The 65,473-nt window shown below is 48.7% G+C and overlaps 2 protein-coding genes across 5 annotated transcripts; both read right to left on the bottom strand.

The window, feature by feature from the left end:
- Positions 1-6,383: 6,383 nt before the first annotated feature.
- Positions 6,384-45,466, bottom strand: RXRG (retinoid X receptor gamma). Of its 3 annotated transcripts, none has more exons than XM_074876909.1 (11): positions 45,448-45,466; positions 45,228-45,363; positions 17,731-17,990; positions 14,689-14,833; positions 13,859-14,038; positions 10,475-10,635; positions 9,610-9,739; positions 8,875-9,007; positions 8,021-8,112; positions 7,677-7,782; positions 6,384-6,844 (listed from the first exon to the last, which is right to left on the bottom strand). In XM_074876909.1, the coding sequence occupies exons 2-11, from the start codon at positions 45,322-45,324 to the stop codon at positions 6,697-6,699; spliced, it is 1,452 nt and encodes a 483-aa protein (XP_074733010.1). In that variant the 5' UTR covers positions 45,325-45,363; positions 45,448-45,466; the 3' UTR covers positions 6,384-6,696. The 3 variants fall into 3 exon arrangements, with proteins under 3 accessions (XP_074733010.1, XP_074733012.1, XP_074733011.1); XM_074876911.1 differs by lacking the exons at positions 45,228-45,363; positions 45,448-45,466 and adding exons at positions 19,312-19,453; positions 27,840-27,881; XM_074876910.1 differs by lacking the exons at positions 45,228-45,363; positions 45,448-45,466 and adding an exon at positions 27,840-28,196.
- Positions 45,467-56,921: 11,455 nt separating this feature from the next.
- On the bottom strand, positions 56,922-65,224 carry SELE (selectin E). 2 transcript variants are annotated; one of them, XM_074876907.1, is made up of 14 exons: positions 65,081-65,223; positions 64,716-64,795; positions 63,887-64,273; positions 63,015-63,122; positions 62,699-62,884; positions 61,871-62,056; positions 61,579-61,764; positions 60,838-61,023; positions 60,546-60,731; positions 60,085-60,270; positions 59,021-59,128; positions 58,539-58,560; positions 58,357-58,429; positions 56,922-58,017 (listed from the first exon to the last, which is right to left on the bottom strand). In XM_074876907.1, exons 2-13 carry the CDS (start codon positions 64,750-64,752, stop codon positions 58,372-58,374), a joined length of 1,836 nt encoding a protein of 611 aa, XP_074733008.1. In that variant the 5' UTR covers positions 64,753-64,795; positions 65,081-65,223; the 3' UTR covers positions 56,922-58,017; positions 58,357-58,371. The 2 variants fall into 2 exon arrangements, with proteins under 2 accessions (XP_074733008.1, XP_074733009.1); XM_074876908.1 differs by lacking the exons at positions 60,546-60,731; positions 60,838-61,023 and having other exon boundaries at positions 65,081-65,224.
- Between the last annotated feature and the right edge of the window lie 249 nt (positions 65,225-65,473).

The raw sequence follows: 65,473 nt of genomic DNA, 5'->3' as shown, positions 1-65,473 counted from the left end.
GATCGCTGGCGCCGAGCGGGGCCCGGTCCGCTACCGGCGCCGGTACCGCGGAGCCGCCGGGGGAGGCGGCCCCGGGGAAGCGCCGCTCCGGCTCCGCCAAACCGCATCGGTTTCGGGGAGGGGAAACCCGCGGAGGAAAGATCCCGCCCGGCTGGGGAAGCTGAAACTTGGAGCCTTCCCGCAGCCCCGGCGATTTCCCGTCCCGCCCGGCTCTCCCCTTTTCTCCTGCCGGGGAGGGGGGGCTTGTCACTATTTTTCGGGGAGTTTCACGGGACCCGCAGGCCCGGAGCCAGCCGGGGCCGCGTACCTGCCGCTGCCGGAGCAGCCTGGGCAGCCGGGCCGCCGCTTCCCCCGGCTGGGAGGGGGGCTAGGAGGGGGCTGGGTCCCCCCTCCGGCTGGCGGGGGAGAAACGGCTGCGGAGCTGCGAGGGACCCGCTCCACGCTCGTGGAGGGTGGGAGGTTTTTAGGGGCCTCACCTCCTGTGTTCACCAGTGACCTTGGCACCAGGGGCAGGAGTGCTCCCAGCCTCTCCAAGGGGCATCCTCATCACCAAGTGTTCCCCATGCCCAGGTGACATGGGTGATGCAGGGACCAAGGTCATGTCCTTTGGGAGCTCGTTGGAAGGAGAGAAGTCACAGGTTAGCACCGGTGGTTCACCACCCTGCCAAAATCCCATGGAAGAGGGAAACAGGGTCCTGGGACAGCCCCCCTGTATCCCGGTATAACTATACTGGGGACTTGGGCATGAAAACATTGATACCATCACACAAGTCAGTGTGAAACAGCTATGATCCCTCACATCCAGAAAAGCTGAGCTGCAGTGGGGAGGCACTGGGCTCTGATGCCTCTGTCTTTGTCTCTCCTGAAGGTCTCCAAGAAGCTCCAGCCAAATTTCTGGGTAGCCAGATCCCTCAGAGCCCCATTGCCAAGCCACCAGCCCGGCAAGGGCTGCAGTGTGACCAAGAGCTGCTCTTCCTCCTCCCTGTGCAAACCAGCACAGCCACCCCACCCTCAGAGCTGGGCAGGGCAGTAGTTTTTTCCCTACACAGCCAGGGTCAGTCCCATGGGGTGGGAATGCCCTCTGTGGGGCACCTTGCTTATGTACACAGGCTGCCCACCTGATCTGGTCTGATCAGAGATGCAGGAACACCTGGGAGGGGAGTCATTCCCCCCCTAGACATTATCACCCCATGGTGTTCCTCCTCTTCTCCAGGTGAGGAGGGGTCTGGAGACTGCCTTTCCTTGCAGCTCTTGTGCACAGATCCCAGCTCAGTCTAAGAAGGATGGGCTTATCCCTCAACACCAAGGGGGCTGCAGCAGGGTGCTGCTGCCCATGATTTACACACATCCACCAGCTCCCGCACAGATCACACATAGTGGAGCACACCCAGTCTCATGCAAAGGATGGTCACCAGGTGAACTAATAAAATGTGCAAGAAACACACTCCAAAGCCCCTCACTCCCAAAGCACACCTTCACCTTGGGCAATGGCCCCATGAAAGATGGGGGGAGTATTTCAGCCAGCTCACTGCAGCCTCTGAGGGCCAGGATTTCCATGATTAGCTCACCCAGGGATGAACTAGGTGCAGCAGCCCACAGCATCAGCAGCTGAAGAGAATTAAACCAGAGGAGAAGCAGCACCTGGCTTTCTCCTTCTAGCTGTATGTTCTGCAGGCACCCAGGTGTTACCAAAACTGAGTGGTCTGGGAAAACCAGCATTAAACAGAAGCTACCTACCAAATTAACAACTCAACAGCATTGGAAGAGAGGTCACACATCCCCCCCCCCCAGCCATCTCCCCACTGGGGTTGTCCAGCTCTCGTGTTTTGTGCCAAAGAACTTGGGTAGACCCCCAGGTCCCCACAGTTCACTGCTGGAAGATCAACAGCACTCAGCTCCAAGGGCAGGCAGCCAGTTACAGACATGGCTCCAGGCAGCACAGAGCCAGATCCCTCCCCCAGTATCACCTTAACTCTGCCCAGCAAGGCAGATGCAGAACCACACAGGAGCAGGGAGGTCTGGACCCAGAAGCAGGCACGCAGGAGGCCAAGGAAGAGGGTGATTATGAGTTGCGCCTCCCTACACGTGCTCTAGCCGCTTCCCTTGGGACAGGAGTCACCAGGCCAGCTAGCCAACATCACCAGGGTGGCTTTAATGCCTGAATACAACTTGACCCAGAAGACAAAGCTCTGCACCACTGACCCCCATAAAGACCACTCCACCCTCTCCTTCCTGCCACCCTCATGGCCCTTTATAGGCACCAGCTGCTGCACACCCAGCTGGGCTGGCCAGCCCTGGTAGAGAGGCAAGCCAGAAACCAGCCCACAGCCACAGCACAGTCAAATATCCCTGGGGTGATAAAATCCTCCCATTCTACCACTGAAATCCCCCAAACCAAGCCTGTCTCAGGTAGAGCTAATTGCACAGAGGGCACAGGGAGACAGACAAGAGAGGTATGGGGTGGCAGCCACTGGCCTTGCATAGGTGTAGGTTGGTCCTTGTCCATTAATGGTGACAAACACCTGGGATTTATCAGGGCTTCTCTGTCTTTGTATCATGCTTTCCACCACAGTGTACCTCACAGTGAAATAAGTCAGCAAAGCCATCATCCCCTGAAAGAGGATACACACACTGCTTCCCACTGCCACCATCAGCTCTGGGGACCCCCACGTACCTCCTAATTAGTTTAATTCCTCCTCTTCCTCCTCCTCCCTGTGCCCTCTGGTGCTCCAGGAGGTACTAAGTCAGCACAGCCTCCCCAGCTTTCCACCTGGGCCTTTGATGGGTCAGCGGAGAGCTGGGAGGGATGGAGAGGGGACAAGCAGAGAAACCAGGCAGCAAAGAGAGCATCTTGGAGGAGCTCGGGTGTGATGGTGAAGGCAGCCCAGGGCCCAGCCCAGGCAAGAGGTCCTCAAGGAGAGGCCAGCGGTGGTGACACGCAGTTCAGAATCACACCATCAGTGTCTGAAACTCATCTCAGGTCTATCGGACACGCCCTTGAATCACTAAATTCAGCAGGGAGACCAGAGCTGAACTGAAGGCAAACCAGCACAAACCTTTATAGCTTGGGAATTATTTTTTTTTATTCCCAATCCAGAACTGCTGTTGTTGAACTTCAGTAGAAACTGAAGCAGCGACTACAGAACCCAAACAACGACAGGGCAGGAAAACACACTGGCTTGATTTCTGGGTGAGAAACAAATCCATCTTAGCACAAGCAATGGAGTTTAAGGGTTTTTTCATTTTCCAAGGTTCTCATCATAAGTGGCTAAACTCACTGTTTTTTGAAGTCCCGTCCATGGAACACTACAGAGCAAGCAGCTCAGAATTAATAAATGCTTTGAAATATTTGGCCTGTGCACTAAAATAAAACTTGTCCATGGTGGGGGGGGACCTGCTGCTAACTTGGAAAGCTCATAAGATGTGATGCATGGTGGGAAAGAGAATATGACATTTTGCCTTGCACCAGTCATTCCCAGAGCCTCATTTATTTATTATTCCCAAAGCAAAGGAAAAAATGTCGGAGCTCAATCTGAGGCTAGCAGGGATTTCATTGGGAAACCAATGACTGGATCTTCAGATGAAGTGGTAGCAATACCCAGCAACTGGAATCTGACAAGAGCAAAATTCAGATGAGATAGGAGGAGCCAGGTTTCAGTAGGAAGGGTAGGTAGCTGGACCCTGCTATGCTCTCCCTGTTATGCCTGAAAAGTGGCTGATGTCTGGATTTTGAAAGCACCATCATGACATATGTCTGCAAGGAAAAATGACCACATTGGAAAGGACTTAAACTCTGCTATTTCTTGATTTTTGAGCTCTTCAATGCTATTTTTGAATTCTTTGTGCAGCTGTAACTCCACACAAGCTGAGGCTGAATGTATGTGCAAGGATAGAAGTTTTCTTTGGCTTGTCCATAATTGTGATTTCTACTATTTTATGAAAATTAGGTTTTTGCAGGGCCACAGATTGGGTGAACTCCAGCCATGCCAAGCTGCTGTTCTGCAGCAATTCACCCTGAAGGAAAACTACACCAGTGAGTTGTTACTAACTGCTGTGGGACTTCCTCCTCGTGGTGTTCGTAGAGACTCGCCCCTATGCTTTGCAGGGCCAGGGGAAGCACTGCTCTTGGGCAGCATTTTGACACCATTGTGTAGAGGCCTACAACATGAATGAGGAATCAGAGGGTTAGGACCAAATCCAGGAGATTACATCAAACCTCAGGTCCTCAATGATTGCAGGCAGTGCTCTGGATTTGCTCACAGACTGGACTGAGATCAGCACCAAAACAGTCGAGGTGAATCTCTCGTGAGACTTAGCAAGCTCTACTTGCACTGACTGCAGTGCCACATGCAGGGCCATCTGGGCTACGTGCTGGATCCCGCCCTTCTGTCCAGCTTATTTTTCTCTGTTGCCCATGTGTTGAGCTGTTCTGCCAATGCGGAATATCAGGGACTCTAAATCCCTCATCATGGACTCAAATTAAGCCACAAAGAGGCATCACGTTGTCTACGTTAAACAGGGTTGAGCATGGCCCAAAGCACTTTCGGATGTCTTGGCCAAATTAAACTCCAGCCTCCATGCTCCATGTAAGCACTTATGATCACAGCTGCCACACCTGTGTGCTGAGGACAGCCTGTGAGCTCCTGAAAGAGATGGCACTCCGGGTGTGGAAGCATCCTGTCCTCTCCAGCTGGCTCAGCCCGCCGTGCTGAGTGGCTCACCCCATGGCCAAAGGACTCTCTGAGTTACCACTGAGTGCTGCCGGGCTCCAAAATAGCACTCAGACACCATCTTAGCAAGAGGTCTGCTGCAGGCATAAGGACCCTCAGATTTTCCTCTATGTATTTCATTAAAAAGCATTAATACCACGTGGTCTGTCTTCAGACAGTGGCATCAGCTCCTGCAGCTCTTCTCTTGCTAAGCCTGCTAATGCCAACCAACTTCCTCGATTTAAAACATCAAACCTGAGAGCAGGGAGGGCAAGAGAAACTAAGGGCTTTATAACCAGGAAAGAAACCCAACCCAACTAGCTGGGGACCAGCTCTTAGCAGCCCATGTTGGAGGTAACCTCTTGCTTTGTCTAACCAGCAGCATGGTGTGGGTACCAGCCCAGCACAGTCTGCATGCAGCGTCTCAAACTCTAGCAAAGGTTTTATGATGAGAACGTTGAATATTTTACGTCTTTAAACACTTCCCTTGTAATGGAAAATTACCTTTTCAATTAAAAATATCCCCTTGGCCAGTGTTTTTCACCTCTTTTGAAATTCTCCCTGTTTTTTTCAGTTTCACCAGAAAAGAACATTAGAATTTTCATAATTTGGGGGGTTTGTTTCTTTTTCCTGCTCTTTTGACTCTCTTTTTCCTTCTCACAATGAAATGCTGGAGAATGAATCATGTCCCCGTGTGGGAGTTTTAACAAAATGTTTCATTTTTATCCTTCTTTCTTTCCTGTTGTCACTACTCCTTTCCCTCGAACTTCCCGGAGTCGCCAAGCGGCAGCGTTGCAATCTGTCACGCGGACAGACGAAGCACGGCTGCATCTCACCGCACTGTCTGCTGAGAGGGTCAGAAGGGGCAGATCACTTAACACTACACCTGTTTTATGAATAATAATACAGACAGTTTTGCTGGGTTCCTGGGAGGACATTATCCCACCAGGATAAGCTCTGCATATTGAACAAATTAATGTCTTTAACTCATTTGACTCTGGTTAGCTCAGTTGCGATGGGAAGCTCCAGCGGTGCCATTTGAGCAAGGGGAAAGATCAGGCAGACCTTTGAGGCAGGTTGGTTATATTAGCTTTCCCTCTCCGTAGGTTTCACTTATGGAAGTATGAGATTATAAATGTGGGGTTGAAAAGCCTGTTTCCAGCACAAAAATATGGAGGAGAAGGGAAAAAAAAAAAAAAAGAAAGCCTGAGAACAGGATTCATGAAGCTTCAGAAAAATGAAAATTATTCATGAGCATGCCAGATTTGGGTCACCCCAAGATAATCCACCTGGACCAAAATGAGGCAGTTCAGTTCTTCCCTCAGTGGCTGGACTAGCTCAGAAAAGAAAAAGCACATTAAAAAGTCACTTTTCAAATTACTTTAAAAATTCAAAGAATTCAAGGAGTCCAAGAGTTTCCTTTTAACATGGTGAAATGAAGTGTTCCAATTCAAAGCAGCAAGTTTCTCCAGGTCTTTCTTAGCAGGAGGAAGAAGTAACAATACCTGTCCTCTCTTGGCCAGAGGCCTGTGCCCTTCAGCACAAGCAGCGATATCCCGAGTGATGTTCCTGCCCTGATTTGGGCTGCCCAGGAGTCTCAGGAGGGTCCCTCAGCCCCATCCCAAGCTGGACCTGTGACCGCAGCAAAAGAGGACACTGCTCTACTACCTCCAATCAATGCCTCTCTCATATATTATTTTATTTGTTTTGTTGGCTTTTATTGAGAGTGAAAAAATAATTTAAAGCAATTATCTGTACAGGGGGGCAGGAGAATGGTTAGCTAGTCGGAAGATCTGTGACCCCCCACAGCCAGGCCAGGGAGGGTTGGAGGGAGGTGATTTACAGCTGTACAAAAACACGACAATCCCACCGAGGAGGAGCAGAAGGTGGAGGACATCTCTTGAGCTCTTGAAGGCCCAGAGCAGAGGGGTGGGAGGCTGTGCAGGGGCACGGGGGGCCAGGGTCTGGCCAGAGAGGGGCCAGACCCTCAAGTGACCTGCAGGGGTGTCTCCAGCATCTCCATGAGGAAGGTGTCGATGGGGGTGTCCCCAATCAACTTGAAGAAGAAGAGGTGCTCCAGGCACTTCAGCCCGATGGACCGCAGCGCCGGCAGGCGCAGAAGGAGTTTGGCAAACCTGGAAAAGAGCAGAGTCAGAGGTGTGCGGGAGGCACTGGCCACCCTCTCCCCCATGTTTCCTGCACCAGGGGCTCAGGACAGCACAGCCCAGATTCTCCTCAAAAATGCCTTGGGAAGTTCTCCGTCTTAGATTCCCCTGTGCTTTCAAAATAAGCATTTCTCTCTGCATGTGTGGAGGGAATATGTATTTTTTCAAAACAGAATTTAGCATTTTTAAAACTTAAAAAAAAAAAAGATGAAAGAAGACGCATCCAGATTCTCTCTCCAAGACTTGAACTAGTGACTTACATCTCCATGGTGCCATTTAAATTCTTGAAACCGCCTTCAAAAATCCCCAGCCTCCCGAGAGGGTGCGCAACCCCTCAGCAGTGCCTCTGCCAGCCACTGCCTCCTGTTTCGAGGCGCAGCTGCAAGGGGGTGCAGCAGGCAGACTGTCCCCCCCCTCCCCACTTCCAGCTCGCAGCGCTCTGCGGTCACATCCAGAGCCAAAAATAGCAGAAGATGCTGCGGGCGCATCACTGGGCTGGCGGCGATAGGGCCGGATCCAGCTGCCGGCGTTTCGAGAGCTTGGCCAGCAGAGGGTAGGATTGGATTGAAAAGCAAGAAAGTCACCTCTCGCCAGCACCCTAAAGGCTCTGGGCCACGATTAGGGCACTGAGAGGACAGGCCAGCCTGCGGGAGCTGGGCTGCGCAGACAGTTTTGGTTGGTGTCCTGCCCTTGCTTTGCGGGTGGCTCAGGCAGAGCTAGGACGGACACCCCTGCCCCTGTCTCCTCTCCAGGGTGGGTATTGTGCCACCCTGAGCTGCTTGCCTTGCCTGGGGACACTCACCGCCCTGGCTGCTCGGGGTACTTCTGCTTTGTGTAGGCTTCCAGCGTTGCATAGACCTTCTCCCTCAGTGATTCCACTTCTGAGGGGCTGGACAAGCCCTTCGCGTCTGGACGAGGGAGAGAATACAGGTAAGGAAGAAATCGCTGCAGAGAGAACCTTTCCACTGCTGGCAGAGTGGCTGTGTGTGTGGGCAGGAGAAGACTCGGGCTCTCTTTAATCATGCACCCAGGGACTGGGACAAATCTGCAGTCCCGATACTCACCGCCACAGCCCTCCTGTCTGTGATCTGCCATGGCCTGGAGGGTGTGCATGTCACCTGGGACTGCCCCGGGCCTCAGACTTACCTGGGTTAAACAGGACGATGGCTCGCAGGCACCCCAGCTCTGACTTATCCATCTGCATGTCTTTCATTTTGGACACCAGCTCCGTCAAAACCCTGCACGCGGGGGACATGGGTGGGCAGACGATCAGAGACAGGTACAGAGCAAGGCTGGGGGCTGAAAAGCATCTGGGACAGGGACTGGGAATACCCCCAATTCTTCTCTGCAGGAATAGGCAGCTTTGAGGGACAGCCATGCCACACACTGCTCTTCTGTGTGTGCATCAGCAGCATCCAGGGACCTGAGCATCAAATTCCCTCCCGTTCTTACTTTGCTCAGCACACAGCCTCTGTGCTCTCTTCGGACTATGAACAATTCCCACTCACTTGAGGGAAACTGCATGGGATTTTTTCCACATTTCACTGTGCAAAGCATGGGCACTGCCCTTACACATGCCAGCTGTGGGTAATGCAGTGTCCTGCCAGGCAGGGAGCAGGCGTGGCATGGACAGTATGTGTGCAGTCTTTATGTGAGCAAGTTGTGGTTTGAGGCTTTGCTAGCTACAGCTCTTGCTGATCAGTATTAGCTTTAGATCCAGTTAAGGCAAACCCCTGAGAGAAGGCAGAGAAGCATTCCTCCTGCTGCAAACCCAACCAAAGATCTGCTTCTGCAGCTGCAAATCCCTTTCTAAGGTGCTTTTACCCCATTCTTGGTTTTTAAGCCAGTCAAGCATCCCCTCCTCATTCTAAGCTAGTTCTGCCCCCAAATCACCATCTGTTTGCTCTAGTTCTCATTAAGGACTTGTTTCCCATTCAGAGGGGAAAGACAGAGCCAGCCTAGCCACTGCTGCTAGGGGATGACAGAAACAGGCCACGCACCTGTCGAAGATGGAGCCCACACCAGCACTGTGAGCACTGCTGCGGTGCACGTGCAAGCCTGTGGCCAGGAGGATGCCGTCTTGCACTGACACGGAGCGATGGGAGAAAGAGGCAATGAGCAGCTCATTCCAGCCTGCAAGGGGAGGCGTGCAGGACACAAGAGGTAGTTCAGAAAAAATCAGTCCCACATGGAGCAGGAGAACTGGTTTCTCCCTACTGGCTTCAGACTCAGCTTGCAAGAGAGATGGGACCCCGGGTACCAACTGCACCCTTGCTAACACTGCAAGGGGTGGCAAACCCTGACCAGCAACAAGAAAGGCACAGAAAAAGACTCGGCGGGGGGGAGGAAAATATGTCGGTTTTTCCCTCCTAAAAAAACATATTCCTTGCATCAGCAACCCCTTTACATAGTTTTGCATGTTACACACTAATGTGCCTCGCGCACAGTAAGTTCTGCAGTTATAAGAATTGCACTAACAAGACATTTATTCACTCTCCCCCAGCCCTCCTACATGCCTGCATGAAGAGGGGAACAAACAGGTTCCACTGCCCCATCCACAGCCTCTGCCAACCACTCATCGTGGCTCAGGATGGATTGCTCACCCTGTGACAGCAGCGATGGATCAGCTTAGGATTTCACATTCACCATCCCACCTGGCTGGCATAGCACACAGTCCAGAGGAGGGATGGAGGGAACCAGGAATAGCCCCAGAGGCCACACAGAGGGGACATTACCTGCCCGAAGGAGAATGACTTGGTCTTCCAGTGTCAGGTCGGAGAAGTGGGGGATTCGCTTGGCCCACTCGACAAGTGTGAAGAGCTGCTTGTCAGCCGCGTGGCATATGTTGGTGACAGGGTCATTTGTCTAGTTAAGAAAGATATCAAAAGGAAAAGAGCAGAGGAAAAGAGGAGAATTTGTCAATGAAAAATCTTTGATAATCACTGTCTGCACTGCAGACAGTATCGAATCAAGTTAACAATACTCAGAACCACAAGTAAAATGATCAGATTGCCAATAATCTCAGCTGTGCACAGTTGGGAAGAGAAGATTTTATTACTGCTATCCCCTCTACAACCAGTCAAATCAGCTGGTTGCTAGACTTTTCTGTTTGCTTGATGTTCTTTGCAAAGCAAGTCCTGCATGGCAGGCTGCAGTCCTGCTCCCCAGGGCATATCTAAAAGCCACCAAGCAGCCTCTGAATGGGCATGAACAGCAGTTTCACCCACACCAGTAAAACCACAGCAATAAACTTGCTGTGTCCAGCTCCACTTCAGTCTTGGTCACTGGGACAGACAAGCAGTGTCCAGGGCTGTGCAACTGTGGAAGCCAGCACAGGGCTCAGACTCTCCAGATTCCAGCTATTGCCCTATCTACTCATTCAAACCAAAGGGAACTGGAAAAAACATGCTAGGAAAATGATGCATAGGCTGTTTTCTAGCTGTCATTCAGAGTAGCTTCAAAAGAAAAATTATTGGTGATTTTTAGGTGGTGCAAAGCAAGAACCCTTTGCAAAATGCTAGCTGTTCACGTGGGGTTTATCTTTTCAATTGCACCTTAAAGGCTCTCATCTCAAGCTGCAAGTGATTTTAGTGCCCTTACTGAGCTCTCTGTGTTCATGTCGCTGTATGCCTCTGTCTTAGGTTCGACTGCCAGCTCAGCTTCCAGGATCCTTTCCACAGGCATGTCCTCGCTGCCACTGCTTGTGGACTCGGCCTCATTCTCGCTCCGCTCCCTGCTCCTCTGCCTCTCCTCCTGCACAGCTGCAGAACAGAAATGTGGCTCTTTACACCCACACAATACTTACCTGCTCACAGTGGGTCCCCTTTCCTCTGGGAGAAGGGATGAGAAACTCACTCAGGAGGGAGAGAACAGAAAACAAATGGATATTTCAGATGTACATCCATTAAAACAGCTGCCCCCAGCACTCCCCAATGACTTTGGGGTTGCTGTAGACCAGTGGCCTCCAAATTTGACAAAAGGTTGTGATTTCCAAGGTATGAAGCTCCAGAATAGAGGAAAAAGGAGCTGATACCTCCAGATGGCAGCCTGGACTCGGCTGTCACTAGATGCTGAAGGAGGCAGGAGGAACCCAGCACCCAGATACTGAAGTCTGCCACGCTCGCAGTGTGCTTCGAACAGTCCCTCAGCAGCCAGAGCATCCAGCAGCAGTGCTAGACGGTCCCTCACCCCCAGCTGGATCCACACATGCTGCCTATCTCATTTCTGAGCAAAAGCTTACCCAGCCTGGCACAGCCCTGGTGTCACCTCTCCTTCCACCACCTCTCTTCCCAACCCTCCCTACTAGAGAGCAGTTCCTAGCACCTCTGAATGCCCCAATGCCTTCACTCTCTTCTCCCATCTCTGTACATTTTCCAAAATATCTACTGACTGGAGGAACAGAATCACTGAAATTGTCTCCAGATCTCAGCTATTAACTCCAAGAGCTGCTGGGTGTGTGGAGGACAGGTTGGTGTAGGACATGTGTACATGATATGCCAAGCCTCATGCTCAGTAGAAGTCCTGGGTGCGCATTTTTGTTGGAGAAATCCGAAAGGGAAATAAGAAAATCCTGCCCTGTGTGACCATACAGCACCAAGCAGGGGCCCCAAGCACCCCGTGACCCCTAAGGGGCAGGTCGGCAGCTGGCCTGGTCTCAAAGAATGGCCCGTGTTGAGCTGTAGGCGTTTATACACCCAAAATTAAAGGTTCAGTGGGGTAGAAGCTGGCTGCAAAGCTGGCCCCTGCCACCAGACATCGGTGCTTCACTATTCCACAGCTTAATGGCTTCCCCAGCCTTTAGCTAAGCACCAGGAAGTCAGTATCCAGGGGAGTGGGAAAACCACCAAGGCCGAGGGATAAAAAGTCCTTTAAGAGGAGAGGGGATGTGCATAAACACTGGGGGACACCAAGGGAGGGACCACCTCAGCAAGCTTGCAGGAGAATTTGATCCCCATTTTCTCAATTAGGTAAGTGCTGCTGGAAGAAGGGTGTGACAAGCTTTTAGGTCAGATACTTGGATCAGGAGATTTCTTTCCCATTTGTCTTTATAGCTTGGCTGTTTGCAGCAGTGTCAGGAAATAAGCCCTTGCATCAGCCTTGCCTTACTCTGGCTTATGTTAGGGTGCTTTCAGGGGAAGCGCAAAACCACGGGAGGTTCCTCAGCACTGAGACTCATGACCACTTTGCAATGCTCAGCACTTCCCTGCGTTTCTCCCAGCTGGGAGGATGTGCTTCCCAGCACTGCCCAGCTGCTTGGGAACTGGCAGGACCCAAGGAGATGGCTCAGCAGGGCATCCAGTCTGGTGCTGGCGAGGGAGGGCAACACAGGATGCACATATGTGCCAGCCAGCTGGGGGAAGCATTTGTCCTCTTTAGGGTAATGGACAGGAAGAAGCTAGGGAAATGTTTCTAAAGTCATCAAAATCTTAGTGGAAGAAAGAGCATGCCAAGGAAATACCAGTCCCATCTCTCAGCCCCCAGACTCATCCAGGATTCCTTGTTCAAGCTGAAAACTGTCCCCAGTTTCTGCAGCTCCCAGAAAGCCCCTGTGAATATTGCAGTCAAACCCCTATAGGATCCACCAAGATCCTCGGGCTTAAATTTTCATGCTCTGCAAAGGGAAGCTGCATTGACACCCTGGTCCTCTGAACCACTTTGCACCCAGCTGGAAGGGAAAGCTGTGCCTGGGATTAGGTTTTTGATTCAAGCCTGGCATTTCGCAGTCCCCCGCTGCCCTAAGCATTGAGGTAGCACAGCACTGATGATGCTACAGGGAACACAATAAAGCTCAGCCTGTACCCACCGTTACAGCTACTTCCCTGGGCTCTGCCCTGCACAGTCTGAGTTCCCACACAGGGAGTGGCTTGCGTGCTCCGCAGAGGGACAGTGTGGACCCCAAAAGGGACAGCTCCACTGCCTGCTAGCATTCAAACCTGGAGGCAGCACAGTTATTTTATCTTGGAAAAGAACAGCTTAAATACTGTGCTAGTTGTCACTACCTGACCCTGCACCTGTCAGTATAATCTGGGAGACAATCCAGCTCAGAGGTTCTTGCACCATGAAGGAAGGAGCAGGTAGCTGCAGGGGCAGAGGTGGACAGATAAACACCCATGCTGTGGGTTTGCCTTTCCCTGCAGCAGAGACTTGCTTGGTGCTGCCTTTTACAAAGCCTTCATACTCTCTGGAGTTGTGTGGGAGAGGCAGGGCTACAGGACCCACCGCAGACACGTCACCCTCAGCAGCTCTTGGATGCTCCTTCAAGTCAGTGCAAAATCCCTTTAAATCCAATTGCCTCAGGTTGGATCTGTGCTCCAGATCAACACCTTAGGTGGTTTGGGCCAGAAACACTGAAATCCTTTGAGGGTTGCAGTGCGTGCACGTGGAGTATGGAAGAGGCTGCATGAACTGCTTCCATACAGATCTCTCCTGCAGCACAAGAACACCACAGGATGTGAGCTGTGCCAGAGATCAGCTCCAAAGGTGAGGTTAAGAGTGGAAATAACAAAGAACTATAAAATAAAAGACAGAAATAAATCATTCACCCTTATCTTCCACTACAAGAATTAGGTGGTGACAAATGAAGCCAGCAAGCTGAAAAGAAAAAGGAGGTTGCTCTTCACAGAGGAGACAAGCAGGAGCAGGACTCCTCACTGCTGGGTGCTGTCCACAGCAGATGTTTACAGGGGCCCAAGGGGTCCAGACCATTAAGGACCACTAAACTAAAGGCAAACTTGGGTCAAAATCAGTTAATAGGTTCAATAGTCCCCAGTATGTGTGTTTAGGTGGGATGGGAGGAAAAATACAGTGTAATAGCTTCCCCATCAGCCTCATTTCCTTTATGAAACAAGGTTAAAAATGCTCTGAAGCTGTCAGTGTGGGTTTTTGGAATGCTCCAGCCTTGGAGGGCCACCAAAAGCCAGATTTACCCTAATGAATGTAAGGAAAATTTCTGTAAGTCCATTCCTTCCACCAGCCCTCACATACCTTCCCTCTTCATCCCCATGGCGAGGCACTTCTGATAGCGGCAGTACTGGCAGCGGTTGCGTTGGCGCTTGTCTATGAGGCAGTCCTTGTTGTCACGGCAGGTGTAGATCAGGTCCTTCCGGATTGTCCTCTTGAAGAAGCCTTTGCAGCCCTCACAGCTGTACACCCCGTAGTGCTTGCCTGGGGAGGCAAGGGGAGGCCATCAACGGGCAGGCAGGCATTCCCTCCAGCACAGAGGAGCCCAAACCAACCCCAAAGGTGAAAAAAATGGGCTGCAGGGTGGCTCTTTAGTGGCTCTTTGCAGGAATAGTGACCAGCAGCAGTCAAACTACAGGACCACCGCCTTCCAGTGATAAGGAGGGACTGCATCCCAGGGGAAGGATGTGGAGTCACATCTTAGCTGCAGCACAAGTGCAGAAAAGCCACAAGGAAGCAAATGGGGTGCACTGATAGGGAGGGGATCTATAAGGCATGACCAGGTGTCTGGGATAGGAGAGAAAGCCCAGGGACAGCCAAAGCCCAGCCAACACAGAGCACAGGTAAATAAGAACACAGTGATTTTGATATATTTACCTTTGATAAACACGGACAAAATATAAAATGATATAAGGGAGAAGAGCATGGCTTTTAGGTTTACTCTCTTTTGAGCACAGAGCAACTAATCTGCAAAACAGACAGCCTGCCCTTGGATAAGGCAGACCCAGCTATGAATCCTGCAAAGCCAGTATGGTCCCAGCCAGTCTCCACTCCTACACAAGCCTTGCTTCAGAGCATCAGGGGAGTTTTCACTGCACAAAGCCTTCCCTAAGAAAAAAAAAAAAACCTCCTACCTGAGGACCTGTCCCCACAGATGGCACAGATGTGTTTGGCTAAGGATCCTGGGCTTGTAGATGGATAATTCATGTTCCCGATCCCCGGGAGACCTGGCAAGGGCTTGACGTCCTCCAAGCTGCTGACATTGTTTAGGACATTGAGCTGCAGAAGCAGAAACCACGAGACAGTTTAGAGGGTCAAGACTCATACCTCAATGAAAACATCCCCAAATCGAGCTGACCCCTCCCTTGCTGCTCCTGCTGGGCTCGTCCCACAAGCTTATACCCAGCAACTCCATGGGGCTGCCATGGGCAGAGAGACATCATCTGGTGAATCCAGCTGGAGGGGTTTAAGCAGATGTCTGGTAACAGATATTGCCTCTCACCCTGTCCTGATGCTGTAACGAAAGCCAGGACTAAGCAGAGCTGGAAAAGGGCAGGCAGCAACCCTCAGCTGCTCACTTACAGCCTCCAAGCAACAAGGCTGGTGGGATCCTGCCTGCTTCATTAGAGGATACTGATCACTGGCTGCTTGCAGCCTCGAGCACTAACAGCTTACTAAGGAAGAGCTTTGCAGCCAGGCAATTTGTTGCAATTAAACCTGCACTGCTGCATGGCTAGGGAAGCTGTAATGATGGCGTTTTTTTAAAAAAAAAAGAAGTGTTAAGTGGGTTAGCTTCCCTGCCTTGTGATATGCAAATCTGCATAAACACATGAAAACATGGCCATCTTGATCACTCCCTGGACTTATGTTCCCAAACACTAGCACAGACTGGAGAACGGAGCAGATTTGGGGTTGTCAGATTAAAAAAAAAGGGAGCAAGCTGAGCATCTAAAAATCAGCTGCAGTGAGATGCAGGCAAATGGCCCAGAGCCCCCAGCTGAGTTCCCCGGGAGCTGCTCATGGCTGCTGCAAGTTAAAGGTTACAAACCGACATCGATTAGAGACCAAAGCCTGATGTTGCCCAGGGCTTCGTTTTATTGCTATTTGCTTTGGAGCTGTTGTCGGCAGGGCAGTGAGGATTAAGGGCCATTGAACATGTCTTGTCAAAAGCTGTCTGGGCAGAGCAATGTCTCTTCAAAACCACTATCAAATTATCTTTCCCATTGCCATGCGTTGAGGGCCAGGGGATGGTTTCTTCATCATTGAGTTTGTTTTTAACAGTCACCCCAATTTATCAGCTAAAGTTCTTCCTCCCAGCAAAAGGGCGGAAGCAGGGACAGAAAAAAAGGCTTTGGATGAAAATCCAACTATAGCCTTCGTTACAGTCTCCATAACATCTAAGCCACTAGATTTCGTGCATACTGTTGCAAGTTCTCCATTTGCTCCAAGAAATTGCCCGTTTCCCATGAAAATGTAAAATAATTTTCACAGGGAATTTCAGCAAAGAATAAGAAGGGTTCATCCCATTGGGATTTTTGAATCTGTCATTAGAAAAATAAAAAGGTGAAGCCTGTTTTCATCTTCCCTCACCACTGTCCCTTCATTTTCAAAGCTTCAAAGGTCTGATGACATTGAAAATATAAAAATTACCACATTAGGAGTCAGGTTGTTTTGCCCCACTGGAAAATAAGTGTATAGGGAAAATTGTCCAGAGGGACAGAGGTTTGCTCTGCCCGGCAGAGACCCAGGCCAGGCACTTTCAGCTGTGCTAACACTTCAAAATCTGAACTTGGCCCAAGGAAAAGAGAAATCAACCCTTTCCCCCCCACAAGTGTCCAGCCACCTTTCTTACACTGAAAACTTCTTCTTGGCAAGACGCTGAGCTAGGAGGAAATTTTTATGGTTTAAAATGTTACTTAGAGCTTGGGTACTGCCTTTTCTTTCTCTCTGGCTGCACTTTGAAACAATAACAGGGAGAGAGGGTGTATGGGCCAGGGCGGGAATGGGGCAGTTTTAGCCATCAGTGTCCTCAGAGCTTGACTCCTGCAGGTTAAGTGCAATCATGTATGATATCTGGGACAACTGCTTGAACCCAAATCCATTAGCTGCCTCCCGGCCAAATCCCCAAGGCCCAGCTGTCTCCTTGCATTAAAGGCAACACAAGTGAAACCCGCTCCTCAGAGCTGGGAACTTGGCACAGTGCCTAGATTGGGGAAACCGCTTCCTGGAGCATCCCCAAGCCCAAAGGAAAGGCTTCCACGCAGCCAATGCTCCAACCAGCTCCACCACCACGAAGTACCTGCCCTGGATGCCACGGGCACAAATACTGTCAGGTTGATGGGGAACAGTCAGGTGGTGCAAAGGGAGGAAAGATGCCCAGCACACCCACTGCGGACAGCCCAGACCCACGCAGGAGTTGAGGATGCTGGTGAAAGGTAAGCCAAACCTGTCAAATCACCCTTATCCTCTCTCGGAGCTCTTCAGGGGCCTCCCCATACCATCCTTCCCAGTCTCAGTGGCAGGCACTAGGAAGAGCTTCAAACAGATGGTGGAGTAGCAGCTCTATGAAGAATCCATGGCTCTGGGGAGGCACCAACCCTAACACCTGGGTCTCTTCCCTGTCTGGAGGGGAAACTTCAGCACCTGAGGCAGCAAAGATGGGAGCAGCTTCATTTTTCTTCAGGCAAAGTTTATATGCAACTCAGAGTGTGTGGCTGGCATTTAGCATTAACATTTATCTCTCTCTCGAAAGTCTGTCTCCTTTCCAAATAATGAAACAAAGCAGATACTCCTTTGCAGGAAGAAGGGGAATGCTTCATATGCTGCAGCCCTTGGCTATCTTGATTATTTCCACGTACAGTAATTATACACACTGCAATAGATGCAGTGGAGGGGAACTGTACTGCACACCCATGGTGAGAACAGACCTGGGAATTAGCTCTCTCCCTTCATGTGCTGGGTATTTTGAAATATATACAGGTGTCTTCTCTGTGTCTGCGCCAGGGGGATTTATGCAGAAAGATTCACATGCTGGAAATTGTTCTTTACAGCTGATCTCCCTAAGTGGCCAAAACATACCAGACCCCCCACCAGCCAACCCACTCCCTCGAGTTTTGGGACTTTACCCAGTCTGAACACCATGAATTGTAGCGAAGCAAGTACACGCATCTGCCTACCTGCGGACTGGCATGTGTCACAAAATTCATGCCTGGGGCTGAGGACAGAGCGACGGGGTGTGAGCTGATGGAGGACGTGATGACTCTGTATGGTGAGCCCAAAGCGTTCACTGGAGACCCGATCGCGTTCATGGGGGACGGCAGCGCCCGGGAGGCGTTTGCAGGGGCCTCGAGGTAGTTGTGGTGCCCGTCCACTGAATTTCCCGTGGAAAGGCTTGATGATGGGCTCACAGATGTGGAGCTGGCGTGAACAGGGGAATCTACACCGAGAAGGAGAAAGATTAAATACACTATGAGTGAGGCTGGTTGTACAGCAATCAGCTGCCCAGTCTTGGTTGTGTCAGCTTCGATGCCGGTCAAGGCTCAAAGCCAACCAGCAAACATGCTCTATGTTATAAAGGGAAAGGGCAAAACGTTGGTTATGGTAGAGGAAATAGAGTTACATACAGCAACAAAACATATTATGAAGGTAATAATCAAATCTTCCTTCACTGCTTCGGTGCCTCAGCTGACTTGGAAGAAGGCACCACTGCCTGCCTGTCTCAGGCTGGTTTTCTCTGAACTGTTTCCTGAGGTCCCATTTCTTTTGTCCAAACCAGCTCTAGAGACAGTGCACATTTGAAACCATGAACTCCCCACCAACCAGGCTGGAAACCCTAAATGTTCCCCATGTCTTATGAAACACCTTTGCTCCCTGCTCAGCAGACTGCTCTTCCTCTTCTCATGGCTCAGCTCTTCCCCTTCCCACACACTTACCTCTCCACCGTGCTATTTCACATGTTCCTCCAGCTCTCAAAACTTGATGCCAGCATCTTCAGGAGGAGCTGGAGCAATGCAGGACAGAAACTGCCCATAACATGCTAGCAACGCAGATGACAGGACAAGGCACCCACAAAATATTTTGTCCATTGCTTTTCCTCACTTAGTATGAGACAGAGACTGTGGCCACACAGATGTGCCTGGGCAGACAGTCTCACAGTCACAAGGAAAGAGGGTTTCCTCCTCCTACATGAAAGAGCTCTAGTGCAAATTGCCAAACTCACAGTAGCCCCATGACATCAATCTGCCCCTGAACCCCACCAGGGAACAGGTGGCATAGAAAATATAACCTTGATCATTGCCACTTCAGGGCAGTCTCTGAGGCTGAACACCTCACCCAAGGCCTAAATGCTGTCTTCCATAACACCAGTCTCAACAGTCTCAAATATTCAGAGGATATCTGGGCGTCAAATGCTCACTAATCCTGATGGGCTATGTATCTAGTTGTATTTTAAGGATTTATATGACCTTTTCTCCCTCCCCTAGAATTTACCAACCCCAGTTAGCATTAACTGTCATTAACATTTCAATGAACCATTGTTTCTCTGGTGGTTTTCAACACAGGAGATCATTCCCTGGAGTAGCAAGGCAAAGATGTTGTGTGGGAAGGTCACACAGTTGGTTTTCCATGGCTGGCACAGAGGATGCTTGTTTCCATTGCATTTGCAAGTAAGGCAGTGTTTTGGTGTTTTGTTTGTTTGGTTTTTTCCTCCTTTTAACATTATTGCAAAGTTATTTACGTGACACTGTTTGTTATTTTACCTGAAGTAACAATCAAATCTGATTCAAAGGGAAGATGCACAATAGAGACGGGAAAAGGTCAGCTTGCTGAATAACATTAAAGACATTTGTCAGAGTCAAGGAGGACTCGATCCGCCGTTATCAACCCACTTCAGACTTAATTCTGCAGAGAAAGGGGGAGAAAAGGTCTTTGTCAATTCTTGCTTTGGCTTTTTGGATCAATTCTCCCAGTGGGAAAGCGATGTGCAGCAAGAGGAAGCCAGCTCAATGACAACAGCAGAAGCCTTGGAGGCAGCGAGGCGGTCTGGAGGCAGAGCCAGGGTTCTGCCTGATGCTGGAGAGAGTCACCCCATGTCCCCCTGCCACCATCATGGAGACATGCAGCCTGTTTTCTGTTAGTAGACAGCAAAATCCCTACCTTGTAATGGCTTCCAAGCACAAAAGCCTCTCACCCCAGAGACAGCTGCCAGGAGAGCCTCTAGCAGAGGGCAGAAGATGTGCTGTTTACCTGGCCTCCGCTTTACCTAAGTGCTCAGCTCACCGAGGCACCTCGGTTGTTTCCCGGGATTTAAAAGGACCATCCTGACTTGTGCCATTATTGGCTTCAGAGAAAAGTGAATGCATTTATCTCCACCTGTGAGTAGTCTGGTACCATAGCATGCAGTCCTCCCCAGCATCTGCAGCGCAGACTTATAAAGAAATTGTTGTTACGCCTCTTTAAACAACTAGATAAACAACATTGCCTTTGACAATTCTTCAGCTTGGAAAATAAGCCACTGAAGGAGAGATTGGGCAGAAATCTATCACATCAGGACAGCTAAGGACAGTGATTTTTCATCCTTTTCCATTAACACAGAAAAGGGCATATTTTCAAAGTATCATGCAGAAGACTTAAACTGATAAGAAATTACTTACAGGAAAGTTATTTAACTGTTTGCACCAGACCTTACAGAAATACAGAAACACTGTCAACACTAAGTCCCTCCATTAGAAAGGCTCCAAGTTTCCTAAGGACCCAGAGCAAGGCTTTCACCCAAGGAGACTGCTGGCCAAGGCAAGCCCCATGGTGTGCCTGTGGCCGTGCCCAGAGTGACTGTTCAAGGGCTATGGCCAGGGGGATCCCCTGGCCCCCAGGGTGGGATCAAAGGCTGAAGCCAGGAAGCCTGGAGGGCTTGTGCCTACCTCTCTTATCCCAGCAATGAGACACCAAGGAGGAAGCACAAATGCCTGAAGGAGTGTTTGGAGGTGGAGATGGATGGGTAAATGAAAATATCTACTGGAGAGCACACAGGTGTAAAGCTAGGCTCTGCCAGGGCCTGGTGACACAAACCAGAGTTAACATGCTTGTTTCCGCAGTGCCTGGCCGCGTTATCCTGCCAAGGCTGTGACAAACTTATTGGTCAAAACCATCAGTGTTAACTTTAGCAATGATCAATTTTATCCGTTATAAACTGTAACACAAACCCCATTTAGAAAAGCAGAAACAAAAATCCAAACAAACAAAAAAATCAAAGCAACGCACTACTGCAAGGTGGTCCAAACTTTGACTTCCAGTTCATCCCCAGGATAAATTTGTCAAGTCAGTCCCTGAGGGACCCTCCTGCATCTGGGGAAATACTCCTCTCAGCTTCTCATATTCAGGCTGGAATGCTCCGAGAGGGATATAAGGTGTGGCTGCTATCAGGTTATCAGCTTGTGCAGGGAACAATCTGCATGGCTGGCAGAAGGTGTGCAGGAAGAACCATGCCAAAACATCCTTGACACTGGGATTACTTATTCCCTGAGCTGAGTACCTGCAAAGTTGTTTCAGTCCAAAGGAGCCAGAGTGGCTTGGACAACGCAAACAGCAGAGATTGCAAGTCTGATTCATTTTCCTTGAAAATGATTAAATGAAATGATCCGCAGGAAAATACTGATGGTCCATGTCCCACATCTCCCAACAGAAAGCAACCAGAAAGGCCTCGGGCTCGCAGGGGTGGCATGGTTTTCCTCGAGGTATTTTCTCCCATCATTTGGGGGACAAACAGAAATGCCAGCATGGCAGCAGAGCGGGGCCAGCAAGGAGCTGCTCTGCAGCAGGGAAGAAGCTCTGGGACAGAGCGGGGGGGACTGGAGAGACAGGACTCAGTCCTGCACGCCAGCCACAGCCGGCCGTCTCTGCCTCTCCAGCGGCATTCGGCACAGGTGACATTTACGCAGACCAAAGCCGGCCCAGAGTCTGTCCATCAGGTAATGCGAGGTGACAAGCGATGCCGGGGATTCAGCCAGCTGCGTTGGAGCCCCGCAGAGCAGAGGGCAGCCCTGCGTCAGGAGGCGAGGGCTCTGTGGCTGGCATGGTCCCTGCCCACGAGCCCCACATGCGGCTCCCAGGCCGGCCAGGTCCCCCAGGTCTGCTGGGGAAGACCAGCTGACACCCTGCACCAAGCACCAGGGCTGTTACTGCTTTTAACAACCTACTCCAGATTCAAGACCAGATTATTTCTGATCCACAAATGGGGCTGTTTATGTCTTTCTTCTCTGTATCCCTCCTCCACATTAATGCTTGGACAGGTCGTTTTCTGAAGAGAGATTCAGGGAAGTCTGATATTGTATTTATATCTCTCCTGGAGGAGCAGGAAAAGAAGACAGGAGGGAACTGCCTTGTGTGGTCTCTCTGATATCTCAACTGCAACCATGCAGTGTCCAGAGAACCCAGCGTCTCAATCAACCCTCCACAGGCTCTCTTGTACAGAAATGCACACAACTCCAGCCTTCTCTTTGTAGGAAGCAAAGTTTAAAAAGAAGAAACATGCTTCTGGGTGCTTTGCTGTTTGAAACTGCCTCTGCAAATGTATTACATCACTTGCTGCAGAGAGCAGCCGTGGATTGGAAGCGTGCACACAGGCACAACATCCATCCTGTTTCTCTAGCATTCAGAATAAGGATCATATCTAATGTCAGCATAGACAACTGATGACATTAGAAAAAACAATGAAGGAAGACCCCAAGAACCACTTGGTTCTTTGCATTTTGAAAATGGTGCCCTTGAGGACCTAAGCAACAGTGTTACATTCACCCACCAGTCACTGAAGCAAGTAAGGACACAAAGCTTTGATACTCCACTTCCACCTGTGTTTCACGTCCACCTTAGCAAAATCCTAGTTCAGGGATGGGAAATTTGCATGAATAGCCTCATAAAATCAGGAATAGAACAACACTGTCTTCATCACAGCAGATGTGTAGGTGCCCAACAGATGCACCTGCAGATCACAAAACTCCAGGTCTACCACACCAATGCTAAACAGCCAGGTCTGGGCTAACACAGCTAAACTGGACCAACACTATCTCGATAAAGCCAGCTTGGATATCTCTGTGCCGTGAGCTCTTCACAGGTAGAGCTGGGGCAGGCATGGAAGCAAAGACCGCCTGCAAGAGCGTGCAAGTGACCCCAAATGCCTCAGCAAAGGCAGCAGGAAGCGAAGTGTCCAGGCTGAAACCAATAAAGCTGTCTTGATTTTCACCCAAATAATGGCAGGAAACACCAGTCTCAGCAATTACATTTGAGCAGAGAGTGGAATGAGAATGCACATAGACCAGAAACATCCAAGCCCTACATACATAGTCTATTTAATCAACATGGGATGCAAGCTTGTTTTGATTAATGCCCCTTCAGCTGTAACACCCAGCAAAGCCTCGAGAGAAAAGGCATCCATGTTAAACACTGGGGTCTTTCTTCGACTAAGGCCTAAAGCAATCCTACCTCCTGAGATCTGCAGATCCCTGGCAAGCCTAGAGATGATGATACTTTGAACCTTCACAGTTTTGTTTTTAATGTCAGAGAGAATCAAAAGCTGGAACTCTTCAAATAACGAAAAACATACTTGTGCTTCTGAGGCCTCAGATATACATGGAAAGGGTTCATTTCATTGACATGAACAATTAAAGGTGCAAGTTGCCCTGCCAGACACATGACTAGCAAAACTTTGCAGATACTTCATCCTCCGCAGATCAGAGAGCACCGAGAAGTGGGAAGAGACATGCAGAGAAGGGCTGATTTCAGCAGAGGAGCACAGGCGTGCGTGGGAGGTAGAACTTGGCAGGCAGATCGTCCTTGGGGACGACCTTCAAGGGGAAATACCTGTGAGAAACACTCCTGAAACTGGATGCAGTTATGTAGCAGGGAACCCATGTTAACTGGAATCAAACAAAGTTTTGCAGCTATGTCTGCAGAAGTAGTTTTTATTTAACACATGGAAGCTAAGCTGAAAAACTATTCCCTTTCTGGTATTTTTAACTGTCCAAGCAGATTTCCACAGGCAGTACAGATTGCCATGTTAATATCCTACAGAAAGGTTATTGGTTTTGCCTTGCTTTTAAGGTCCGGTAACCTTTGTGCTTCCACCTTCCTGCTCAATCCCAAGTCAATAAATAATGCACCCTTCCCCTGACAGCTAACATCAGGGAGGAGCAAAAATTTTTGGATGTGTGCTGGCACAGGGGCTTCTGCAACAGGGATCTGCACAGAGCAGAAGAAAGTTTCCCTCAGCTCTCCAGGTGGTGGGAAGAGCTGCTCCCTCTCCTCTTGGGTAATGCTTCTGTGCTGCCCTTGAAAACAGGGGCCACCCAAAACCTGCCCCACAAGAAGTCATGGGCTGGAAACACACAAGACTTTCACCTGCCCTGGTGCAGGCTCAGCATCAGATGCTATTTTGAGATCTTGGTCTGATTTGACTGAAATTGGACAGTGGGTCAATAGCTTAATATGTCCAAGGACATTTGGACAAGACACACCTGCAGTGTAACCACAAATTGTCCTCTCTGGGAAGCCAAGCTAAGGAGGAGGGAAGGAAGGAGCAACGTCCATAGAAACTACACAGGCTTTGCCACAGGAACCATTACAGGGTAACTCTAAGGCTATGCTGATCTTGCCAGCCAAGGACTCCTTTAGCAACTGTCCGTCAGATAATTAAAATAAGGACTGCAAGCCAAATTTACTCACCCTAATATGGTATCACATCCCCCTGGTGACCACAGGAACACACAAGAGTTGGTTAAAGTTTCTCATCTCCACAGAAATAAAAGTTGTCAAATTTGAGGCCTGAAGGGTTTTTCATGATTGTCTGATCAGATTTTCCACCTGGCCAGCAGGATCTCCAGTACAGCATCCACCAGGGAAAAACACACATAAATTCCTACAGTGGTCTTTAAACTCCTGGAGTGGCTACAGGTCCCCATCAGAAAGGATCCCACTAGCTGCAGCGTCTGTGGCTGCCCCAGGCAATTGAAGGCAAGTGTCTCCTACTTAAAAAAAAAAAAAAAAAAAAAAAAAAATTAAAAAGCTGCATTTCCCTAGCTGCAGGAGTTGCCCAGTCACTGGATTTTCTCACACCTTTTTTGTGTCAAAGAGTCCTCTTCCATCTTCACACACAGTTACAGGTATGGACATGGCAAGCTGTGACACCCAGAGAAAAAGCATCCTGTAGGTCACAAAACCTGGGACCATTACAGGCAAAAAAGGTGCCAACCAGCCAGGCAGCAGCCCCACTCCAGGCACAACCTGGATTTCCCCCTCCCTAGTCCCTAAACGACCTGGCCTAACCCCACTTTGCTTGGGAGAGCTGACAAGATTGCAGCCGGAGGTGGTGTGGCCACAGGCCAAGTTACATGAGTACTAATAAAAGAGACTTTGTGGAGGAGCCAAGTTAGTTCTTGTCCCCAACCAACTGTGCCAGAGAGTGCTCAGAGAGAGAGGACAGCCAGCACAGCATCTTTCCTTGCCCTGGGAGCTGGCCTCCGGATGAAATGCATCCTTCTGGGGAATAAAAAACACATTTTGAAGCCCCTTCCTTGCTCTTGTAGCCCAGGCTGTGAAGGCAAATCCATCTGCCTTAGTGCACATCTCCTGCTTCAGATGCCTAAGGGTGACTCATCTGAACACTTCCCCTGCTACTCTACAAACTCATCTGCAACACTTTAGAGTCTGACTGTCCTTTTCTCATCACAAATTATGTGCTTATTACCAATTCGTGTACGTACATTCTCAGACAAATTCGATAGTGTTATTCAGACATTTAAGAGCAAAGTGACAGTTACACACATCATCAGAGACACATACCTTATTTCTAACCTGAATACACGTAAAATTAACTTAAAGCATATGTAACAGTTATTTGAATGCAAAAAAAGAGAAAGCAAATACATGGGTTTTTTTGCTGTTATGCTCAAAATGAAGCCCAGAATTTCAGAGCTAAAGGATGTCTGAATACAATAAGTTCTAGACATGCTGACCAGCAGCAGCCATACCACCTTAACTCTGCCCTCCAGCAACACAGTGCAAGAACAATGAATGCAACAGGCTGACACCCTAGTGTAGACACGGCCGTTTTCCACCGTCCTGATGTCATCCTCCATGGTGCCAGCACAGGCAAGACCATGAACAATTTCATAGCTATTTTAAAGGGGAGGGGGGGCAGGGGGCGGGCAGCAAAGACCATGAACATATTGTGGGCCTGATGGGGTTGCAGGTTGCCTGCATGGGCTTTGTGGTGAGGACCCCAAGGCAGTAGGAAGCTGTCACAGACACCCTCCATCGATAGTCACCGTGACGTATCCTGCTTCATCCCTCTCAAAGCCTGACTGTCCTCTCACACAGCCCATGGGCCCTGAAGCTGTCTGATCAGAGCAGCAACTGCCTCTCAACCAGGCAGAAATCCCTCTCCGCAGACCCAACAACCCAAGGAGAGGCAGCCCTCACACCACCCGCAGGTCCCCAGCCCCACCAAGCTGCCTCAGGGGCATGGAAGCCCTCTGGCTTTGAGGGGAGTGCAGGTGTGAGTGGTAACCTGCAGGTCTATAGCATCCGGGGAGCATAGGACAGGCCAGAACGGCTGTTTTAAAGCAGCCCAAACAAAACCTAGCTAATGTTTTTGCATCTCTGTCAGAAGTTCACCTGCAGAAAACACCTCTGTTTTTCTAAACCAAGTTAGAAGCAGGTTAAAACACCAGTTAAATATACTTTTAAAAGAAAGTTAAAGTCTCAGTATACTGAACTGTTGGTGGGCTGGAGAACAGTCCCTTCACCTTTACTGGTGGAGCAGAAATACCTCTGTTCCTACTACCAATTTCTTCTCCTAGAAATCTCCCAAATGCTCTGCTGAGTGCTGTGACCCCTGACTCTACAGGGATCTGTGCCTGGTTCCTATGAAGATCAGTTTGAACGTCACTTTCACTTCCTTGTAAATTTGTAATACTCAACAAATTAAACACACATAACACTCCTATTGTTTCACTCTTATTGCAGCAATAGGAGAGAGTTTGGCTTGTCTTTGCTTGTTCCTTAAAAACACCAGTGATAAATAGATTCTTCCAATGAGCAGTCTCTTTTCTGCAGAAACTGCCTAAAAAGGTATTTTGGAAAGTCAAGCGCTTGTGAAACTTGGGGATGACTTGATGCAATACCAATGACTTTTCTGGAGTTGGAGAATTACCAGAGGTGAGCATCTGGTGCAAGAGGAAGGAAAAAAAAATAGACACGTAGTGGGAACATCCCATGTGCAATTCAATGAACCTCTCCTCTAGCATAGAAATAACAGGTTGATGTATACAGCCTGGGGGCCTCCAGAGGCATCTACCCACCCTGAAGGGCTGGAAACAACTCGCAGAGTTTTCCAGAGATACTAAGGCTTTGCACATCCATAAACAACAATGCACTTTAACTTCCCTGGAGCAGCATCAATATTTTGTCAGCAGCCGATACACGGTCCCTCACAGCCAAGCACTCCAACTTGCCAGCTCCCTGCCTCAATTTGGGAGCACCCTCCAGCTCCTCAACCCATTCCCCTTACACATCCCCCATGTTAGGACAAGAGGAATAACTTCAGATAAAAATAATGAGCGAGCCCCAGTAATTGCAACGCCCATTTCCCAAGAGCAGTGCTGGCTTCTGCAACCGGGGCTCGATCCCGGCTGGCATGCGTGGGGGTATTGCAGCTCGCAGCCCTGCAGACACAGCCCTTCGCAGCCCGCTCTCTTGCTGTCCAGCCTCATTTGGCTAATCTGACACAGTTTCACACGATTATGGTGGTATCTGTGTCACAAGGGCAGAAGAGCCACGGGGCAAGGAAAGAGCCCTCGTTAGATTTTCTTGGGGGCTGTTTTATGTTTTAAAAGTAATTTTTTCCTCCAGCAACTTAAGAAAAACGCAACTGGAAAGATACTTGCTTGGTTTGATCCTATCCTTTCAGTAAATATATTCAGTCCATCACATGCAAACACATACATTCATCTCTCCAATGCCATATACTAAACTTCAGAGCAAAGAGCCACTGTTTGACTCAAGCCTGCATAATTTCAGGCAGCTTGGTTTGGCTGGGCTGAAGTTCACAGCACACATCATCGCAGGACAGCTTCAATCACACGCACACAGGCATCATAGGCTACAGCCACACATGAGCTAGGTTAAACATGTTTTTAAATTCCCTCTACCCCACCCCCCCCATACTCCTGCTGTGGGATCAGTTCCTTCACCTAACCCAGAAGGCACAGATTGCAAACGCCAGTAAAATACTTACTGCCAAAGCCCGCAGGAAACTTAATGAAGTGAGGATAATTCCCATACATGTTTAATCTTCAGTTCATCTCTTGCCTTTCTAAACACAACTGCCTCCTCTAACTTCAAAGCTGCCCGGAGTGCAGCGCAGCCCGTCGGGGTCGGGACATGGCTCTGCAGGAACAGGGGCTCTTGGAGGGTGCTGGGGCAGCTGCCTCCTCCCGTGGCCTCATCCTCACTTCACGCCGGCAGCAGCTGCTCGCCGGGATGAGACATACTCTTGTTCTCCGCCGCTCAGGGCTGGCTCCCGTGCTCAGCTGTCTCGGCTCCCTGCAAATTCACGGCAGACCGTCCTGGTAGCATAATCACCCGGGTAAGACGCCAATCAATGTGTGATGGCTCCGGTATAGATCAGAAATTGCGAGGAGGTGGGGAGGTTAAGTTGTTTAGGGGAGGAGCATCATAGGGAAGGAGGGGGGTGCTTTGCTTTTCCACCAGTGAAGACTCGATGCAGTTTATTAGTTATACTAGCCCCAGCCATGTGGAAGTGTTTTCCAGACATGGGAAGGACCAACCCTTGCCCAGAGGGGCTGGTGCCCTGATGATGGGCTGGCGGACAGACAGGGCAGGAGCACCCATGCAACCATCCCAGTGCTTTGGGGTTAGGGTTGTGCGGGACAGGGAGCTCCAGGCTCCCATCCCACACCAAGCCTTGCCTCAGCTGCGCTCCTGGCACCGAGTCACGGCCCCTGCGGTGCTGGGCTGCGGGCAGCCCTAGGAAACACAGCCAGGGCTGAGGAGCACCAGGACCTTCCTGGGGCTAGCAGAGCTGGAGGCTCAACTCCTCTCCCCAGCCCCATCCAAAGGAGTCCAAAAACCACCCGAACCAACAAAAAAAGCATCATTAGCCAGCTGCTAAAGTTGTATGGGATAAGAAGAGGTGGGGACACGGGACAGAGCCCAGGGGGTTCTGTAACAGTCAGTAAAGCATTCACAGCCACGGCAGCAGAATGCAGTAGGCTGCACAGACAGTCCCATAGATACATCCACAACTTCAGTTTAATGCCCACCTACCCTGGCAATGAAGTACTGCAGGAAATAGGTAGAAATAAGCAGAAACAAGCAGCCAGTTGCCAGATCAGGGCAAAGCCACATGCAGTCTCCAGCACTGCCTCCACTGCCTCCTCCAGTGACTGGTACTCTGAAGGGGGGGGGGGATCAGTCCCAGTTCCCTGCCCAGCAAGCCCCCTACCCAGCTGCTGCAATTCTGGAGAAAAGCAGGGATGCAGGCAATAGCACAGCCCACTGTTTCTGGCTTCTGATCTGGGTGACCTCGGATGAAGCCACCTCAAAGGAATCGAGAAGGGAGGAATTTTGCCAGAGGTTGTAAAGTGAGCAGGGACCAAGGTCTGTACTGACTTACGGGTGTGTTGTAGGAGGAGGTGTGTTGCAGCCCTGCCTTTGGCACCAGCCATGTGGCAGGGAAAGGGGGAACAGGTCTAGCAAGGGCCTCTGCCTTCCCAGGGAAACCACAAACCACCCTCACATACAGGACAGGGAGCATGCCATGCAAGCAGGAAGACAAAAAGAGGAAAGAACAGTAAATTAGGATGTTGGGAACCCTTCAAGGGCCTGCTGGCTTTTGGACCCCTCCAGGTCACCCGAGGGCCGTGCTGCCCTTTGGCACTAAGCATGCTACAAGGGGAAGGCATGCAATACGCCAGCACAGAGCTGTTCACAGCATCCAGCTGCAGCTCTGGCAGATGCTGACTGAGGTGCTGTCAGTCCCGAGGTATTGTGTCTGCAGAAGGAAAGGTTACCCTTGTTACTTCTGTTTCTTCCCTTGCTCTCAGACATTGCCATACCCATTTCTCTCTAGCCAGATGGTTTAAGCAAGGGAAGGTTTTTTTTCCCTCCCTCATATTAATAACTTCTAAATTATTTTTAAAAGGTGATTCGGATTCCTCCCATTTCTGCTCTGCATCTCTGTGCGAGGACCTGGTAATGTGCAATATCAGGGGGATACCACGACACGGACGCACAGCTCTTTATGGGTAGCAGGTACATCAGATCAACTCCAGGACTTGGAGTTTACCTGCGAATGGGAACCTAACACTTGGGAGTGCATCTCCACGTAGCAGAACAAATGGATAACCAGACTGCTGTCAGGAGCAGGGAGGTTTGCAGGCAATAGTATCAGCATTCTGCATAGCCCATTAGCTGTAGTCCGGGTATTTATGTACTGTTTCTTCTCACAGTTGGGAAGAAAAAAAAAAAAAAAGAATCAGTATTCCGAGTAGGTTCTACTGAGGCAAAAAATCAAGTAACTGCAGTCTTGCGAGGTGAATATAAACAGAAGAGATCGCTCTCGTATTTTCTATCTGGCCACCTTTCACATCTCATTTGTTTTATTGCACAAACATTAATGGCACTGCAGAACTGTTTCAGAGGAAGAGAGGCAGCCGAGCAGCATGCTTACACACCCTGCTTGCAGGCCACAAGTTTTGAGCTCTGGAGAAGGGAGACCAGTGGGTCTGATAACCAGCACAAAAGCATAACACAGCAGCATCTCGCTGTGTGGTGCTACGTCCTGTCCCTCTCCCTGTTCAGCTGAGCTTGCGTCCTCCCCTGTCACCACTCCAACATACGAGGACATCCCCAGCAAGCGTCCTCAGCAAGGGCCAGTCCTCCTCTAATTGTCCACAGCTACATGCAGGTGCAGGAGCCACAGGCACAGCTCCTGTTTCAGTGGGTGCTGCCCCACACTCACCTGCCCGTGCTCACACACACCCATGGATCCCTCCAAAACTGTCTCCACCTGCACTAATCCAAGTGGCATCAGGTCACTGGCAACCATAGGGATTTCCAACCTGTAGGCAAAGTTTGCTGTTTCAGGATAATGCTGGCTTTGCCTCCGGTGCTGTCATTTGACAGCCACACTGGGGATCCTTGTCAGGGGCAGAAGGCAAGAGCCAGGCGCAGGGCAGAGATGCCCCAAGGCCCCGCAGGCACAGACCCAGAGTGCTGCAGAGGAGCCGGCTGCAAGGTAGCTTGTTTCAATCTTTGGATAGAAAATTGGATTTCTCAGCAGGGCAAGTTTTTTGCTCTGTGACAAGACTGAAGGAAACATTTTTCAATCAAAAACCCTAACAAACAATCTACTTCCCAAAGAAGTGATTTTCACATGCACACACACCCTCAATAAGATCCAAGACTTCCACAGAAGAGCGAGACTTTGTGCAACCCCACACACAGCCTGCCAGAGGGATGTTTCTCTGATCCGGTGTCAGTGGAAAGCTCTGGCATGACGGGAAGCCTGCCTGTCCAGCACCCACCCAGAGACCTTTCCCATCATCTGTCCATCACCCTGCAGAGATGCACTGGGGCCATCTACCCCCAGTCCCCAAGTGCCCACCAGCACTCAGAATCGAGCCATTGCTTCAAGACAAATCCACTCTTGCACAACAGTTTTTTGCTTCCACCTGATTGAGTCACACCCCACTGCCATCCCAGCCTGGCGTGTCCCTTGCCCTCAGGGACAGGAACAGGGCTGTGCCCTCGCCAGGCAGCGGTGGGGCAGAGCAGGGGCAGAGCTGTCTGCGTGGCCAGTTCAGCCGCAGCAGCACTGGGACAGGGAGGTGTGAGCAACGAAGCGGCTTTGTGTTTTAAGCACCAACCGTGCTGAGATTTAGTAGTGTCATTAATTCTTACTGGCCACACGGGATCTCGGCAGCTGTAATTCCATGCTAATGAAGTTTTAGTGGGGAATTATTTGTATTGATCTGCCCAGAGCAAAGAGCCTGATTTTAGTCCAGCTCTGCCAGCACCCTCTTCCCCAACCCTCTTTTCTTTCTTCCAGCTTAGAAGAAAGCAGAGCGGAAAGAAGACAAAACAGCTCTGAGCTCCTTAAAAAGGTTGGCAGTCCGAAGCAGTAAGTGGATTACCTTATTGATTTTTAGCAGATCTGGGTTAGTGAGTGTTTAGTGCTGCAGAACACATGCACACACTGAGCAACTCCAGGGAAACCCCTCCAGGCCCTTTACTAAAGCAAAGCAAGAATCAGGCAATTCATTTAGGGGACCACCATGGGTTTTGGGGTGTGGAGAAGCTCCAGCCCCTGTACCCAAATCAGTCTGTGGCAGACTCTCTTAAGAAGTACTGCAGGACCATACAGAGGCAGCCCCTCAATTTCTACTAGAAATAACACGTCACTGCTTCAAATTATTAAACACTTTTTATTCCACCCCCTCCTTATTATATAAAAGGAGAAGACATTATAACTGCCACTGTTATTTTAGGAAGGAAAAACATTGCCATGCCACACCCAGATCGGTGCTGCCGACTGCCATCCAGGAGCCACACCTTGGGGGCATCAATCAGAGCAAGACTCCGGACAAAGTGGTGCTGATCCAAGCCAACTGAGATGTTAACGTTGTGTTGGGGTCCCCAACTCACCTCCCAATTAGCTTTCCAAGGCCATTGTACTGCAGCCAATATTTCAGCAGTCAAAGCATTTCAGCATCTCAAAGACCTGTCAGTACTACTCCACCAAGCCTTTTGAGATGCTGGTCTCTGGAGTCAGACCTTAAACATGTGAGGGCCTAAAGCAGAATAATCTTATCCCACCCTGCCCCAGAACCAGGAAAGCTAGAGATTAAATATGGTCCCTTTTCCTTGCACACTGGATTGAACCAAGAAAACCCCAGACATTCCCGAGAATCCCATCAGTCCTCATTCCCACCTCCATTTAAAGGCAGAAGCATTCTATGGTCATGCATGTGGCAACAGCATATGCAAATAAAAAGGTTGCAGCTCTCATAATGCTACAGCTGCACATACATCTTCCTCTTGACACACTGCTTCAGAGCTACAGAGTCCCAGAGAAAGCCTGCTGCTCACAGGGTGCTGTCATTAGAGCTGGGGCTCCCTTCATGTGGCTAGGGAGGACACACAGACACCAGGTGACATGCTCAGGGCCAAACAAGAAGTCAGTGGCAGAGCAGGGACTTGAAACTGGGTTTATCCAAGCTAACTAATGGACTGACCCAACCTCATCTATCTGCTGTACTGCTTGGCATTGGCCTGGGACAGACAACAGTCACCAAAAGCAAGGTGCCCACTATGATTCCCTGAAGATGGTGAGGAAGGGAGCTACTTCATCAGCCCTTCCCCACCCAGACCTGCCCTTTCTCACCACTGTCTCTTGTAAAGCAATAACCACAGGCACCAAGCTAATCAAATTAGCCCCAGAGCCCCACTGGGCTAATACAATTACCAGCAGCAGCACAATCAAACAGCAGCACCACAAACACACCTGCAGTAATACAGCCTGTCCTGTCCTTCTCCCCAGGCCTTTCACATCTCTCCCTGAACCCCACGGTTGCCACCCAATGTGGGTCCCCCCCCAGGGTCGGGAGGGCATGGGCCACCCTCCCCAGTGCCAGACTGCTCCGGAGAGGGCACTGCCTACCTTCCAGCAAGCAATGTCCCATGCAGCCAAGAGCAGCCTCCGAGGGCAGATAATTCCCAGCCTGTTTAAGCCCTAGGAGACCTTCAGTTATCAGCACTGTAATGAGGCCCTCGACACTAATCAGCAGTGTCACCGAATCCTCTTACGCCTGTCTAAGCGCCTCCAGCAGCTTTGCTGGTTGGAGGGCCCAGCTGCCCACTCCTCCAGGGAATTACCTCCCCAGGCAGGCACCACTGGTGGCACAAGCACATTTTAATACAGATGCAGGTGAGATGCTCCCAGGCACCGGTCCCAGATGACAGGATGACACAGACATACCTGAGCAAGGCCGCTGCCCATCCCAGAGGGCATCTGGGACCAGGCCCACACTGGAGATGCACTGGAGTGGACAAACACTGCAGAATTACTAGAGGAGATATTTTAATGCTAACACTCCCTATTGGAGATGCAAAGGGCAGGTTTACATCCACCCATTTCTGAATATGAAGTGTCATCTATTCTCTGGGATGCTCCAAGAAACTTTTCAGCCACTAACTGCAGATGGCAGGTGACCCCATCTCGCTCCGCTCCTCTGCGCTGGCACTCATTCACAGGGCGACAGGCAGCTCCCTCCGCACATCCGTTCTGACTCACGCTTTCTGCTCCAACAATGCACTTTTTAATATCATGCGAGGAGCAAAAACAACAGGTCCACTATAATGCTGAGATATCCTGAGGCAGAAAATCCATTCGGAGCCCAGCTAGAGAGAGTCAAGTCAATTAGACACTTTCTGGGGCGTCAAGCTGCCAACAATCCCGGCCTTTGTAACAGCGAAGAATCACTGCCTATGTGCTTCCCAGCGACTCCCCCTTGCCAGAGCAGAAAGGTCAGCAGTGGTAGCGTCATGGAAAAGCATGCAGCAAAGTATTCCTAGGAAGGTAGAACCAAAAAAATAGCCATTTGGACCCTCTGGAAAATATTTTTTTGTTGAAAGCATCCATTGCTCTGGGTTGGGTTTGCAGGGGAATAAGCAAGCCCATGATAGAGGAGATTCGTGCTACACCACATAGAGGTTTGGGCATGCATTGTATTGAGAAGCAGTGGTTGGGCCAACAGGGTTTGAGAACTCATGGCTCCCTGCCTGCTTTCAGACAAGCCACTCCACCTTTTAAGCTTTGCTGGAATAAAAAGCATAGAGACAAAAAAGGAACAGCAATACTGCAATGCATCCCTTTGTCCTTCGAGGTAAGCACCTGACTTCTCTTGTCAGTGGTGTAAGGCAGAAAACTGGGCTGTAAAACCAGGATTCTGGGTTGGATGAGCACCGAATTAAGTCAGGATTTCTATGGCCAAGTGCTAAAGTCACTCAGATCCAAAGGCAGGTCTCTGACCAAAAGGCCCTCACATCCAGAGGAGATTTTGGTGGGAAACTAATATTCAGCTCTTAACAAAGTCCACTTTGACGTGTCATCTGGTGTTCAGCAAATGGCTTTCAAAGGACAGGTGAAGAAAAAGTTCACTTGATACCACCCTGCAAGCAAACTTTCCAATCTGAGTGCCACAGGACCTACAGGTTGTCATTTAAATGCAAGCCCCTCTTTAACCCTGCTGTACACATGATATGAAGCTGGGATTTCTGCAAAATGCCTGAAAACAGCTAGATTACCCTCCTTCAAAGAAAACTGCACCCTGAAGATGAAGATTTCTTCATCTCCTGAAAAAATGTTCTCAGAGGAACCTTAGAAGACACAGCCCATGCAACTGCCTGCAATTTTGCCATTTTCCCCAACGGCCATTTCTCAGAGGAAATATTTCAATAGAAGATGGTTCCTTGACCAGGTTAACCCTGCATTATTACTTGTAGGGACAGGGACTCTAAAAAAAAAAACCCTCAGGAACAAAAAACCTAGATTTCAGGGCTTCTCTGACTACCCAGAAACTACCTACCTAAGTGAAACTTGGTCCCTCCACCTACCTCTGCAGAACTCCTGGAAACTTTCAAAAAGCCTTTTTTTTTTTTTTTTTTTTTTCTCCCCTGGATCCTGCTCCATTCTTCATTCTCTTTCACTGGAAAACCTGGATTTTTGTGGGCAGACTATGTTCCCCTCCTTGGCAAGGGCCTGAGCTGGTGGCACACAGCTGATGGGGGACAGCCCAGCCACACAACTTGTTGCATTTGTTGATGGCCACCAGAGCTCAGCACAGGGTGGGGGAGGTCTTGTCACAGCACTGCCCTGCACAAGGCTACAAGGGCTCCCACCTGCATCCCCCACAGCAGATGCCACAGCCTCCTCCACAGCTGGGGGCTTTGCTTGCTACTCTCACACTGTGCATCCCCACGTTCATGCTTTTACATTTCCTCTTGCTTCAGCAAGTGCAAAACTCCAGAGACAACCTGTCAATCTCCATCACATCCGGCTGCCTCAGATGGTCTATTTATACCAGACAGGCAAATGTGGGTATCTTGGAGTTCAAGGTAACAAGGGTTATTTCTGCTCTGAGTAGCTCCTTTCTCAGGGGAGGAAAGCTTGCAGGCATCCAAGAGGAACAGCTTCACATCAGGGGGTAGCACCAATACCTTCATGGCTGAAGGCACAATAGCCAACACAGCCACCATTCGGTCTGGTCCCCAAGGTCCCAAAAACCTGAAAGGTTGATATCTATCATAAGACACCTCATCCCAGTTCCCTCTGTATCCTGTCATGGGAGAGGGGAGATCAGCATATACCTTTGGATTTCTAACTCATGCTCTCTCCAAGCTTCAACTCACACTGAGTTTCTTCACTGAGCGCTGCCTGGATCAGGTGCAAGCATCTGACTGCACACTGTCACGTTAATGCCATAGGTGGGGCTCCAGCTTTCACTGAATCACTCCTCTCTCTCCTGCGCTTTTATGTCTACAATAAGATCTGCTCTCTGGCAGTCAGCGTGTCTGATCCAGGATAAAGCCTGCCTTATCAAGTTGGACCATTACCATCATTTAAAAAGATCTGAAGAAGAAGGCGTTTACATCAGATTAGCACTTTGCGTCACATGGCCACAGAGCTTTTGATGTGGACCGAGGGCCCAAAAGCCACATCGCCAAGGCGCAGTTTCAGTCAGCACTTCTCAGCTAGCTGTCTCCATAGTTCAGTCCTTGCTCCAGCCAACGAGGCATTTTCTATAAGCCATGGTGAGATGGTGGGGCTGCTGCCCCTTTCATAGGATGCTTGCAGCTCCTCAGGAGCCAAGCAGCTCACCTGGATCCCACTTCCACTTTGCTTCTGCAGATGTCACTGGCTCATTAACCCTCTTTCATTAGACTTCAGCCTGTCCATTGGGTCTCCTGAGAGCAGGGAAGGAAATCAAATACTGCTAAAACCCAACTGTGTCTGCATGAAAGGGAGAGGCAGGTTTCCTAGTGCTTTGCTGCCTCCTCTAATGCACAAAGATCTCATCTGTTTCTGTAATGACATGATCTTCCTGGGGATGGCTCTCCTGAGCTCCACTGAGTTTCAAGCAAGTCTTGGAACAAGTTTCATTGCTCCAAATACTCTGATCCAGCAACCTTGGCCTAGCACTATCAGCACAGCAATTCTGCACACTGCAACCCCCAAGCTCACACCTGTAACGTCTCCAAGTCACCAGGGGAAAAAGCCCCACAAAATAAACCAGACTGCATCTTTGTCCAGAGACACACCCTGTTTGATACTCTGCTGCAGAGACATGCCTATACAGCCTCTCCACAAATACTGCATCCAGAGACACAGCCTAGGCATGGCAATTGGAAGAAATGAAGCACAACCAACTCTTGTGGCCCAAGCACAAGGCAAAAAATGCATTTAAGATGAGCTGAAGCCCAAAGATACCCTTCACTAATCAGCAGTAAAAAAAGATGGGAGAAGTGGGATAAAAAGACCTCACCTTAGCCCTCACTGCCTCTGCCTCTGGTGGCTCAGACAACTCCACTCTTGATAGATAATCTGGGTCTGTCCCCTAAAGCTACACAGACTTCCACTTCACAGAAAACGGGGAGGAAACAGGTTCATTTTGTGATCATGTCTTTATAGATCCAACCAATATCAGTTCAGGACTCTGCCAGCCTGGTCTGTTTGACATTCAGGAGACTAAGCCATCTCTTTGCCTTGCCCAGGCAGATACACACATCTTTCATCTGTTCTAGGGGCTGTCCGTCCCCTGGGACTCACCTTCCAGTGGCAGCTGAAAGGAAAAAAAACACAACATGAAACTCAGCCAAAATGTTCTCCCATGAGATTTGTTCCTCTCAATGTTTCCCTGCAGAAACTGTTCAAAACCCTTCTCCTCCCTGTGTAGCCAAGGGGCAGGTAAGGAGCCAGCTACAGTGAGCATCCCTCTCCTCATCAATGCCCTCCATTGCCTTTCAAACATACCCTCCTCTGAAAAGCCACATGCTCCCCTGTACCAAATAGAAAATCCACTGGTATTTAAAGCCATAGGAACATGACAAAATTCCCTGTGCCCCAAAGAAAGGAACAGCCCTGGATCAAGACAACCACAGACCACACCACACAAAGCCAAGATAGCACAGCAGCGAGGAGCAAGCACATGAAGAATTTGCAGGGATGTGGAATGAAGTTTGCTGGCACTGTCAAATATCTGCTTGCTGTCCCCCAACCTCTTCCCAGTAGAAAGAGAGAGAAAGAAGTCAGCACCTGCTCACAGTCACATGTTTGTGTGTTTTTTTGAGCCTCTGAGCAGAAGGAGGAACCTCTGCACAGCAAAAGCAGAGAAGGAACCTGGGGTGATATGGGCACAGCAATGCATGCTCAAGTACAGGCACTGTGCTAATGTGCACTGACTTAAGTCACCTTACTAAAGCAAGCCCTGAAGATCCCAGAGCAGCTTCTCCAACAGAGAGCTGTCTCCTCTGCTAGCCAGACATATCCCAGTTGCAAAATCTGGAACCCAGTCCCTTTCCAGGTCTTAAGCTTTCCAGACCAGCAGCACAGCCCCAAAGGCTAATCTATACCAGTAAATTCACCAGCCCCACGGTATGGTCCCAGGGTCTCAGCTGACACCACTGGACACAGCTCTCTAACAAAAAAAAACATCCCACCTGCAATACCCAACAGCTGCTCCAGTGCCTCTTCCTGGCTGGGAACTGAGCTATCAGTGCAGGTTGGCTCCCAGGATCCCAAGCAAGCAGACCCAAAAGCAGCATCTCTTTTGGGTCTTTCCACCTCTCCTGGTCATCTAGGAAGATGCACCTTTCTGTGCATTCCCACCACCTCCAGGCAAGAATCTCCCAAAACCTCCCCATCATTTGTAACCCTCCCTGGAGAAGAGCCTTGCTGATCTTTCTGCTGAGCACCTTGCACAGCCCCTCCCTTGGAGCAGCCACATTCCTGGCCTTTGTAACAAGTCAGCAATAAGAAAAAGGTCATTTACGTCCATCACCATGTATGTGGCAGTGAACGGGGCCAGGGCAAGGGCCAGCCAGTGCTCTGCAGGGATGTCTGTCTGTGCAGATATCACCACAGATTTTGGGGACAGCCAGTCCTGGACCTGCACAGTTATCACTGATGGAAGATGCCAAACAGTTCAGGGCAGAGGCTGCTAGGAAGTACCTGCTGAAGGAAGGACGCTCGACCACACTCTGCTCCTACCTCCCCTGTAAGCATCCACCATTTGCAAGATGAACCTTTGGCCTGGATCCATCTGGCTGCTTTTTGCACCCATGGGATGCTCTCACCCAGTCCACACAGGCCTGGCCTACCCTAAGTCCAAGTCCCGGCCTACACACAGAGGGTAAAAATATATATACATATATATTTAAAATCACAGACTCAGGTTCAAATCTCAGCATCACTTTTTTGGCCTGATGAGGAAGGCAGCTCAGACGCAAGGATGCTTGATGCGAGATGTGATGTGATCACCCCCTGCCACGCCAGGATCTAAAGGGCACTTGGCTCCCCAGCCACCTGCCCCATCCCCAGCCAAGCAAGCACAGCCACCCTGGGGCACCTGCAGCCCTGTGCGTGCAGCCAGAGACGGATGGCTCCCCAGCCAGCACATCAGCCCTCCCCACGCACTGACTCTCTGCATGAGCTATCTGTCAGGGGCAGGGATCATCGCCCAGCACAGAAAAAGGGCTGAGCTTTTCCCAGCTCCCTCCATACTGCAGGTCAGCAGGGCTCAGACCCACATGTGTGATGTGGAGGCCAGGCTGGCCAGGGCTGCTGAGTGGGACAGGCAGTTTTGTGTGTCAAGCACCCAAGGTGCTGGTGCAACTGTGGAGGAGCTCATGCTGCCCAGGTCGTGACCGGCTGGGGGACAGGTCTGCAAATACATCCCTTTCTCCCTCAGCAGGGCTCAGTGCCCTGTTGCCCTGCTCAGAGCATTTGGAGTGGGAAATACTCTATGCTCCCCTGTGAGGACAGGCTGAGAAGTTGGGGTTGTTTGGCCTGGAGAAGAGAAGGCTCCCGGGAGACCTTATAGCGGCCTTCCAGTACTTAAAGGGGGCTACAGGAAAGCTGGGGAGGGACTCTTGATCAGGGGGTGTAGGGATAGGATGAGGGGTAACAGTTTTAAACTGAAAGAGGGTAGATTTAGATTAGATATAAGGAAGAAATTCTTTACTGTGAGGGTAGAGAGACACTGGAACAGGTTTCCCAGAGAAACTGTGGCTGCCCCTTCCCTGGCAGTGTTCAAGACCAGTTTGGACGGGGCTTTGAGCAACCTGGTCTAGTGGAAGGTGTCCCTGCCCACGGCAGGGGGGGTGGGATTAGATGACCTTTAAGGTCCCTTCCAACCCAAACTATTCTATGATTCACCTGCTCTAGGGTCACTCTTTGCTTCTGTGGCCATATATCCCTAAGAAAACCCATCCTAAAGGATGTGGCAGGCCCAGCCTGCCTGCAAGCTGCCATCCCCCAAATGCAACCCCATTGCCTGGCTTGAAAACTTTCCCTAAGTGCCCTGCTGTGCCCTCCTCGACTTGTGTATGCCTTTAACAGTTTGCTGGATTACCCATTGCAACTAAAATAACAAAGCTACAAAAGAAGAGGGCAAACAAACGCGATATTCTGCAGCAATTAGAGCTAAACAGGGGAAAGGGGAGCGGGGAATGAATGGACAATGGGGAGGGCAGAGACACGGCAGCCCAGGCCCAGGAAGCTGGGCACAAACCGTCCTCGGGAGGCCAGGTCTGAGCCAGGGAGCAGCGAGCTGCATGTAAGGAAATGCAGGGAGATAAAAAGGGTTATTTAAACAAGCAACAGGCGGTCCCCACGGGGCGGCTTCATCACAGAGTGTCCAGGGAAGACGGGCTCCTGCTATCCCCCCTCACCAAGTTGTTTCAGGTGGCGGGGGGATGCTGGCAAGCTTCAGTGGGGTCAGCTTAGAAAGGAAGGAATCCATTAATCTCCCTGGTAATTACTGCCACATATGGATTTGCACAATTACACTCCCTTAATTGGTTATTACAGGCAAGCCAGAGTGATTGGACAGAACGGCTGGGCTTTAACCCCTTCACTGCACCCAGGGCCAGCCAGACACTGAGGCAGCCTTCCTCCCAAAACACTGCTGTATCCTCCTGTAACCTTGCTGGCTCCTGTGCCAAGGACCAGCAGGCATAGCCCCCGGCCTGAGGCATCTTTGCTCTGATGCCTTCCTTTCAGCTGGGGATCCCAAGGAGATGGACCCAAGGGGAAGGAGTGAGCTTGCACCTCAAACCAGCCAAACTCATCTGCTCTGGGTTTGCAGCAGACTCACCACACACTCCCCAGGGTGCTGAGAGACTGCAGACTCAGATCTTGTTTGTTTTTAGAAGGACACCCGGATTCCTTGTGCACTTCGACTTTGTGCCCTCAAGCCCAGCAGGGTTGGTGCCAATAGGAGGAGAATCCACCCCCAAGTCTCTCTCAGTCTCTGAACACAGCTTCTTCGACTAGATTTGCAGCATACTGCTTCTCTTCCTCAAAGCACTGAAAACAGAGGCTTTACTCTAGTAATAAATATGTATATCAACCACAGTAATATAAGCTATGCCAAAAAGTACAGATAAAGCCCTTGTAAAACTCCAGACAGCACAGGACTTCTGCCAGTTGGGTATGGAGGCAGTCTGGTCTCCCCACACCACAGCCACCACCTCCAACACCCCTCACAGGTAACAGACCATCCAAGAACTGGCCCCAAAATGTCTTGTTCAGGATCCAATAATGTTTCTGTAGAAAACTCAGAAGAGGCAGGCCAAGGCAAGAGCGATTTCTGCCAGAATCATGTCATTAACAAATTCCTGTTAAAAAGCCATAACAAGAAAGCAAACAAGAGCGTTGCAGAAAACCCAGAGGGCAGCAGGGCCCATCTGAGGAGAGAGCTACTCTCAGCAGCCACTGACATCAAGAACAGAGCAGGCATTAGCATCCTTGCACACCAGAGCCACCACACTGCTGCTTGGCTTTTTCAGGCTCATGCCTACACGATGCTCCTCCACAGGAGAGGGCACAGAGAAACCTACACGTCACCCAGATAGAGAAGACTTTACACATTGTTTCTTGCAGGACACAGCAATGCACCACTACACCACACTGTGCTTCCCCAGCCTGGCACATTCAGTTTTTCTCTAATTTATTGCATTATTGCAGTTTCCTAGAGACTTAATCTCTGCCCTCATTGTCACGTGTGTGGATGAGCCTTGAGATAGCACCCTGTGACTCCATCCTCTCCCTTTCCCTAGGGTAGTTCAGCATCCCTGTCCAGAGACACAGCACTTGCTTGGCCACACGATATTGCTCAGCACAAGCAAGGGACTTAGGAGCAGAGCAGAGCAGAACCAGGCATCACATAAGACATGTGGTGAGGACTTTTAGCTCAACTTCTGAATCTCCCCAGCAAGCTACTGCAGCAGGGATGAGAAGAGAAACCAAGCAGGATCACAGCAAGAGAAGAAAATTCTAACTCTAAATTACCCTCTAGCTTCATCCTCTGGGTAAAAAAGGCCTTGGGAAGTCTGCCTTGGATTTTCAGCTGAAGTAAATCAAGAGGAGACTCAAAACACCTGCAACAAACACCCACCCACCCCTTCCCCTACTGCTATCCCTGCAACAATGCTTGCTACAACACTCTAGATCTAGCCTAGGAGAAGCCTCCTTCTCATCAACTAATTAAAGGGCTTTTACTGTCCCCTCTCTGCTTCAAAGAGTAGGCCTAGCAATAAAAGTCTTCTCCCTAGAAGGTCACTAGAGTTACATGGAAGTTGCAGTAAGATTTGCTCCTGTTGTTTCAGTCACCTGTGATTTCCCAGCTCCCTGACTTCAATATAGAAATTTCTTTCTCAGGCAAAAGCCAGCTCCAAGCTCACTGTCTGAAGGGGACCATCTCGTCCATTGTAAAGGCAGCACTCCCCAGCTTCCTGTGAGTGTTTTCAGGCATGCCTGAGCTTGTCTTTGAAGAAGAGAAAGTCAGGCTAGCCCTGCACCCATGAAAGGTTGCTGATTCCTCCTGTAAACCAATTGCCTCTGCAAAGTTCGGAATGAATCTTCGGAGCTGTCAAAGGGAAGATCGGGCAGAACCTGCAACTGTGCTTAAAAAGGTCAGCTGGGAAAAGTCAGGATGGGAAGGATGCTTGCTTTATTGACAGATGCAGAGTGGAAGGGGCTAACTTGTGAGTATCTGCAAGCTGGTTTTGGCAGCACACGCTAGACTTCAACTCTGGGCTTTGTTGGCTGCAGCTGGTGACAAATCCTGTGTGGATCACATCCAGACAACAGTGTCTGGGGAGTAAGCTTGAAACTGCGACTGTGGATGGGCACCAGGCAGAGCTCATCTGGGGGATGAGAACAGGCTAGTGGGATGGATGCTTTTATGGCTTTTGTGACCCAGATCAGCTTTTTAGATCTCTAAGACTAGAACATCATTTTCTCTCTGTCCTTCACTTACATGCACACCTATTTGTCCAGGTTTCTGTAGGAAACAGAGCTGTGAGCATCCAGGCATTTGCTGGCAGTTTCTCATGTAAAAAGTGAATCACCCCAGTAAAAAGCCAGAGAATCTTCCAAACTGATGGAGTTTGACCCAAACTTCCCTTACCCTGAGAACACTTTAGACTCCAGGTATGTTGAAGGGTTGGAGTACTTGTAAAAGTAAATAAATAGAATTTTTAAAAATTACAATTCCTCAGTGATTATAACATGGGTTCTGCCAACACAGAAATGTACCAAGGATGTCTTACAGCTGTGCATCGCCTTCCCATTTGTGTGGCACTACAGAAACCCTGCTAGAATTGCACAAGGTTTACGCAGGGAGCTGTACATCAGCACTACCATCAGGCACAAGCCTAAGTGGCCTTTCCAAAATACTTTCAAGTTCCTGCCTAGCTCTCAGTCCTGCCTTTTGCCAAAGTCCCCTTCCCCTTAGCCTGGCTCAGGGTATGATTTAAACCACAGATTCTTTGTGTGCCTCACAGGTAGTCTGAGCTCAGGCCACAGGAGGGATTTGCCAGCCCCTTGCCATTCTCAGAGCTGGTACCAGCTCAGTGAGTCCTGGACACCAGCAAGTACACCTTTGGAGCAGACATTAGCAATGGTAGGTGATTGTGTTGGAGCCTGTTTCTAGGTGATGACACCCTGCTGTGCCCCACAGGCTGCCAACACACACTTAGGAACAGGGACAGCCATGGTCTGTGCAGCCAAGGGAAGGGAGGCAGAGACAAGGGGAAAGCAACCTCACTGCAAGCCCAAGCCAGAGCCGGCAAATTCCTACCCACTGCCTGCTACCTTGACGTCTCAGCATGCTGCCTGCCCGTTTGCACTCAGGGAACATGTCCCGGCCTTTGGGGAGCAACCCCTGCCCTCTCTGCAGTCCCTCCAGCCCTCTGATCTGCCCAAGACAGGTGGGTTTCGATTCCCAGGGTTCAGCCCCTGGTGCAAAGGTTACTTTGCATCCAACTGTATCAGTTCCAGCATTGTGCCACTGGTTTAACTGATACACAGGAATCAGACAAATAGTTTATCTGCTGATGCTAATTAAACTTGATATGGATATGTGACATATTTACTAAGAAAGCAGCAAGAGAAGTTGCTGGTTTGAATTTTATGTGACTTGGAAATATATAAAGGCAAGTAAATATATTCCTTTTGGTCAGAATATTGTTATACATATACTGCAAAGTGCTCATACACAGCAGAGGTAGTGAAACACATTGGGACTGGTCAAAACACAGACCAGGGTCAAAGGGGTCTGAAGTGAATTAGACCATTAGGGCATTTTCCCAGTGAAATTGTCTCTCTCTGTACATACTTAATATTTGACAACATCAGTATTTATCCAGAGAGAGTTTCAGTTTTTGGAGAAACATCACTTTGTTAAAAGCATTATTCTCGTGGAGAATTCTTGACTAGCTTTACATGTAACTTCCACCTGTCCTTATTAACATTTATGAGCTGATCCCCAGAACTCCTTTAGTATAAGTCATTGCAGTCCTCATCTGTAAGTACAGATGTCCCCTTCCACACCCTGAACACTTTTCTTTCCCTCCATTGCAGGAGGAAAGCACAGACTGACAGAAAACAGGTATGGAAGAGACCTGGCAAGCTCATCTCACCCATCTTCCTGCCCCAAATCAGACCAGAGACCTTCAGGGACAGAGCTGCCACCTCCTTCCCTGGTCCATCTGTCCCATCACATCTCCACCACTCCTGTTAAATAGCTTTTCCCAGTGTCTAAACTGAGCCTTTCCTCCTGCATTGAAGAGTGCAGCACAGTGCTACAAGGGTTTCTTTCCAAAACCTGTGCCTGAATTAAACTTCCACAAAGGCTCTGTTCAGTCGGCGCCGATTGCTGTAGGAGCAGCATGCCCAGGAGGCTGGGCAAACCCCATGGCTCTTGGCAATGGTCACAGTGGTGTCCCGCCACCCCTCCACGCAGCTGCCCAACCCACAGCTGAGCCCACGCTGCTGCTCAGCACAGCCGATTCGCATGGGGTCAGGGCAAGGACTTACAGAAGTGAGGGAAGGAGCCTGTTTCCAGGGAATAAGGAGCCTGCATGCCCGGCTGCATTTCCAACCTGCGTCCTGTCTCTTCGGTGGACTCAACCATGAAGGGAGCTTTGGGATCAGCTCTCTCAGCTACGCTGGGCTGTTGGAGAAAGAAAGGAGTGTTTACATATTACAGAGCAGCATCCTCACAATCTGTCCTAAGTTACAAATTTACCTCCCAGACCTTGACCGGGGCTGGGGTTTCCTGTGTTTGCTCTTTGGGCTCCTGTCTCTTTGGAAAGCTGGAGATGTTGCAATGCTGGGGGGAGGGCTGGCTGCACAGGCTGCCCAGGAAAGGCCCTGCAATGCAACGGAGTTGGTCCAAAGCAGCTCTGCTGAGAAAGTGTCTTCTGGAAGCAATTTCTTTTCTAACCCCAGCTCCTAAAGGAACGAAACCAAGCAAACAACTGCCATCCTGTCTGAGCATTTGTCTCAGTTCAGCTTTCCTCCTTCTCTCTGCCAGTTGGTCTTTTTCTCTCATCTGCAAGTCTACCCACTCTATCTGATAACAAACTTTGTCATCGAGAAAGTGGTAGTGTTAGCCACATCACCACTGGACTCCAGTGGAGACCAGGTGTAGCTGGCTTTTGCCTCACCGAAGCTGTCTGAGGACCGTGGGGGCAGGTGACAAGGGAGCAATGTCCTGTATGCATTCCTGGGCAGCTCCTTGCAGGTGACCTGGACAGACCCTTGTCTCCAGGAGGCTTTCAGCAGACAACTGGCCTGTGTTGTGACCGGATTTTCTTGTGCTTGAAGTTAGAGCCCCTGGCTTTGTCCCTGAGCTTGCTTATCTCTGTTACACTCTCAAACCATGCATGGGCGTCTGCCTGCATCTTCCCTCCGTGTTTGGATTTTGCCAGTCCTGATGGAGAAGAGCTACAAGCAAACAACATTCCTCTCCCCTGTCTACACTGATAATCTCAGGATCTCATCTCCTCTGTGCTCTCCTCCAGGCTATGTCAACATCGCCGGGGTTGTGGAGGGCAGGATTGCTCTGACTTCGCTGTCCCGTCCCGTACACTGTGTGCTGCCCGGCTCAGCACAGCCCCACAAAGAATATTCCTCTGGGATGTGAGTCAGACTTGCTAGTGGGTTTGTTTTAACCACCTCCCTCTCCTAGATTTCTCCACATTTACAGCAACAAAACATGCGGGTCCCAGAGTGATCTCAAGACTTCCCCTTCCAGAGACTTTCAGAAATTGAAGCCTCTTGTGTTGCTGTAATCCCCTCAGATCAGCAGACAAAGCATTGCTAAAACCAAGGTGGGCCGCACAGCCCCTTCCACATCAGTGCCAACCACTGGGATGTCTCCTGCAGGAGAAACAGCTGCAGGGAGTCCAGGCAGGCAGAGCTAGTGAGGGCACTGAATTGCTGTTTTGACTTTGCTTGCACTTTCAGGAAATTCTTAATTGAAATTGCAACAAATTCCCCAAATTCAAGTTTTCATGGAGCTGAAACCCTGCAGGGTAATCTGGATTGGAGCCAGGAGGTGAAAAAAGAGACATGGAAAGATAAGATACCCTGTGGCAACAGCTCTGTGCCTCTTTAGCAGCCATAGAAATCCAGCGTGCTCTGTCAGCTGTCTCCCCACAAGCATTGCCCCTCTTACATCCTTACACTGCTGCAGGTAAGATGGATCCAAACTCCTCCTTTTCTTTTTGGTTTTTACCCAGGAAGGGCTGCCCAGCAGTCAGATCACTAGTCAGGGACTCCAGATCCTCTCGAACCTGCCACTGACCTTCCAGGTCCACTCAGGTTTGCCTCCTCGGTTCCCACAGACAGCAAGATTTCTGTGCCCTGAGTTGCAGTGCTTGGATCCTTCTTGCTATCCCTTTCCCTTTCTCAGACCTCACATATCACAGCAGCTGCCAGAGCATGGAGCCACTCCAGAAACGAATCTCCAGTGTTAGGTGACACATCTTTAAATACACAACAGGAGCCAGAAGAAAGGCTATGAAACACTGCTCTTCCAAAATCTTAAACCTTCACTTGGAGCACTTGGCGTGGCTGTGAGCAGAAGTAGCAGGACATGAACTCTGCAAGTACACAAGGGAGCCGAATCAATGTCCTGTTGATACAGCCTAGCAAAATAAACTAATGATGGACAGGACTGCAGGTTTTCATATGCGAGGGAAGGATTTACAGTGATACCAAAGGAATTATTTCAGCCCCACAGTGACAATACCCACCCGCTTCCTTATTATATTTTATTGATCTTGCCCTAAATACATGTGGCTGGAGGAAATGATGCATAAATTACTAACAAGTTAATTTCTTGCTCCGACACAGACTCACAACAGCCCTTTGAAGGGGAACCAGGAAAGACAATGTGTGAAAGGATAAAGGCAATGAGACAAGCTTGGATGTAATAATCCCATGTGAATGATTATTGCTGCAACTAATGTAATCTAATAATGAAGAATTTACGCCAGATGTCCCCCGGAATATGCCAGGCAGACTCGGGATTCAGCAGTGGATCTATTTCTAAGGAAACCTTGTTAGGAAGAAAAAAAATGCTGTTGTCTGTTTGTCAGATGAAAGGCTGTAGACCTTTATAGTCGGAGTAGCAACAAAAGCATGCCTTGCAAAGCTTCCTGGGAGTGTGTTCATTAGGCCTGATTGCCAATTTGTTTTCAGGTGAAGTTTAAGATGTTGGGTCTGGCCTATAAAGCTCCTAACAGTCTAGGAGCAGCCCATTTCAGAAGGTGCCCCTTACCCCAAGCCAGAGCTCTCACCAAGATTTCCCCTGTGTCTCCCTGGGGCAGAGAGGAAGCTGCAGGGAGGGCAATGTTCAGGACAGGTGAATGAACAGTGGAGAGTCACCTCCTTTTATTTATTTTGAACTTGCTTCCCTTCAGCTCCCACCAGGATATCCTAGACCAGAGCTCCATCCCCATCCTGGGGCATGACACACCCCATACACCCCCTTTCTTCTCACAAGCTGCAGCATATGAGGACACCACGTAGCAGGGAAAAGGAAAATAGAGAGGTCTGCACCAGAGGACTATCATGGGTGTACCCAGGCTGCTGCAAAATGGGATCAGTTCCAGCTTGGTTCATGCCATTTAGAAGCCCATTTTGCAGCAGGCACGTTGAGCACAGGCCTGGTGGAGCACTGCTGGCCATCCAGGTCTTCATGAAGTCCTGAACCAGACCAAATTTGTTGCCCAAAGAGCAGACCAGAGTTGGGATGATTTGTTATTTCAGACCCAGCACTGAACGAATGCTCTTCTAGCCCAGGTATGAGTACTGATGGGCACTGGTTTCCATGGCATGTTAGGCAATCGGCCAAACCAGAGACCTGACATCAACACTTCCTCTTCATTCAAAAACCCACATAAACTAAGTGTAAAAACAGGCACGAACCACTCTTTTTGCTCCCTCTCCTTGCCTCTACTGCTTATTCATCACCTCTTTGAAGGTATTTTATACAGCCATTCCAAACACCTATTCTGGTCATGCTTCGGGGTTTGAACTGCTCTTCATAATTCCTCATTAACCACTGTTACTTAAGTAGCTCTGATGGGAAGAAGGGGGAAGGGAAACTTTAGCAAGATCCAGATCCACTAAAACACAAACCACTACATTCAACTTGAAAGGTTTGCTTAAGCCCCATTAACTTAATTGGGACTTAACATCTTGTTCATTCGTTGTTTTTGCAGAAGACCCAGAGATCTCCACAGTGAACCTGTGTGACTCCAGTACTGAGTCATGGGGACTGTGCGAACATGGTTTGATTGTGTCAAAATTGCAGCCGCGGTGCTTCTCCCATGATCCTCCTTTGTCAGCTAGTTTGATAGCGTAGGCTGCTTGTCTATGTTGAAATCTCTTTCACGGGGGCTCTTTGATCTGAGCCTGTGTGCTGCTGTTTTGTTCTAACAGGCACACAGCTGCTCCAAAGGACTTTGCAAACAATAATACAAACATAGCTGCACTTAGGACTTGCAAACCCTGATTTTAGCCACTTTGTATGTCAGACGTCACCATGCCTAGAAACGACTTACAAACAGGACCAAAGATCAGGCCTAATTTTAGTAAGCCTTTGGGCTCTGCATCCCCTGATTGTGCTTGCTTTGATGAAACATGATCATAGGATGAAAGAAAGCAAAAACCCAGCTGGCACCTGCTGGGAGGGCAGGGAGAGAGAATCTGGCAGACAGGAGGTTCCTACAGAGATTGCCAACACTACTACACGTCTGTTTTGCTTTTTGGGCAGCATGGTGAATCCAAAGGTGATAAACATTTGGCTTGGCTGGCCAGACAAGATGTGCCCACATCAGATACTGCACTGTGCCTCCTTACTCACTAGCATCTCTGCACCTCTCAAGGCAGCTCCTTCTGCCATGCTTCAAGTCTCCAGCCCCTGAGCTTCAGAGAGGATACAGGCTCTGCTGGAGTGAAACACGTATGTGGGAATAGCTGCTCCCTTACAAAGAGCAGGCTGGCCGGCTGGGCTGCTCTATACCAGACATCTGGACAACTGATTTCAAATTTCAGTTTGCAGCACAACACAAGGATTGTTGTCAGAGGACATCTATGAACCTCAGGAAACTTTGAGGTATCTGTAGTATTTTTAGGACAACAGCTTTATTTACAATTCAGGGCCATGATAAGACAAGTGTTTAACTAAACTGGGAGTGACTTTGTTCTCCAAATACTTTCAGTGAGGAAGAATGACTCTGAAGTGAAAAAAACTTGCTGTTGTCTGAACATCAAAAGAGGTTAGTAAAGATTCTTGACTACCCTTTCTCTCAGTCTGAAGACCTGAAGAAAGGACTACAGTCCAGTTGTGCTCTTTAACCAAAGAGCATTTAGAGTGTTCTCTTTTCACCAGTCAGGACGCAATTTCTTTCTATAAATATCTAGTGGTTTTACTGCACCATTGAACATGCAGGTGAGCTGGCTCAATACATTTATCAGCCGACCACCTGCAGCCTGAATGACTCATCGCCCCTGCAGCAGCAATCAGCAAGTAACATCCTCTGATGGAGGACAGACGGACAAGTCAAACCACTGGGCTATAATAACCCCTGTTAGCTTTCAAAACCCATTCCTCACCCCCACTCTCGCTCCAGAGAAGCCTACAGCACCTCTTCGGAGGGGTGGGCTGTACATCTAGGCATGAGGACCTGCACCTTGGGCCCACCAGCTGGATTTTAGGGAGGTGGTCTGGCCTGCTGGGCCCCTTCTGGGAAGGAAGGGGCTGCTGATAGCATTACCGTGTCTGCACTCTATCACAGGGACCGGTGCTTGCCTGCACCGGAAACAACATGCTAGGCAAACATGCAGACCTTCGTGGAAGCTACAGCAATTAGGTTAATTAAGAGCTGGGGAGGTCCCATATGTTTTCTGATCTGTTGTTTTTTAGGTCCCCTATTGCACCTGTTCCCACAGCATCCAAACCCCCCAAAGGCTTATATTTTCTGGCTCCAGACACGGGAACAGAAGGACGGATGTCCCAGATCAGAGCAAAGGCCTATTTGGCCTCATATGCAGCAGCAGATAGAGAGGGCAGGAGGATAAGAACAGGAGATGTTGTCATTCCCCTGGTACAGGTCCTCTGCTCTTCCTGGGAAGGCCTCAAAGCTCTTCTCTAAGGAGTTCAGTATCATTCTGTCGCTATCCCTGGAGGCACTTAAAAGATGTGTAGACAAGACACTTCGGGATGTGGTTTAGTGGGACTTGGCAGTGTTAGGTTTACAGTTGGACTCAATGATCTTATAGGTCTTTTCCAACCTAAATGATTCTCTGATTCTGTTTTAGACACAAGGTAGAGGCATGAATTTCCCAGACTTAGCCATCAGCAGTGCTGGGAAATTAAACCAAGTGCTCATTTTTCCAGGCTACAACCTCCGTGTTAGAAGAGCTAACAGCCCCAGCTTGGGATTTCTGAGATAGCCAAAGAGATTCAGACACCAAATCAACCCCACTGTCCGGGACCTGTGCACCCAAATCCCTGGGGTTGCTTGGAGCATCCCTGTAGACGTGGGGTGCCACTGCACTGGGAGCCACCCAGGTTCCTCTCAGAGAGACCCTGCTTTTTGCACGGGGTGCACAGCACCACCTTCTACCTGCAGTACCACTCACAGCCTGGGACAGGGCTCCTCAAATCCTATTTCCTGGGATCCTCTGACAAGTTCTTTCCTCAGGTGCACACTCAGGAGAAACCTGTTCTTCAGAGTTAGCTTTGCTCCTTGCAAAGTCCAGGTGAGTCCATGCTCCCACAGCTCCTCCAAAACAGATGGTTCATCCTTGCACAGTGCATTTCTCTGAGGCAGAATCACTTTCTGGAGCTGGTATGAAAGCAAAGAGTATCTGTCTGCTGTTTGCAACCATCTCCATTTCCCCTGCTCATGAACATGAATCAAGTGCTTTAAAAGTCCACGGAGTCTCCATCACCAATTTCTGTCACCAAAAGGCTGACCTGCAAGAGTTGCTCCCTCTTAGTAGACAGGGAAGGATCTTGTGAAGAGTCATTCACCGTTTAATGGGCTGAGAACCAAAATCTGCCCTGTGTGTGTGCAAGGAAACAGGATGCAAAAGTGACAAAACAAAAGCATTCACTGACCCATTGTGTGTGTGCACGTGGCCGCGCGTGTGTGCGCGTGTTATTAGCTCCGTCTGGCAGCATTCAAAACACTTTTGTCAGCACCTAAAGGAACTGGTTCTGAATTTAACGCAGCCAAACTGAATGAACTGCAGTCTGGAGAAAACATTGATCTGTGTCTGAGTTCTTTTCAGCAATTGCATGACTTCAGTGAGCCGGGTGCTTGTTTGTTAAGTAATTACAGTTACTTTACAAGAAACTTTTTATGTCCAGTATGTTTCTAAAACCCAGATTTTAAACAAAATCTTGAATTTTTTAATGTCTTGAGCCCCTCTCCTCATGGCACATCAGCTGGGATTTTACACCAGAAGTAAAACTTTCTACTCAGGCTGGGCAAATTAAACACGGCACTGAATATTCCTGAAGAAAGAGCTAATAGAGGAAAAAGAAAATGGACCAGATTGATCTGTACTGACCTCAGCGGCAATGTCCAGCTGCCCCAGTTCAAAAGAGCAGAGTGACAAATGCATTCAGGTGAATGGCTGGCCTGTCATCAGTGCAAATAAACCACCAGCCTGAGCAAACTCTGCATGTCTGAGTAGGGCATGCAAAATTCACTGTGGCTTTACCAATTGCCCGCACAATGCAAACTGCCACTCTTCCCTCCAAGGGCATGTGGCGAGGGTCTCTCACCTCTACCCCAAGCCCTGTACCCACCAAAAAAGCCAGGGAGAAGAGCACAGGTGAGAAGGGTCTTGCAAAACAGAGGTGAAGTTGTTCTTCCCTCCAGGAAAGGAGGAAGAGCAGTGGAGAACACAGGCTATCTCCCTGCTCCCTCCCGCATGACTCCATGATGACTACTTCATCACTGACAAATGCTTCAGCCAAATCTGCTGCCTTTAGTTGCAAGAGGTTACTGATACAGGTAAGTTTTTCCCCACAAGTGCCTTTGACAGAGTAGAAGAACCTCTGCTACACCTGTTTTTTTGCAGGGATTGTGTTGGTCAAAAGTAATTTTCTGTGAAGTAGCAAAGATCTTCTCCGTTCTCTGACAATGACCCAGCAGTCCCTGACTCATCTACAGAGCTTTCCTCTGCTGCTGCCTTCAAGGGCCATCCAGATCAGACTCCAGTCTGGGAGCAGCCCCGTGACAAGAGAGCATACATACCCTGCTCTCCACCCACAGACCAACCTGGGGTCCCTGGTAGTGACTGAGGCAGGGGAGCAGGAGGAAATACAGTGAGGATGGGAGAGGGCCCTTTCTCTCTGTCTTAGGGTAGGGCTTTCTAGGACAATCCCTACTGTCTTTCTGCTCAAACCGTATCATTTCCCCCCGGTTGTTCATGTGAAACCAGCATTTCACCATGTCTGATTTTTATGTTATCATTTAGATTGTTTGTGCTGACACGAGATAAGGTGAAGCGGGGACATCGCTGTATCGTGCAGTGTGGGCTGCGTTATATTTTCCTCTTGGTTTAGGCCAGGCTGGGCTTGATTTCCCAAGATCCCAAAGTGAATACATCCTGCCTGATTGCAGCCCCTCCTTTCCCAGAAATCATCCTGTGGAATAAGCCCTGAACAAAGCACTTCCTGTCTCTCCTTTAACCCTTTTCCTTCCACCCAAGCACTCTGTGACCCATGGCCTGCTCCAGAAGGCATGGATTCAGTGCAATCCCCTCTTCCTGCCCACTCAGAGGCTGTCAAAAGCCCAAAATGACAGCACTGGAGTGCCAGAAGCAAGCAAGTCACCTGCAATTTCACACCTGCCATCGCTGCTTTCATGGCAGCTGGCGAGGCGAGAAGTTGATGAAGGTCCCACTTGGCCCGGGCTGAAAGTCAAAGCAACTGTTGGGCTTTTCAGGGAATGTCCTTCCCTAAAGTAGGAAGGCAGGTAGAAAACCTGCTGGCAGCTGCCCGGGGGCATCTGCTGCCTTGCTGAAGAGGCATTTGTGCTTTTTGCATGCTGTCCTGTTCTTGGCAGCACCTTTCCTGAGCTGGAAGAAGCATTGGCCATCATCAGCTGTGGAAACACTTTCTGGGCTGCGGATTTCTTTCTCACCACTGGAGCCACAGCTGAACTGTGTTGGCCAAGTCTGCCTCCCTTCTAGGTGAGATTTAATAGTGCCAGGTATGTAGCAATAACCATTCAGCACATTTTGACTTCACTGGTCAAATCTAACCTGCAATTTTGCTTGTTTCTCCCTAAAAGCATGCATGAGAGAGGCCATAAACCAGGCAAGGGAGCTCCATAGTACAACCATGCAAATGCTATGGCAGGCTGGGCTTTGATGCCTGCTTTTCTGCCCTCCACTAAGCTTTTGCTGCCCACTACCAACAGGAAGATGGCCTGCCTGTCCCCGGGCAATCCCACACCATATTTCTCATTTAACATGCTCCCAGGGAGCAGTGATCTTGTGGACCTTTCTGTCCCTGACCAAGAGCTCACCACGGCAACTTGCTCCTCTAGGTCTATGCACTGAAGACCCCTCGCCAAACGCCCGCCAGCAGCCACACGCTAGCAGCAGCTCAAGCTAAAAGGAGGGAGCCAGGCCCCTGCAAGAGCCAGAGGAATCCAAACAGGAGCAAGACTCAGGACAGAAACCAGACTCACAGAGGCTTGAGAATGTTGCATTGCACAGACATTGTATGTTGCAGTCTGGCCTCCTGGCCCTAATATCCTCTGACAGCTCCCAGAGCAGGAGCTGTGCAGGTTAGTGATTTGATCACGACACCAACTCCTGTGGGAGCTGCTGCTTCAGAGTCCCTGCTGCCAGTCCTCAGCAAAGCACGCAAGGAGCTGCAAAGATGTGCAGTCTCCAGCGCCTGTAGCAGTGACCTATCTTCATGAGTGAAGAACTGCTGGCCAAATGCTGGGTCTAGTCCAGCCCTTGAAAACTGGAGCTCTGGAATGCAACTTCATCCAGGCCCTGGTAAATGACTGCTTGTTTGATGGCTAATTGCTTATGAAAACAGAAGGCACAAACCCAATCTGGGCACGTCTTATACCGTCCATATCACTGAGGGCCACAGAAACACCCACCCCAAATCAACACTACCTGTCTGGAGACTTTAAGTGAAACTTTGTTTCTAAATCCCCTCCTGTTGGACTGCAGATGTAAAAAGCTAAAGCCACCCAGGTAGCTCAGTTCATCAGGAATGTGTTAAGTTACACCACAAAAGCCATCCCCTTGCCAAGCAGCAAACATGCAGAGCTGTGAAAGGACATGCGTGCCTCCCAGTTAATGTCACCTTCACAGCTTCCATAGATCATGGCACAAGCAGACATTCGCTCTGAAATAACATGCCAGGCAAAACATGTATCCCATTGTGAACAATGCCACGAGCCCAGGGAGAGCTGAGGAATTTAAGGGAAATGGAACAACGGGAAACAGGGAAAGTCCCTCCAGCAAAGACCCTGTGGCCCTTTGATGGACGCACAGCACTGCACCATATAGAGGAGCAATACAATGGAGTTACTAATGACTGCCTGGCAGCAAGCACTCCCATGGCCATTCCTGCCAGCACCGGAACTATGCAGATAGCAAACAACAAAGAGCCATGTTCACAGGCACTGCGACAGAGACACATCCACTGCAAATAAAATGTCTTCCTGAAGGTCCTAATGGCCTGGACACACCATGCCATCTTAACTGGTAATTCATATCCTGATGCAGGAAAAATCAGTGACCAAGAATCAAGAAATCTGGATAAGCACAGGCTAGGGTTTTGCCTGTGTCCTGGCCAAACATTAATTATGACTATAGATGTCACCTGTAAGTCACTGCAAGGAAGGAGATCCCCTTCAGGGAGTCTTTGTCTGGCCTAGGGGATATATGGGAGAGATAGAGAACTAATCCCACCCAAATGTGGTCTCACTCCTGCTGCCTCTAGAAGTTGCAAGGGACAAATGCTTGGAGAAAGAGAGGGGACCACTTTGTAGTTTCCTTTCTGGCAATAAAGTCACTGTAAGGTCTCTGGGAGAGCTGCTAGAAGCACCAGTTCTGCTCAGAAAAGAAGAAGCTGGGCTGCCCTGACCACAGCAGTGTGGGAGCCATGCCGGCCTGAGCCATTCTCTCCAGAGGATGCTACAGGGCCATGCATGCAGAGGACAACAACAAGGACAGGCTGGGGACCCATGTGGTGGTTTAGCTCTCAAAACAGCTCCTGCAGGGATTCAGAGCAGGGCATTTCGGGCTAATCTCTAAGTCCCCTCAGGGAACCTGAAGGATTACCGCTCTACATCTGCTCACATGGTTGGGCCCCACCTTGTCAAGGCGGGGGGAGCGCTGACAGCCGCTCTCAGTTCTTTAATCGGTTTGGGTTAAACAGCAACGGGCCCTGTCCACTGTGGCACAGCACCTCTTGACTCCCTTGCTCATAGGCCTGATGGCTTCTCTTGAGCCTTGCCTAGGGCAGGAATGCATCTTATGGTTTATCACCAAGGGCTGGCTCCTGGCAGCAGCTAGAGAGCGCGACAGTGCAGCTTCCTTGGCTACGTCAGGGGTTGGGGAAGGGTGGCCACAGGAGTGCCTGGCCATCACTGGTACCTAGCCAGCACTAGCCCATAGCAGAGTCTTTGGCTACAGCTCAAGCCAGGGCGGGAGTGGAGGTCCCTAGATAGCAATCACCACTAATCCCCAGAGCTGTGCTTCTGCCTGTTAGCCCATGGTCTCCTGCACTTAGCTAACTTCCCAGAAGAAAGGGCTGCAAAAGACCTGCAGGGGCAGAGGGGTTTGTGCTGTTAACTATGCACCAAGATCACCTACTCACTTCTTTCTGCTCTCCTCTCCCTCCTGAGCATGTCTCTCGCAAAGTTTACTGCTGGTCGAGGCACCCGCTTTACAGGACACATCGCTGAGCCTTCCTCCTTCCTTTCAGGCCTGGGGGTGCTGGTGTGGGGTCCAGCTCTGGCTGTGCTAGCTCCCAGGCAGTCAGTGCCATCTGCTGGCTACTCTTCCCTTGACTGCTATGAAAACGGAAAGCTAAATAAGGGACAGCCTTGCTATTGAAGACAGTCTTCCCCCAACACCTCACATTCTGCTGCTGAAGCCATATCCACATTTAGGCTGACCTAAATAATTTAAATGATGTACGTTTCCAAAAAGGGAGCATCACATTTAAAACATTTTATTAAATACTGTTACAAATAGGACAATACATATCAGGTTCTAAGTCAGAGATTTTAATTTCTGATCATAACTTAAACATAACTTAAGAAAGACCTTGTCATCTAAAGTCCTTTAACAGCTTAATAAATCATGCTTGCCATATATATACACAAATCTCAGGCTCCCATTTTATTTGTAAATAATGTAAGGATTTCATGCCTGCATAAACACCTCTGTATTATTTTAAAATTACCTGAACCCAGATCAACGACCACAGACCTACTCAGGAACAAGTATTTTACAATACATTTACAGTTAACAGCACAGAAATATCCACAGTAAAAAATGCACAATTAAATATTTATGTATACACCTGTATTACAGTCCATAATCCCACAGGGATGAGATCATTTCAGATATACTTGCTGCATTCAGAAACCAGAGTACCTAGTATAAGCACTATAATTCCTAGTGCTATTACCAAAAAAAAAAAAAAAAAAAAAAAAGAGTTTAAGGTCCCTAAGCCTTCTGGGACATGCAGCAGAAACCTGAATAATTGCCCATATCACTACAGGCATATTTATTGATTGGGACATCCGCTTAAAAGAAACCGACTTCAACAACAAACCAGATCAATGGTTTCAAAGCTATTCAATGAATGATTTTTCATCCTGATTATTCTGTTTCTGCAAATATAATCCATATGTCTCCAGAGAAGACATCTCCAGCAGTGTAGTAAGTGATGTGAAATAATGCATGTCTTCACCTCACCTAGGTACCTTTGAGTAGACCAGAGGAGAAACCAGCCTCCTCTTTAGGCAGCAGCTTACTATTTGCTCACCATCTGGACAAGAGATGGCAAGCTCCCAGTTATGATAACTACATGACTGAATGTAGACAGTATTTTGCCAGAAGGCCAGAATTTTACTCTCTGCTTGTCTTCAGTGGAAATACCAGACAGCTTGAGTTCAGAATTTCTGAACAATACACAAGGTCAATCATCTTGTCAGCAAGAGGTAAAAACATCTGGACAGCTGCTGATTTGCATGCAGTTTCATTCTCTGGAAATCTGAGACATAAGTAAAGATGGCTTCAATTCCTACAGAGAGAAATCGGAAAGTTGGCATAGATTTGTATTTGGTCTCATTTCAGAGGAATTTTGTATGCAGCAGGTAGCAAAACCACACAAAAGTGTTCCTAAAGCTATGTGCGGCTGGACAGAATGCTAAGCACAATCATCCTGAAGGAGCTGAATAACCATTTCTAAAGCAATAAATCCATCCGTCTTGTTAGGAACTGCCATGCAATGCCAAGATGCATATTAGGTACCCCAAAACATATATTGCTATTTCAGCAATTGTATAGCAATTAACAGCTCTGATTGCTCGTGTGATTAAAAGGAAGAGAATTTGCGAGGGCAGCTATCTTGTGTGCTTACCTGAAACACCTGGAGTTAGACATTCTGGCCAGCACTTTGGAAACTACCTTCAATGGTTAGGCTCTGGCAGCTACTATAAAAAAACAGAAATGAAAAGTACTTTAATGACAACTATTATATCAAATGGATTTTAGAAAAGTGATTGCAGTGTTTTTCATGCTGCTTTTTGAGACACAACTTACCTGGAAGGAGTAAATTTCTTTACTGCAAGAAGAATAAGAAAAGGTATTAGCATTTCAAGATGAAAGCACCCTCATGCAAACTTTTTCTTCTACTAAAAATCCTCTCATTTCTGAGTATCTGATAAAAAGCCATTATCTAGCAACAAATCTCACAGGCAGTTATTACTGTGTTGTCACTAGCCCATCTCAAATTCCCATTCACTCCTTCTGGCAGTAATTACCGATAAATAAAATGTTGGGTTTTAATTCTAATTCTTGTTTTCTAAACATTTGGTTTTTACTATTTTTGATTTTTAAATGTTCATCCAAAAGCCACCATGGTATGTATGCAGGCTTCTTGAAAATAATTTTGGAATTTGTCTCAGTATGGGAATTTTCACTTTTTCAGAAAGCTAAGTATTGGGGTTTGGAGGGGTTTTCTTCTCCACTGAAAATTTTTCAGGAAGGTACGTAAAACGAGCGGACCCAGTCCAGCTGCTCACCTTTTCTTCGGAAACGTCTTGCAAGCCAAAGGAGGAATGATGCCGTGGACAACAGAGAGGCACTCGTGGCTGCTATGCCCACAGAGACATAGCTGACTTGTTCAGAAGCTGAAAGGATGAAAAAGTTTCAGTGAGATCAAGAGGCATGTGTGGTCTTTGAAGCCCTCTCTACTTCTTCCTTGCCCTTGGGGTCTTCAAGAGGAACCAGAACTGCAGCTTGTAACCCTTAAGTTCTCTGTTGCTGTGACAGGACACATCCTGTTCACAAGGTGAAAAGCTGCATACTAAAAATCATCCCACCCATTGCCAAAGCAATGGCAAGGCAACAAGCTAGCTATACCAGGGTCTGTCTAACCTCCAGCCTCACATCACAATTTATGCTCATCTTTTCTTTTTCATGTTTCAGTTCATATTTTAATTCCCACTGTGCTGTCTTCCTCTTTGAGCAATCCTGTCGAGATCAATGAAATTATTCAAGGATCTAAATTCTGCTCAAGCAAATAAAGTGGAGTTGAGCTTTTAGGATGTGAGGACAGTGACAGAGCTCTTACTGCCTTGAATGGGAAGGCAAGTCTGAGACTTCTGTCCTGTAAAATTACAACCTTTGACAGAAAAGCTCTGTGAGGTCTTTCGGCCGAGGAGTTCACACAAGGAAGTATCACACCAAATTAACAAATAGATAAACTTTTCCACTGAGAAACAGACTTATGAATGCAGATTTCCCCGTAAGGTTCTGTTTCTCTAGAAAAGCTTTTTTCTTTATTCATATGAAAAAAGTTCAACATGAGAAATATTTTAATTAAAAAACAAACAAAACAACCCAAAATCAGGTTGCAGCTTTTGTTTTTGGATAAGAAATCCAATTTTTTCACCAAGACCTTTTAGGAATTCTCCCCTCTTCTATTTTCAGAAAAACATACTGAGAGATTTTATTGAGCTTTTGAATTCATGGACTTCACTAGAAGTTCTAGCTCACTGGTCAGTGTTAGCTCCTTCACCCTTCCATACCTCATTTGACTAGAAACCCAGAGCCATCTCTCTGTGGCTAGGCACAGGTAAAATACCTTCACATGTGGGCAGACTGGCACTCCAGTTTCCTGAATGACTGCACTCAAGAACATGAGAACCATTGAGCTTCCATCCTTCTAGACAGCTGAAGTGGCAGGCTGTGTTGTATGTGAAGTTCCCAGCACCATGTGAACAATCCATAGAGCCTTTCTCGGGGGAGTTCAGTGGTTCACACTGTACAACTGAAATACAGAAAGAAATGGTTAGAGTCATTAAGGATTTTCCTGTCTTTGGCCTTATTTTTTGCACTAGTACATTGTATTTTCAAATTCATTCGACTTTGGGATGAGAGCAGTTCACTGAGACATGAGCAGGCATTTCTAAGGCAGAGCAAGTCACAGCTGAAAATATGAGAGACAGCAGAGAGTTCAGTTTGGAGCCAGCACCCTATAGGAATATGGATTTCAGTGTGTTGTCCACTGACAAGAAAACTGTTTGCCAACCCAGTAAGTCTTACCTTTGCATTTTGGCACTGGCTCTGACCACTGTCCCTGTGCTGTGCACTCAGTGCTGGATGAACCATCCAGGACATAGCCCTCACTGCAGCCAAAATCACAACGTGAGCGATAGGTGAGATCTGCAGAAGCGTGGTCACAGGTCACAAAGCCGCCTTCTGGCCAGGTTACAGCCTCACACCTCACAGCTGCAACACACAGATACAACAGAAATCAGCACAGATGTCTCAGGAATCCAACATGCCAATGCTGACAGCCCCAAGAGCTCAGGTGAGCAGGGATAAGGAAAGCTACCTGCACAGGATGGCTGCTGCCTGTCCCAGGCCCCAGAAGACCCACACTGCAGTGTGGCTGGTCCCATCAGGGCAAATCCTTCCTCACAGGTGAACTCACAGGTGGTACCCCAGGTGAGCTCCACAGAGGGTTGAGAGCAGTTCACAGCACCATGAGCAGGAATTTCTAAGGCAGGACAGGTCACAGCTGAAACAAAAAAAAAAGAGATAGCACAGAGCTTAGCTTGGAGTAGGTCAAGATAAACACTCTTCTTTGAGCTGACAAGAGGACATGTTCTGCCTGGAGCTGTCCCTACAGAGCCATAGTACTTCCCTTCAGACCTAGCAGTGTTTCAGGAAACAGGGATTTCAGCACGTTGCACAGTGCAGCCAGAACCCTTAAACATGCACCTAAAGCATGCAAACTATCCTGAGACTGGCTCCACCAGTGAGCTGCATAAACAGACACTGGTTCCCATTTTGGGTGTAGGGAACAGAGTTCCTGTCAGAACACTCCACTTCAAAAGCCTGTTATCATATGTGTAGGGACAGTTCCTGAGTATTGCTAGTCACCCTGCACTGCTGTTTCCTCTTTAATACCACAGGCTAAGTGATCCCCATCTTGAGATCTGCTTATTAAAAGTGCTACAAACATGCTGGGGATGACTGCTACTCCTTGACTATACTTGAATGAGGAAGTGTCTTCAGACTACTCGAGCTACTCTAAGCTTTAATTGATGATTTCCAACCCAGTAAGTCTTACCTTTGCATTTTGGCACTGGCTCTGACCACTGTCCCTGTGCTGTGCACTCAGTGCTGGATGGACCATCCAGGACATAGCCCTCACTGCAGCCAAAATCACAACGTGAGCGATAGGTGAGATCTGCAGAAGCATGGTCACAGGTCACAAAGCCGCCTTCTGGCCAGGTTACAGCCTCACACCTCACAGCTGCAACACACAGATACAACAGAAATCAGCACAGATGTCTCAGGAATCCAACATGCCAATGCTGACAGCCCCAAGAGCTCAGGTGAGCAGGGATAAGGAAAGCTACCTGCACAGGATGGCTGCTGCCTGTCCCAGGCCCCAGAAGACCCACACTGCAGTGTGGCTGGTCCCATCAGGGCAAATCCTTCCTCACAGGTGAACTCACAGGTGGTACCCCAGGTGAGCTCCACAGAGGGTTGAGAGCAGTTCACAGCACCATGAGCAGGAATTTCTAAGGCAGGACAGGTCACAGCTGAAAAGCAAAAGAGGTAGTACAGAGCTTAGCTTGGAACAAACCATAAAAAGTTTTCTGTCTTTCCTGAAGCTTAGCAATATATCCACTAAATGGAAGCAGCTTTAGAAAGCAGATCTACTATGCTGCCATTTCAGAAAGCAGATAGGATTGGAAAGATTTCAAAACAGAAGACTGACTCTTAAGGTAAATTCCTGTGCAGCTCATGACAGCAACTAGTTACAATGCAAAATTTCTCCATTTGACTGCTGCTTGGTGATCTTTGATGCTTTTATTTGCTTCAAACAGTAGCTTATTCTAAGCTGAACACCTCAAAAAATAATTCCTACAGTCAGGAGTAACTGGCCTGCTGTGAGCAGTTTCACAACTAGATCATCTCCATTCCCTGTTCCCCACTAAGAGGTGGAAAATTCTTTCCCTACAAGGAAATCTAGACCTGGGCCAGAACATTCATCCTGCCCGTTTCATTTCTTCAGAAACAAAGAGACCTGTGTGCTGCAATAAAATAGCACCTTCACCACATAATTAATTAGAAAGGAATGGGCCAGAACTTCAATTTGTACCTATTAACAGAGCAACGCTGAAGTTTACAGAGCTATGTATAATGTAGAAAGCTCATCTATCACTGCTTGAGAAGCTCACCCTTGCATGCTGCGAGGGGTGCAGACCAGACCCCAGAAGAGGTGCAGTATATGGATTCCAGTGCAGTCAGTTCGTAGCCTTCCTCACACTGAACTGTGCAGGATGAGTTGTAGCTGAAGTTCTTCAATGGATGGTTGCACTCAAGGCTCCCATGCTCAGGTTTCTTCAGTGGATCACAACTCTTAACTTCAAAGAAACACAAGAAGGTACACAGTCAGTCTCACTGGCAGAGCAGATGAATCAACAAGCCAGACAGACTGAGCACTAGCTACCATGAACATCGCCCTGGTTGAAAAGCAGGATGGAGTAATCTTACCAAACTCGCATTCAGGCCCATAGAATCCAGGGTTACAACGGCAGGTGTGATTGTTAATAGTCTCTATGCATTCTCCACGGCCACTGCAGAGAGATGAGTTGCAAGAAGCTGGAAAGAAAAAAATACAGCAAATTATAAAAGAATCAGCAATGGCCACTAATAAAACCAGCTAGCTCTTTATTTATTTTTCTGGTGCTAGACAAGCACTTTGCATAGCAAAAGAAAAGCAGGGGGTTTGGTACATAAGATTACCCTGTCATTTCACAGAAGGATTTCAGAAATCAACACCTTTGACAGACTAGCTCACAGCTCTACTGGCTGGAAATTCCATGACCACTTGTTCTGAGGTAGATATTAGCAATATTTAAAATGCAAAAGGAACAATATACTATGGGGTAAGTAGAAATCCTCAACAGGTACATTCTTCATTAACTCACCACAGCACTAATTTGGCTGAAGTTTGACTTGGAATTTTTCTGACCTAGCCTTAGCCACCTCTACACAAAGTGTCTAATCTAATCCAGTGGTCTATAGTCAGCAGACAGATGCCTCCAAAAGGGCAATTCCTATCTATCTGAGACACCCACTTGAGAGTGGGATGAAAGTCACCATCTGGAAGAGCCTGTTTCTCTCCACTGATTATAGAGAAGGTCTGGTGGTTTGCTCATAAAAGATGTATAATATTCTGGGAGCTAAAAGGTAAGCAAGATCAGTCCAGCTCTTAGAACAAGAACGACCTCAGCCCTGTAAGTAAGGATAAGTGTACAAGTACTTACAGGGTCAGGTAGTTAATACATAAGAATAAACAACTCATCCCACCCACCATCTCATCTCCACAGGGGCACACTAGAATGGCCTTTATCACACCATACCTGTGTAGCACAAGGCGACCTTCTTTTTCTCACACTGTTCATCATTCCATTTGCCATCATCCTTCCCTCTTTTGATGTAGATTTCAACACAGTCCTCATTGTTCCCTTTGCCATTTGGCTCACCCGAAGCCCAGTTTCTTGCCTCTTCTGTCAGTTCTTTGTTAGTTCCAATCCAGGTCCATACCTCATTAATTTTTCTGATTCCAATCCAGTAGTAACCCGGATTGAAGGGTAAGAAGTTATTGAGATAGTTGATTTCCTCCTTATTCTGAATGGCAACCATGTTAGTATACCTCTTTTTGCACCACAGCTCTGCCTCCCTGTAGGTCATGTTTGTGTCTGAATAATGGTATGTCCAACAATTCACCCCCTGCAGTATTGTAAGTCCTAGAATGAAAAGATGTCAAAAAGTTGGTGTCTGACTCTTTCCCTTCTTTCTCTCTAGAAGAGGACATATAAAGCTCTATAAATATTGCAAACTTGTCAATATCTGAAACTGCATTAAAAGTAGTGGCAATTATTTTATAAACAATCAACCGGCAAGCTTCAAAACAGGCATGTCAATATCAAATACAGGGACTTCAGCCTGTGAAACTATGTCCAGTCACACAAAGCTTTGCAGACTTCACAGAAAACTCTAGGAGACAATTATGCATTTGACAGGCAAGCAGGGAAACATGCCATTGCGGCTAGAGGTTCTTCTATGTGAACCTAGCCTCAAGTTAATTAGGTCAGGTTCAAAACTTCTGTTTAATTCTGAGCTCAAACAGAACAGTCACACTAATACTACCATCCAACTAGTTTTCTACACAGAGAAATACACACTTACCATAAACAAGAAGAGACAGAAACCACAAGCAAGTCATGTTTCTGCGACTTTTCTCTCCTCTTTATCTTTCAAGCAGATGGCTATGAGAGATCAAAGGAACACATTTGTAAAGAACAAACACTAACTTTTTACAATTCAATAAAAAATACTGTCTATGCAATCTTTTCTACACTTTTTAACAATTATTCTAAAAACGTAAATAAGATTTCCATTTTCAGGAAATTATTCACTTTAAAGCAGTTCTTAATATCAAGATAGCTTTAAAATGTAAACAGCTTTTAAAAAACACCAACACAGAATTCCATCTGTCCAGTTTTCCTTTAGCTGAGCAATGAAACAGAATAATACACTCCATTTATACTCACAGCTTGCAGTTGTGGTGGCCAGGTGACAAAAGTCCTCCGTGGTATTTCTCAGTGACAGCCTTCCGTTGCTAAGGTGCTGAATACAGACTTGAAGGTTAAGTTCAGCTCCAAGTGTCTGGACTGTGTAATCCCCTGTCTTTACTACAGCCTTTTATTCTCTCAACTGGCCTGCCCTCCACGAGACAGGAAATTCCACGTGGAAAAAAATTTCTTGGAAAATCCCAAGATCTGGCCCTCCCGCACATTAAGCCTGATGTTTCCCCTTGCCAAATCAACCCTCCCACAAAGACACACTGTGCTGACAAATTGCCAAGTGCTGCATTACATAGTTTTACTGTCAGAAACAATTCCAGGATATCAGGAAGGAGCAAGATGGTTAGTTTGAGTTAGTTG

Source organism: Strix uralensis, chromosome 8, assembly GCF_047716275.1.
Source record: "Strix uralensis isolate ZFMK-TIS-50842 chromosome 8, bStrUra1, whole genome shotgun sequence".
NCBI classification, from domain to species: domain Eukaryota; kingdom Metazoa; phylum Chordata; class Aves; order Strigiformes; family Strigidae; genus Strix; species Strix uralensis.
This window is presented reverse-complemented; position numbering and strand designations above follow the sequence as displayed.

Bases quoted from the DNA above. Each gene is read 5' to 3' on its own strand.
- RXRG (XM_074876909.1), bottom strand. From the start codon at position 45,324: ATGGTTGAGTCCACCGAAGAGACAGGACGCAGGTTGGAAATGCAGCCG. The intron at 17,991-45,227 runs GTAAGTCCTTGC...TTCTCGGTGTAG, and splicing joins AGGCTCCTTCCCTCACTTCT to ATTCCCCTGTTCACGCCAGC. The intron at 14,834-17,730 runs GTAGGCAGATGC...CTGCTTCTGCAG, and splicing joins TGACACATGCCAGTCCGCAG to CTCAATGTCCTAAACAATGT.
- SELE (XM_074876907.1), bottom strand. From the start codon at position 64,752: ATGACTTGCTTGTGGTTTCTGTCTCTTCTTGTTTATG. The intron at 63,123-63,886 runs GTATGGTGTGAT...TTTTCTTTCCAG, and splicing joins GGTCGCCTTGTGCTACACAG to CTTCTTGCAACTCATCTCTC. The intron at 60,732-60,837 runs GTAGCTTTCCTT...TGTGTGTTGCAG, and splicing joins GCAGCAGCCATCCTGTGCAG to CTGTGAGGTGTGAGGCTGTA.